Source organism: Ochotona curzoniae, unplaced genomic scaffold (assembly GCF_017591425.1).
Source record: "Ochotona curzoniae isolate NIBS_2020 unplaced genomic scaffold, NIBS_Ocur_1.0 contig_1, whole genome shotgun sequence".
NCBI classification, from domain to species: domain Eukaryota; kingdom Metazoa; phylum Chordata; class Mammalia; order Lagomorpha; family Ochotonidae; genus Ochotona; species Ochotona curzoniae.
This window is the reverse complement of record NW_024464918.1, coordinates 21,142,237-21,214,325: the sequence shown is the minus strand read 5'-3', so window position 1 is coordinate 21,214,325 and position 72,089 is coordinate 21,142,237.

Sequence of the window (72,089 nt, the reverse complement as noted above, 5' to 3'; positions counted from 1 at the left end):
GGAGAAGTATTTCTGAGCAGGCAGAATTGGTGAAGGATGTATGCAGCTGTTTGTGCAGGTGCAGCTGTCCTTGCCTGTTCTTGGAAACCCGCTGTGCACACACTCAGTTATTCTGAACACAAGTCATTTTGGAGGCTAATTTTTGTGGAGGAAGGGTGGACACATCTTAACCGGATCCATCAGAGGCCTCAAACACTTGTACATTTTTCCTCTTCTATCCCTCTTTCTTCTTCTCTATTTCTTCCTTTTCTTGTTTTTCTTTTGATACAGCTTTGTCATACTTTTCTATTTCCAAGTAAAGATTTGTTGACAGATTGGGGAATGAGCTTCTGCAAAGAGAAATCACTGTTTTTGTTATATATATGTTATATACAACCTAGGTAACACGTCACAGTATAGCATATACTTATATACATACAATGCATATGCATGTGACACGCATATACATACATATATGTATATGCACAAATGTAGAATATATATTTTTAATGTACATACATGTGAAAACAGTTCCTTATGTTTGGCATCCCTTCATTCAGAGAGAACTAGGGGAACCAGGAGATGCAGAAATCCGTAGGTGACAGAGGAGAATACATGTCTTAATCGTATGGAGAGGCACGAATATTCTTACACAGTAAAATGGAGCAATTAGAAAAGTGAGATTTCAGTGTTTTGATTTTTCCACTTGCTTTAAAAGAAGTCCTAGTCTTATTGGGCCCAATAGGATGGCTTGGTTGGCTAATCCTCCACCTCCAAGTGCCAGGAATCCATATGGCTGCCAGTTGAAGAGCCTCGCTCTGTTGAGAGCTAACTCAGGGATACACAGTGACTACAGTGGGTTTGCTGTGTCCTGGCTGATTCCTAGGAGTGGGAAAGCAGTGGAAGATGGCCCAAGGCCATTGGACCCTGCACCTGCCTGGGAGACTCAGAAGAAGCTCCTGGCTCCTGGCTTTGGATTGGCTCAGCTCCAGTTGTGGTGGCCATCTGGGGAGTGAACCAGTAGATGGGAGATCATTCTCTTTCTCTTTCTTCTAAATCTGTCTTTTCAATAAAAATAAAATAGATTTTTTTTAAAAAAAAGTCTTAATCACAACCCAAACATTTTTCTAACTTTTCTTTTGCTTAGATTAAGAAGAAAAAAAATAAAAGTTAATGAGAAAAGAAAGATTGGGGTTAGCCTGAGCAGATTCTGGGAGATTTTAATTTGAAGTCAGTTTGAAACCCCATGACTGTGTTAATATGTAGTGTCTGCATAGTAGTTTACTGCACTCATCCCGGTTATGCCCTTTCATTGCTTTTCAAAGTCCATTTATTTACACTCGAGCTCCAAGCATCTCCTTCAGTGACTGATCTTTCATTCTGAATCAAGCAGAGAGAAATATCTTTTTTTGCCTCCTGAGCTGCATCTCAGCCTGGGCGTGGGCCACCTCCTCCTGTCCCTTCTATTGTCTGCTGTTAGGGAGCTGTGTGTTTATGTTCATGTCTCAGCTGTGCAAAGGATTAAAGCAAGAATTTGGCACCAGGCTGAATCTGGACAGGGACTCCCAGTGGACAGCGGCTGCTGGGCACCCGGGCTCTGGTGAATTAGCACATGGAGGCCCAGCATTCCTGGGGTGCCCGTGTGGGACTGGGCCTTCCGTCTGTGTTCTTGGAGTTATGTTGGACCCTGAGCAGCTCCATCTAGGTGGAAGCCAACATGGTGGAAGCCAACATGGATATACAGGATGGTCTGTGGTTCTTCTCTTATCTTTTTTCTTGGTGTGTTGGGAATTTGATTTCTGTCTGCTAAGAGTTTTGTTTCCACGCCCTGCAGTTGCTGGAGGTAGATGGTGCTTTCCTGGACTTAGACACACCCAAGTGACTGAGGTTTCGGCCCATGTCCCTTTTAGGAAAGCCCCCTTGATGTAAGCCTTCCACTGCTCGTCACCCTCCCCCAGGTTTCATTACTGTCTTCTCTCTTCTTTTGAAAGATTTATTTCATTTTTATTTGCAAGGGAGAGTTACAAAGAGAAAAGGAATCCGAGACACAGAGAGATCTTTCATTCCTTTGTTCTCTCCTCAAATGGCCACAAATGCTGGAGCTGACCCAGCCAGAAGTCAGGAACCAGGAATTCCTCTGGCTCTCCGATACGGGTTACAGGGGCCCGAGGGTTTGAGTCCTCCTCCATTGCTTCCCCAGGCCATTACTGGGGAGCTGGATCAGAGGAGCAGTCAGGACTCAAAACGGTATCCATATGGGAAGCTGCTGTACAGACAGGTTTAGCCTGCTGTGTCATGGTACCAGCCCTATTCTTCTCTTTGCTACCTCTTCCTTGTTACACTGCCCTTGGCTCAGCTCTGTGGCTTTGGTTTTTTGTGTTTCCTCTGGATTTGCTCCCTTCTCCTTTTGTTGCTCTTCTGTTTACCTGCAGAGGAGCAGAGAAGGACAAGGGAGTCAGGGATAGCACAGACCCCGGCCAGGCCTAGTCGATGTTGGAGGGAGGAGGCACCAGAGGCCTGGGAAATCTTCCTGGGAGACGGGGCTTTTGCTCAAAGACCAGAGGTGTAGGCTGCCAGACATAGCGGGTGAGGGTGTGGAGGTGTCACGGGGCAAGCCACTGGGCTTGGGAGACAGGGCTGAAGCAAATGGCACTCGGTAAAGTAGCTAGGGAGCAGGTGGAGGTCCAGGGGCAGGGCCGTCTTGTGGGGCTCCCACAGCAGAGGACATCTGGTGCCCACAGACTGAGTGCACTGGTAGAAGGGGTCCGTGTGCATGGTGTGCTGGACGCTCCTGCTGGGGCTAGTAATGTCCGAGGGTCTGAAGGCAAGAAGGGCCAGGTCGCCTTCTCTGCTCTCCAGTCTGGGTTCACTCATGTGGAAGTGGGGCAGCAAGACAGAGCAGAGCAAACAGCTCAGATGGCAGCCTGTGGCAGCTTCTCTACCTAGAGATCACACCCAGAGGCTGTAAAAGCAACACAAGGAAGTCAGATGCACTCAGAAAAAGGAAGCATGGAAAGTGTATGTGTGTATGTGTGTGTGTGTGTGTGCGCGCGCGCGCATTTGTGTTTGTGTTTAGGCACTAACAGGAGTGACTGAGAACTCAAGCATTTTTTTTGAATCTGCATTCTTTAATCCTTTATAAGAAGAGGAGCCAGCTGGTGACACAGCTTTCTTGTTGCATGTGTTGCTGTAAATGCACGCATACCAATGGGCGCATTCTTGTGAATGCCCTCATTTTTGTGTGGGCAGGCGAGGCCTTGGGCAGGCAGGGCTGTATATAGCATCAGAACAGCTGCTTTGCCAGGGCTCCTATGTGAAGGGTTACACTGGCGACAGAGTCCTGTGATCCTTCTTGGAAGAGTGTGTGTTCTGCTGTCCCACCCTGCCAGGTCCCAGGACTGGTGGCCATGCTTGTGGCTAGGTCAGTCGTACTGGCTGGCACCTCCACCATCCAGGTCTGCACCTGCTGGTATAAAGGAAGCTAGTGTGTGTCTGAAGGACCACCTGCTGCAGGCTGGTCTGGAGGCCAAGCGAATGTCCCTGTTACCTCCTCCTGGTTCCCTGGAACAAGATGACAAGAATCAAATAGGAAAACAATCCAAATGCATTCATTCAGAAAGGGGAAGCTCAGCCTGGGGATCTGCCCTGAGAGTAGAACTTCCTGTGCTTACCCAGAAACTTTGAAACCACCTTCTGCTGGAGGGCATGCAGGCTGGCAGGGCTGGCCTGCCAGTGCACATGAGCCTCCCAGATGCCCATCACCTGTGGTCAGGGGCCAGACTCCCCCCATCCTTTCTTCCTGTATAAAATCCCCAGGCAGGAGGGGAGTCTGGGCTACAGAGGATGCACCTGCCTCTGTCTGTGTTTCTTTCACACAAGCACAGCTGTTCACAGCCATCCTGTGTCCACTTCTCCGAAGAAATGGCAAGAACATGTTGAAGAGGAGGGGGGCTGGCAACACGGGCAGGATCAGGTTGTGTTCAGTGCTGCTCTGCTGAAACCACAGCCTTCAGTGGCCTTGTGAGAGCAAACCCCTAGATTGTAAAGGACCCAGCCTTGTGTCTGTGTCCCTGAGACCAAGGTGTCCCTTGCCTGTCCTCTATCAAAAGGAGCTCACTGACTTTTGGGAGTAACATGGCTAGCTCTACAAGGTTCTAATCATCAAAATCAAAAATATCACTTGCTTCTCCGATAGAACTTGGCTGGTCAGTGTTGTCTGGGAGGGATTTGTTTAGGGATATCTGGGTCCCGGCAGAGTTAATTCTAGGTTTGGGGCAAATGATAACTACCACTTATGTAACCCCAAGACCAACTGAAGCCCACTTGGCCATCACAAAATTTCTTAAAGAGCACAGCATCATTGACCAAAGGAAGGTCACGGGCACCACTGACCGACCAGGAACCGTCTACCCTTGTCTCCTCGACTTCCTGCTCTCTCTCTCCCTGGCCCTGACCCCAACTCCTTCCTTCCCAGTTCAGGGCTCCAAGGGCCACTGGAGTTCCTTTGCGTAGGAATTCATGGCTTCTGCAGAGTGTGGGGGCAATAATAATCACTTGGTAGTCGAACCCTTTCCTTTTCCAGGTAAGCTTGGCATCCTTACCCAGCACTGGTTTCAAATGGACCAGCTGTGGCTGGAGTGGGTTAGGCTGTGTTGGGGCTGGGATTTGCAGGCTCCTGGGGCCTCTAGTCTTCACCACTGAGACTTAGTGGCCTGCAGTTCCTGGTAGTCGGGGCCTTGCCCAGTTCCCTGAGCTGGGGCATCCGTACTGCTGCTCAGAGATGTTGGGATCTCGCCTCATAGTGTGCAATCCTGGAAGCAAACCACCTGCCCCTGGGAGCCAGACTGAATTCACAGGGGAGTGCTTGACCATCACTGGGCCCTGGGTTACTCAGTGCAGTGCTGTCTGCAGGGTACCCCTGCCCCAGAGCAGGCTGGTGTCCTGACCCTGGACCTTGTGAAATTTGCCCTTTTCGGGGAACCATCTGGTTCAAAGCAAGGCTGTTGCCAGGCACCGAGGGTCCTGTGTCCCTCACTGAGAGCCGCACTCCCGTCATTGGCAAGGGCCACCTCAGCGGTCACCTCGGCCACAGTCCTTCCTGCCCGCGATGCAGTAAGGCACATGCTCAGATGCTTAAGTTCCGTCCACAGAATTCAGCACTCCTCATCTGGAGCCTTCCCCTGGCAGTCCTTTGGGATTCTACAGATCCTTGTTAGTGAGTTTGATGGAAGTGTTACTACCGATTTGAAACCCAGGAAATTGTTCTATTGGTGATGAAAGATGTGGCCGATGAATGAGCAAAAAACTTAGCAGAGTTTATTTGAAAAGGCAGAGAGAAATGATTACATCTGGAGGCCACTCGGGCGTCTCAGTAAAGGATGGGGAGCAGTCTGCATTCAGACTGGGGCTTTTTATGGACAGGACTGTGGGTCCCTGTTCCCTCTCACTTTTTCCCTCTTCTGGAATGGTCTGCATGGGGATGTTTTGGATGTGGAAGTCCCCTAAACCAACCACCCGATCGTACTGTTGCAGGATTTTTGACTCCGAGTATGGCAGCAACCTCAAATTCTTGTCTCGCAGGAAAGAAGAATTTTCATGCGGACACAGTTTAGTTTTAAAGCAAGATTTATTAGAAAAGTTGAGAAGAGAAGACTCCCGTCCTAGCGACGGGAGGGGGTTTTGAGATAGAAAGGACCCTTACCCCCTGCCATAGTGGCAGGAGGAAAAGCAAAAAAGAACCCTAGTGCTCTGCCATAGTGGCAGGGGGACAAGAAGCAAACCCCTCTGCCATAGTGGCAGGAAGAGAAGAAGAACCCGTATTAATGGTGGGGAATGCACCTTTTAAAGGTTTCCCTCAAAGATGTTTCTCCATGAACAAAGAAAATTCCTAGTTTCCATGGTACCTGGCCTTGGGACAGAAGGCCACAGAGGTGCCAGACATAGGACATTCCAGGCCTTAGGCAGATGTGTATTACTTCTTCCTGCCCTCCTTTCAATGATAAAGAGATCGGCCTGAGGCCCTCCCACAGTGGCCGGAGGTAATGGCCTGATACTTCTGGTGGGGAATTGATATGCTAATAGCACCCCTATCCCTTGGAAGAGATGTGCTCTGGTGAGTTCAAGACATGGTGGGGAAATTCTCTTTTACTCGGGGACCCAGAATACCCTAACTGCCTACTACCCACTCTAACTCCTCTCTCAGTACTGACTCTTAATTTGGGGAGCAAATGACTCCTTCAGCCCACTGGTTCTGACCTTGTTGGGCCAGCTGTACTGCTCTCTCAGTTCAGTGAGTTCCTTTTGATAAGGAACAGGCCAGGACATGTCGGGCAAGGGGAGGTAGACAGGAGACTGGGTCCTGGGCTCAGAGCCTGTTGCATTGTCTCCATTACTTTCGTCTTGTTGTCTTGGGCTCCTCTCACACACACAGGGTACTGTCTATCTACTGCTTTAACAGAAGGTCCGCAGAGCCCTAGGCCGGCAGAGAGCCACACACCTCCATACTCTGTTTTGGCTTTTCTGGACACTGGGGCATGGAGGGGATGTTTGAACAGGATAGGAAATCCCTGAGTGACCACGGCCGTGAGTCCTCTGCTGTGAGGAAGAGGTTTGTGCAGGGCAGTCTCTTGGCCTGGCCTTGGACTTAACCCTGATGCTGCATGCGATGCACATGTGGCTCCATTGCCCCCAGTACTGGGAAGCCTGCCCCTGGGAGCCCAGTGGCAGTGAGCACAAGAACTGATTAGCTTTTAAGAGCAGGCCTCCACCAGATAGCAAAGTCTAAAGAGTAAGTGGAGGTACTAGCTGCATTTTTTTTTTTTTTACAGACCCCAAAGCCATTTGAATTTCTACAGAAAAGCTGCATGCAGCTCTCAATTAAATCAGGCTGAGCCCTTTCACAGCCCCAGTTATTTACAGTTCACAGGTCTTTGGAGGGTTTCCATGTGTATGCAATTGAAAATAGGTCCCAGCTGGCAAGGTGGCCTACCGGGGGCTATTTGCATGACACTGCCTTTGGTGAAGAGAAAGCTCTGAGATGGAAGCCAGAGAGCTGTGGCCAGGTCTGCTGCAAACATGCCTTTGTTGCAAAGCAAAGGCACCCTAGAATTGCCAAAGGAGGGCCACTACTGGAAAGCAAATAAGCAAGTCCTTTAGAGGATTAAAGGCATTCCTGGGAACAGCACGGTGGCTGAGTAGCAGGAAGAGAACCTCCTAACACCCTCTCCCAGCTCAGCTTTTTTGTCTTCGGATCCCTGAAGACAACTGGCACTGCTTATGGCGCCCGCTGCACACCCTGGCTCTCAGTGCCGGGAGATCTGGTCTGTGTCACAGTCAAGCAACTGCTAGCTGAAGGTTGTTCCCCAGCACCTGGGACTCGCCCCTCCCCTGCCCGTGGTGGGGTGACACAGAGCCATTCATTTGCTATGAAAAGTGAGGTCTGTGCCCGTCTCTTTCAAGATTCGTAAACTTGGCATGGATGATTTTTTAGGAGAGACGTTTTTGACCAAATAGAGTAAGATGGTTTGTAAGAGACAACTCAGAGCTCAGTCCTGTGGGAGAAAAGTGGAACTGCAGAAGCCCTAATCCGGAGGCGGGCGGGCTGGAGCCCAGCAAGGACTGCCCAGGGCTCAGGTCTTGGGTTTGCTGAAGAGAATTCACAAGCAAGCATCTTACGGAGAAGGCAGAGCCCTCCTGTGAAGACGGCATGGGACCTGCCGGAAAGTGTGTTTAACCTTTTTGGGGTTCTTTAATGAAAGATGAGGTACATACTAATAGGGGAACAAACACTCTTTTTGGGGAAACAAATACTCTTTTTTTGGCTTTTGGGGGAAACTTTGTGGAGGTTCCTAGAATCCAGCTCACGTCCCCTTGTGGTTTAGTTCTTATATGACTCGGATTTCTTGTCATGGTGTCTGGCAGGTGTGACATTTACTCTGTTGATGTGAGACAGTGGTCAGTCCAGCGTGGTGTTGTTCCCCTACACTGGTGAGCCTGGTTCAGGGAGGAAGTCTGGTTTTTTACCAAACAAGGCAAGCAAATTCATCTCCCATGGGTCTCGAAATAAAGAAATCTGCTCTCAGATAGCTCAGCTGCTACCTCACTTCCTCTGCCTCAGTGGAAATGCCAGGGCCTCGGTCTATCATCTTCTGCTTGAGGGAAATAGAATGAGGTGCTTTGACACTGCGTTCCTTGCTTGTTTGCTACTCTGTCTAAAACGCATCATCCTTGCTCTTCCATGTAGGCAAGGACACTGTGTGGGTATTGGTGGTCACAGTGGTGTGTGTATAGAGGGTGGCTGGAGCAGGGAGGAGGACCACCTGGGGAGGTGACTGCCCGAGAGAGGAGCCATGCATTGGGTCACTGAGTGATGGAAGCCTTACCTGGCAAAAGAAAGGACACACACGTGAAAAAGACAGGAGAACTCATTGAAACCAGAGAATGAGTCCAGGGTGCCTGATGTTTACTAGAAACTCAGACCACTCTGGGAAAGACGGAGCAAGTGGCTAGAGATAGACGGGCAACCAGAAAGCCAGGCATTCTGGGAGGGGCAACGGAAGAGGAGCTACTTGTCCGTCTCTTGCTGAGAAGGAAAACTGGGCTGTGTTTCTTGGAGGCATGGCTGACTTTGAACAGATGTGGATTACATGTACATGCTATGTGATACAGATGACTAAGCCTTTTTTATTCTTATGCATAAGAGTTTTTTACCCATTTAAGTGTCCGGCAGAAGTGATTTTATGTCTGTGATACAGAAATTGCCTGCAGCTACTGCTTGCAGAAAGAAAGCAAGGTAGATGTTCAAGCAGACAAGGCGGTAACAAACGTGGAAACAGAGCCCGTGACATGGAAGAAGAGTGTTGGGCCTGCTCCCTGTTGAAGGTTTACATGGGGGTTGTTGCATCCACTTGACCACTAAAACAGAATGTTACATTCACCAGTGACAGCCACAGCAAAGTTTAATTATAAATAAGAGGCAAGGCAACTGACTGACTGACGGACTGGCCATCGGGCCAGCTGGGACCAATATCCTTTACTGGATTGCGGCCCCAAACAGCACATTCACAGGGTTTTTATAGGGGTACTTTGCAATAGCTTGAAAAGGGGCAATCCACAATAGCCTGCAAGATGAGGGGGGAAATGCCACACATTCCCTACCTATCTCGGCTGGACAGCCCAGGCCTGGCTCTTCTCCGGTCCGGCAATTAAGGTAACCACACACTTAATTACCTGGAGCCACCTGTGAGATAACCAGATTTGGGCCTTGATTCATGAAAATCAGGGCCCACCAGTGCTAAATGTCACATAGGCCGTTGGTCTGCAAGCTCACACAGTGTCTTAGCAGCAATGAGCCAGGTTTACTCCGTTTTGTTTCAGTTCCACAGGATGTTGTATTGGACTCATGTTCTGAGCCTGGGCCTGATGTTTAAAGACTCAGGCTAGGCATTGTTCTGTCTCTCAATGCTCTGTTGTCCCTTTCTCTGTGGATCCTCAGGGCTGCTGCTGGGATTGTGATGCCATTACATGCCTCCTTGAGCAAGAACCACAAGGCGGCACGTAGTAGCAGCCCATATGTGTGTGTCACGGGCCTAGAGTTGTGTTGGTTTTCTGTGACACTAGTTCTTCCTGCCTGGAAGGCCCTGGGACTGGGCAGTGTGTGGTCTGTGAGACCGAGAGAGGCAGGTCTCGCTCCAGGGTTTCCAGCTTGCAGGTCTACCTCTGCTCTCTCGGCGGCCTCGTCTCTAGCAGCAGCTCGAGCCTGGCCATCTGCACTGTTTAAACATGCATGGTAGCCGCAGCAAGAAAACAATAACCGCCAGCAGGTAACATTACATTTTTTTGGGGATAATAACCTTTTTATTATCAAGTAGTTTTAGATGTGCAGAAAAGCTGAAAAAAAATTGAAAACCAAACAAACAAAAAACAAAACAAAAAACGAGTTCAGGTCATTCTCATTCAGCCCACATCAGTTGCCCTAGGGTTAAGATCCTATGTCCGCGTGCTGTGTTTGTTGGGTCGTTACTTACAACCTGACTTTATCTGTGTGTCAGTGACGTTTCCCTAAGGTCCTTCTCCTGTCCCAGGATCTCATCCTTGATGTCTAGGCTGTCACCTGGGCTTCTGTAGGGTGTGACAATTCCTGAGCTTCTCACGTGGGAGGGGACCGCTTCTCAGGGTCTCTGCAGCCCACCGGTGACATCCTATCCCCCCAAGGCGGCTTTGCAAAGGAGACCCCAGAGAAGCAGCTAGTCGCAGCCCCCACGTGACAACATATTGAGCAGGTGCTCCCTACGAATCAGGAAGCAGGGCCTCACCTGACACTGAATCTACTGGTACCTTCATCTTGGACTTGTGGGCTTCTAGAACTGCAAGAAATAAATTTCTTTGTTTATATAAGCCACACAGTTCGTAGTGTTATGTCACAGCAGCCCACAGAGAAACTGGTAGTGGTGGTCCCAAGTACCTGGAATGGGAAAGTAGCTTTGGAATGGGGTAACAGGCAGAGGCTGGCAGAGTTTGGAAACCCACATTCAAACAGAGCCACCTGGCTGTGAATGGATCATAAGGGACAACTCAGAGGAGGGAGCCGAAGACGACGGGAGAGAAGGGGACCGCCCCCGCCTTCTTAGAGAGCATCTGCATTATGGAGAACAGGTGCTGGCAGAAACACACACGTTCAGAGGAGGTCTCAGAGGGAACTGAAGAACAACAGTGCTGAAAAGTGGCAGAAAGGACATGCTGTTTAGAATGGTAAAGAATTTGACTGGATTGTGTGCTTATTCTAGCCTTCCATGGAAGGTTAGAACCTGTAAGCTGTGAAATCTTTGGCTAAAGAAATTTCTAAGCTCATGTGTTACAGTTGCAGTGAGCTTCTCCTGAAAGTTTCTGGGAAGGGCCTGACACGATGCCTCTTGGCTGAAATCCTCACCTTGCATCTGTTAGGATCCCATATGGGCACCGTCATATCCTGGCTGCCCCACTTCCATCCAGCTCCCTACTTGTGGTCTGGGAAAGCAGTTGAGGACAGCCCAAAGCCTTGGGACCTTGTATGCACTTAGGAGGACCTGGAAGAAGCTCCTGACTCCTGGTTTCAAATCGGTTCAACTCAGGCTATTGTGGCTACTTGGGGAGTGAATCCCTCCTTCTCTCTGTAAATCTGCCTTTCTAATAAGACTAGATAAATCCTTAACAAAAAAAACAAAAAAAAAAACAAAAAAGAAAGAAAGAAAGAAAGAAAGCTTCTGAGAAATGGAGACAGAAGGAAAGATGAAATGTTTGACCCCAAGAAAATTGTGTTATAGGTAGGGGAAAGCATGCTGAGGAGCTCCCGCTGAGGTTATGTCCCGCTCCTGTGGCAGAGTATCGTGGGGACCAGAATGACTTCAAAAGAGAGGCCACCTGCTCTCGTGGGACCGAGCTGCTGACTGCCTGGTGCTACTCCAAGGCTTTTCGCTCTATTCGGCTAACGGCTCCTTGGCCATGGCAAGTGTGGTTCCTGTAGCCTAGCATAGTGTGGACTTAGCAGCCACTCTTCTGGATACTAATGTATGTGGTGCCTGTCTGCGAGCATGCAGGGTGCCCACTATGGTGTGGATGTTGCATTATGGAGCCCACTGGAGTCATGGGCGCAGGACTGGGACTTGTCTGCTTGAAGAGAATAGCTGCCAGGGTAATGTGTAGTGAGAGGCGAGGGCGGGGCTGCCTCTGATACCCCAGGACCATAAGGTCGCCAGTGTGCTCCTCCAAGCTGAGAGTTGAAGACACCATGTAGGAAGGCCGAGGAGGTCATGTCTGACTTCACAGTTTTACCACTAGAGGGAAATTTGCTTCCGGATGCATGGAGCCCTCGGTCTCACATTCAGATGATACTTAGATGAACTGGACCCTGGTCATTTGGCCGAGGGCCTCCACTGTGGTGTTTCTCTGCCCTCCCTTTCCATACTGTTCCGCTGGGAAGGGAAGCTTAAGGAGTGACGAGTTTTGGTCCACTTGCTTGGTGTGTCAGGGGGTGTACATAGTTCATCGGGGATTGTGTGTGGGTAATTTGGCTATTTGTCCTCATTTTTTTTTTAATTGAAAATATCATCTGGGGTAGGTAGTGTGATGTGGTCGAGTTCCTGCCTACAGTACCAACGTCCTCTTTGGGTGCCAGCTACCTGGATGTCTACTACTGACCAGTCTCCTTACTAATGAGTTTAGGAAGCAATGAAACATGACCCAAGGGTTAGGGTTCCTGCTCTCTTGTGGGAGACCCAGCTGAAGCTCCTAGGTTCTGACTTAGTCCTGACTCTGCCTGGGGCATATGGCCACCTGAGCAGTGACTCTGTGGCTGGAAAATCCCCGCTCTGCCCTCTCTGCCTCTTCCTCTCTCTTTGTAACTTTGCCTGTCAAATTAAAAAAAAATGCATCTTAAAAAACTAGAAAAACATCATTTATATCAGTAGCAATTCATGATTATTTAGTAAAATTAGTTCAACTATATATTTCAAGAACTCAATAACTAAAATTTGATAATTTTTTTCTATAGGTTGTATAAAACATATTAATGATATATTTCTCATTTTGTTTCCATATACTCTTCAAAATTGGCCATATGATTTCATTTGGATGCCTCGTTTTCATCAGCAGTACTTGACTCATACGGATCTCATAAAACCTACTGATGACAGTGCAGAATGAGGTGGGCATGTAGTTGAGATGCCTGCTAAGATGCTGGCTGTGGCGTCAGAGGACCCAAGTCTGATGCTGAGCTCTCTCTCCTGACTCTAGCCCAAGTTGTTGAGCTGGTTTGAGAGCCCAGCTCACAGTTTTGGCTTGACCGAATGCCACCCAATGTGGGGCACTTTCTGTCTCCTGCAATAAATTAATTAAAACAAAAAATGTAGTTCCCAAAATCTAAACAACTGTAGACATAAATTAAAAATTTCCAAAAACTAAATTAAAGGTGAAAAAGTCATCTTCCTTTAATATTTTTATCTATTAACAACATTGGTTGATCTATTTAGAGTAATTTCATATTATTTGAAAGTGGAATCCAACTTCAGTAAATTTATTAACTTGTGTCAGCTTGATACTACCAGCATTGGATTAAAAGTGATCTTGCACGGCCAGTGCTGTGGCACAGTGGGTACAGCTATGGGCTGTGGCATCAGCATTACATATGAGTGCTGGTTTGAGTCCCAGCTATTCCACTTCCCATCCATCTCCTTACTGATCTGCCTGAGAGAGAATCAGAGAATGGCCCAAGGGTCCCTGCACTCATGTGGGAGACTAGGAAGAAGCTCTTGGCTTCTGGCTTTGCACTAGCCCAACCCTGGCCACTGGGACCATTTGGGGAGTGACCCAGCAAGTGGAAGTTCTTTCTTTTTCTCTGTCTCCACCTCTCCCCTCTGTCTGTGTAACCCTATGTTTTAAATAAATAAAAACAAATAAATCCTAAAAGAAAAAAATTTGAAAAGCATCATCAAAATGTGTCAACCCAACAAAGTAGCTCTTAATGTTTTGTTTAGCTTTGGCCGCAATTTTTATAATGCTACTGATTATAATTAAAGTCTCCAATATACTGATTCATATTAGAACACCTGTAAATTTAGTATTAAATTCAAGTAAGCAAAGTTACTATTTCAACCTTAATTCTCATTGCCAATTCATAGGTCACACATGTAGTTTTACTTTCTTTGGAATGTTACTTTTAACTCATTAATATGCGGCACTGTGTCAGTGAGAAGATAAACCATGTGACCGACCGTTGTGGTGGCACGGGTCATGTTTCTCAGTTTTGTCTTTGATGACTGGACACTGTCAAGCACTTCTTTTGTTTCAAGAAAATCTTGCATTGCATTTAATGGAATAGCAAATCTTTCTTCTGCAACTTAACCAGGAAGTGTTTCCAATGTGCAAAATCACTAAACTCTTTTTGTGTCTCTTTTGAATGGTCTCCCCACCAGATGGATTTGCTATGGACTGGGTGATTTTAACAGCTCTGCCCGTGGCGGTTACCCTGGAGTCTGCCTCAGAAAACTGAGCCCAGCTAGGTTCAGTGTGAAACATACTTTGTTTTAAAGTTAGAGGGAAACATCAAACTTTTTGTTTTAGAATTCTTAAAAAAAAAAATTCAGAGTTTTTGATCCAGGGTCGCAAGAGTAATATCTAGCATAGTGGAAATTCATTTTTTTTTTCACGTTTCTACTAACTTTTGGCTGTTTTATGAGTTTCAAAAAAATCTGTACCATGAGTTTGATTTGTGTGTGTGTGTGTGTGTGTGATTGAGAATGAACAAAATTCTTGGTAATTTTGAAAATCTGTTCAAACAAAATATGGCTGATGTATTAACCAGGCAGTTACTTAGGCACTTTGACTAAAGGTGAAGAAAAATATTTGTTATTTTTGAAACTTTGGGTTAATCAGTCTTTAGCATTGCTATAACAATTTTGGATTTTATTTGTGATCCTTTGTTATCTTCACTGAAGATATTCCAGCTTTTGTAAGGCATATTTTAAACTTTTTAAATGATCTTTTAACGAAATATTAATAACTCATCAGTTATTAGGAACCACATGAAAACTGTGCTCTTTTTTTTAAAAAAGTCTTTATTTTTTTTTGGATTTTTATTGGAAAGTCATATATGAAGAGAAAAGAGACAGAGAGGAAGATCTTCCATCCACCAATTCACTCCCCAAGCGGTCACAATGGTCAGAGGTGAACTGAGCTAAAGCCAGGAGTTAGGAGCTTCTTCTGGGTCTCCCATGCTGGCGCTAGGTCCCAAGACTTTGGGCCGTCCTTGGCTGCTTTCCCAGGATACAAGCAGGGAGCTGAATGGGAGGCAGGGCCACCGGGATTAGAACTGGCGCCCATATGGTACCTTGGCATGTGCAAGGTGAGGACTTTAGCTGCTATGCTATAGCACTGGCCCAAAAGTCTTTATTTCTAAAAATTAATTCAAGACACGAAAAGGTTGGTATATATAGAGATCAATCTTCCGTTTGCTAGTTTACTTTGAAATGCCCTCAGTAAGCAGGGCTGCACCAAAGCTAAGGCCAGGAACTCAGTGTAGGTCTTCATGTGGGTGGCAGGGACTCATGGATCTGAGCAGCCACGTGTGGCCCTAGGAGTGAGTGTTAGGAAAATGGGATTAGGAGCCCAGCACGACCTTGACCGTGGTGCACTGCTGGGGGACACTGGCCTCCCAAGCAATGGCCTCTCCACGGCACCAAGCTCCCCTTGCTTATTTTATCTAAGGACTCAGATTCACGAGCATACTTCAAAAAATGCACGGCTAATACAACATTTAAAAGTAAGTTTGGGGGCCTGCATTATGGCACAGTGGCCTAGGCCTCCACGTGTGGTGCCAGCATCCGTTTGGGCGCCAGCTTGAGTCCTGCCTATGGCACCTCGAATCTAGCTCACTGCTATCGCACGGCTGAGGTCCAAAGGGCGCCTGCGTCCACGTGGGAGACAGGACGAGGAGGAAGCTTCTGGCTTCTGGCTTCAGATCTGACAGCCTTGGCTCTGGCCTTTGTGGCCAGTTTGGGAGTGAGCCAGCAGATGCAAGATTTTTATTGCTGTCTCTCCTTTTCTTTCTGTAAATCTGCCTTTCAAATAAAAATAAGTATTTCCTTTCAAAACCAGAAGCTTGCTTCAGTGCAAAATGTTTGACATCCATTTGCAGCTCTGCATAATACGCATTTTCTTTGAATTTTTTTAAGTCCCTGTGAATTTTAAAATTTTTGGCAGCAAAATTAGCTTGTCTTTTACTTGTATTTTTTTTATTGGAAAGGCAGATATACAGAGAGAAGGAGAAACAAAGAAAGATCTTCCATCCACTGGTTCACTTTCCAAGTGGCTCTTGCTGCCAGAGCTGGGCCAATCAGAAGCTGGGAGCCAGGAAATTCTTCTGGGTCTCCCATGTGGGTGCAGGGTCCCAAGGCTTTGGACTGTCCTCTCCTGCTTGCCCAGGCCACAGGCAGGGAGATGGATGGAAAGTGCAGCAGCCAGGATTAGAACCGGGGCCACATATGGGATCCTAGTATGTGCAAGACAAGGCCTTTAGCTGCTAGGCTACTGTGCTGGGCCTTTTAGTTGGATTTCCTGTGAACTTTATGAAGTGCCCTTGGTAAAGCTAGCTAGAATTACAAATCTGAAACCCACTGAAAAAGGGATTGAAGTTTTTGATATTGTTGCAGGGTATGAGCAAGATCATGCCAGAAAAGTCTAGGGTTTATTAAGGAGTCTTTATTAACCAAGCTTGGTCATAACAAGGCCCACTGGAAATAGCAAAATCTCAAGTCCATATAAACAAAACTCCAAGAGAAACAAATGGTCATTACCCTCAAGTCCATCGTTAAACTGAAGACCTATGTCCCAGCTTCCCCAACAATACAAGTTATCCTAGGAGACATGCAACGAACAACCTGGACACACTTACAAAGCTGCAGACATTCACCTTTCCCTGGCTTCTCTGCCCACATTCCATTACTGCTGGGCCTCACCCCCTCCTGGAACTCTTGAAAGTATACATTAGAAATATAAAGCATCTTAGCATTGCTATCTTTACTGTCCCACCCGAGCAGTGAACAGAGGTGAGGAATTTAGACACACAGGGGCCATGCTCAGGGGACACCTATCCTCAGAGTCTGCAGGAAGTTAGACAGCGAGCAGGTACTGGGGAGGCCAGTGGTCACAGTGCCAAGTGATGGAAGAATGGGACCAAGGGAGCAAGCCCCTCCCGTTCATGGGCCTTTATAGGGGCTTGTGAGGGGAGTGGTTACACTGCAGTACAGTTCCGCCACCTCTCAGGTGACCCTGAACTAGCTGCCTACCCTGGCACATTTTTCCCATTTTTTGGACTGCTTAGATGAAATATCTTTAAAATTTGTAATGTATATGTTTAAATTGTCCTTGTGTTTTTCTTGCTTTTTTTTTGCATAGTAAAAAACAGCTTTTTAACTTTACTGTACTGTAGCACATTGTTGCCATCATTGTTATGAAATGTTTTCTTTAGTCCTTTATCCCCTCATTACTGTAGCATTTACTTCTAATGGCCACTTGATTCTGCATGAGTAGTCTATCAATTTTAAATTTAAAATTTTGTCCATACTTGTTTTTTTGTATTGGAAATATAATTTAATGCCATGATGATTTAATTGTAAGTATTGCAGCTTAATTATCAAGGTTGTTTTCCACGGCAACCTTTGCAGTCTAAGTTACTGAAAGGAATATGTTCCAGTGTTATGTTGGTTCATAGACAAAAAATGAGCTGAGCTGATTCATTTCATCGGCATCAGTCAGGTTGGTTGTGCATCGATGTGTTTCCTAGAAATGACACATGTGTAAGAAACACTCATGGCAATATAATAATTACATCTTACACAAGGCAATAAAGTGACAAGTGATCCTGTTTAAACAATAAAGAAGGGCATAGCAGGAAACATGGTCTGCATTGTTTTCATCTTTAAAAATGTAAATTAAAGTTAAATGAAACCAAAGATCCGGTTCCTCCAGTATACTGACCGTATTGTGAGTCTTCAGTAGTCCACGTGGTCAGTGGCTTCCGTGTCAGACACAGCGGCTCTAAGGGCCACAGCCTCGATGATTGAATGTTTCATTCCAAGGTCAAGATCTACAGTAGAAATCCTTTAATTGTGGACTGAAAAAGTGAAAAGAGATAATTTATGGGCATATTCTGCCTCAATATGCTTTGTGTAGTTTTGTGATGTGTAAAAGCAAGAAACAGAAAAAAAAATAAAAGGCTGTGAAGTATGTTAAAGGATGACAGTTAGAAGCTGATTCAGCTTGCTGTGTGTAAATTTGCCTTTTATGCCAGAATTCATCCTAAGACAGCAGAAAGATTACTGGGTTGTAAGAATGAAATTTGACTTGCTGTTTCAAAGGGATGGCTAGGAAAGAGAAAAAGATTGAGACCCCTTGCAGCATGACCTTGACAGACAGGAGCTAGACAGAGACGAGATGCGTATTTTTTCAGATGGGATAGTCTCAGGGCCCTGTCATGAGATGGCCAGAGAACTAGGGCAGAGATGTGAGCTCTGTAGAGTGTGGTGGGCGGACCCATCGGTCTCTCAAGTTCTTGACTCAAGACTGGCATGCTGCCTATAGTTTTCTTTTGGCTTAAGAAACTAGCAGGTGTTCTAGGAGGTCCAGGTTCTTTTTGCCATCTGTGAAATGCGTGGTATTTTGTATTTTATCCTAAATTCAATTCAGCAGACTGTCGTGGCCGGGTAGATAAGCATGACCCATTGATGACTCACTGTGACTGTGTTTAAGGGCTCATGCCATTCTTATTCCCGACCTGAGGCAGTTTTACAGTAAAAACAGTACACTTCGGATGTGAGAAAGCCGGTGGTGGCTCTGTTGGGTTGTAGTCTTTATTTTCACACAGAAGGGTTCAATCCCTTGGGTCATCTTGGTAAAACTGATTAGCGCCTCCAGCTCAAGATGTTTAAATTTAAATCAATAGCCTATTAATGACACAGACGGGATTATCTGATTTTTAGGACATAACTGCAGATCAGATTATTCAAATACACTAAGAACTCACTCACCCTTGAAGTTGTACTTCTAAATGCAAATGAATAGCCAAAGTCAAAACATAGGAAAGCCGCGAGACAAATTTCAAATTCATCTTCCCCACTACATCCCATTTTCACGTATTTAGTGGATTTAGAGCACAGTTGCTGTAAGCAAGATTCTGCTTTATTAGAAAATCGCATCAAATCCGATCTGATATAATTAAAATTGTTTATGGCTACTATGTGTACAATGTAAGACGTGTTTAATTCATTGATTTACTCTCAGGGTGTCAAGCTATTATTTAAAAAAATAACATTTCCAAGTGATGTTTCTTGTTTAGCATTCACTTCTTTATTCTTTCACAGCAAGAAAATGAGGGTGTTGCCTGGATAATTTCTGACACAGTGCTCTCATTTTTTTTAAATATCCATTTGCTTGAAAGATGAAGAATGATGAGACAGAGAAAGAGAGAGATAGAGGAGTGAGGGGGAGAGAGGGAGAGAGAGAGAGAGGTCTCCCCCATGCATTGGTTCACTCCCAGAATGTCTACAATAGCTAGGCTGAAACTCCCTCCAGGTTTGTCATATGGGCGACAGGGGCCTAAGTACTGGATCCATCATCTCGCACCTCCAGGGAAGCTCGTTCAGCAGTGGAAATGTGGCACTCTTTCTCACGCCCTAAGAAGCCCATGATGCTCCTTGAACCGTAGAGGCAGGGCTAGAGACCTGAGCCTCAGCCCAGGCCATGGCCCCAGATTACCGATGACCCCAACGTCAAGAGGCAGGACGTGCACTCTGCTCTAGGGTGTGGCAGGCCAAGGGCACACATTCAGGAAAGGGCGAAGTGTGGAGCCAGTTCACTCTGCTCCCTGGAGGAGGCAGGGAGGGAGAGGTGGGAGAAGGACGCTTTAAGCTAAGGTTCAGGAATTGTGTGCACTCAGGCCACCAGCAAGCAAAGAGGAGAACGTGGGGAAGTGTCTGAGGTTTCCATTCAGAGTCACCATGTGGAGTTTTGAAAGATTCCATTGCTAAATTGTTCAGCTCACTGGATAGTATTTTCAGCATTTCAAAACAGTTTCAGAGGAGCTGAAATGTACTAATTTTGAACGCTTAGCCATCTGGAGTATTAGCTGCTTAATTACAGCTAAAAACTCATGAATGAACAGCATGAGGCACGGCTTTCTCCCCCAGTGGATCTCAGTTGTGTTTGTCTTTGTCCTCAGGAGAGAAACAAAGAAGCAATACGCCAGCAAAGTATGCTGTTTCTTGGACTTTGTTCTTTTCTTCCCTTTCAATGTAAGCTCATCTTCATAACATTGTCAAGCCATGCCAAATCCCTGTATCTTTTAATAAAACATCAAGTACAAATGCAAGCCTATCCGTTATGTTAAAATAACAATCATCGTAGAAAAACACTCCATTTTATTCTGTCAGTTGCATTTAAGGTCAGCTTCGTCAACGCCTGCGTGTTCTTCCCTGCTCAATCTATTCAACACCCTTCCTCGTGAACGACAATCATAAAATGAAAGAAATGACGCTTCTGTTTCCCTATCAGAATAAATGCAGTTTGCAGTAACTGAGTTAAAAAATCAGGGCTTTAAAAAAATGCACTATATTTAAAAATGTGTGTATTCATTAAAGTTAAGGACCTTGAAATCTTTGGTCTCCCATTCCATCTTGTGCATAGAATAAGGCAGCAAAAGCCGGTCGCTAAGGTGTGTTCGGCCTCGGCCAGGTCACAGACCTTGCAGACGGACGTGAAGAACCTGTTTGCGCAGTGGGGACTTTGCAGTTTGGTTGAGTGGCGAAGCAGATTGGAATGAAATAGTTGACCACAAATGTGGCTGTGAGTTATTAGTGGCTTTCCCCAAGACTAAGGGCAACCTCTCTTTCTCTCAATCCTGTTTTACTTAGCTCTATCCTGTATGTTGGCTTTGACCACACCCCGCTCGCATCTTTCACAGCTCTTCCCACACTTTGTGTACTGCTTGCTGGTCCTTGCTGAACCTCAGCTCTAATGGCGCTGACACATGTCCTGTGCTAGCCAGAGGGGTCCTGTCTATTGGACAGATGACTTGAAGACTGAATGAAAGACAGAACAAGCACAGTATATAATTTTAAAATCTTTTCTGAGAAACAGACACACACACAGAAAGAGTGACTCTTGCACAAGTTCATACCCTGGATGCCAGCCAGGACTCAGGGAGTGTGCGAGTGTCTGCTCTTGGAACTCAGGATGGAGAGTTGGCCCTGCCACCCTGGGGGCGTGATGGTGCTGGCTCCCACAGAGCTACCACCCTTGTGAAGGGTGCACTTATCCTGTGGGGCCCAGGCGATCCGGTGCCTTGCCTTTGAGAGATCTGGAATCTACTCAGCCTTAATGTCCATTTCCAGGTGATCCAACTCTTGCCTTAGTTTATTCCCTTCCTTCCAAGGGTGTTCAGTGTGCTGTCGATGGTCGCGTAACTTCACTGGATTCACCCAGTAAGTCCCTCTCAGATCTGTGTGAAAATGAGACACAGTGAGCCCTAGGGCAGCACAGTACACGTGCACCTGGGCGGTGGGAAAGAGGAAGCGACGCTTTTAGGCGCTATGGCTACACGTGAAAGCAATCATGCTGAAGAAATGACTTGGTATTCAAGCTCAGAGATTCACTGAAATTAGGTGAATAAATATTATGTCAAGGGTGCATTATAAGCCCAGAGGTTTTCCCTCTCTTTGCTGGGAAGATAGATGTAGAAGGCACAGTTCTGATGCCCTGCTTTTCACTAGCATGTTTTCATGTCATGATTGTGAAAGAAAATCTGAACTTTGTGCTGATGCTTTTGTTGTTAACTTGAGCATGAATGCCTGTAGTTCTAAAATAACAACTACAGTATTTATCTCATCCTCACTGTTTTTCTTTCTTAAATTTATTATGTATCTTAAAGAGATAACTATTTCTTTGAAACAGAGAGATCTTCCATCTGCTGGTTCACTCCCTAAATAGCCACTGGGGTTGAGCAAGACTAATGATGCTGTGAGCCAGGAACTCATCTGGGTCTCCCACATGGCTCTAGGGGTCCAAGCATTTGGGCTATCCTCTGTCGCCTTTTCAGGCACTTTACCAGGAAGCTGGTTTGCAAGTGGAGCATCCAAGACTCAAACTGGTGCTTGGCTATAGGATGCCAATCTTGCAGGTGGAAGCTTCATTCACTGCTTCAAAACACACTCCGCTGCTGGGAGGTGGATGGGCAGAAAGCTGCTGTAAGTGCTAACACCTTTTTGTGGTTCTGTGCTGGTGGAAGACGGGGCTGTAGAAGTAAATAAGCCTTGCACATTTTCTCTCTACCTGTTCCATGCACTCAGGAATCAGCCCAAGCTCCTCCTCAGCTCTTTTGCCTTCCGTGTCCCACATTATGGGCTTGCCCATGTTCAGTTGTCATCCGTTTGAGCAACAGCTTTCCTGCACACTAGCATTTGGCTTTCAGGTAACTGGTGTTTTACAGCCAGGCACACTCAAACTTCAGCATTGGCAGCACCTGGAAGGCTTATTGAGGGAGAACTCCTCAGGCCCCTACCTGCCTCCCTGACCCCATCCCCCACCCCCAGGGCCTTCTGGAAGCTGAGTTAATGATCTGCTTTTTCTATGAGTTTCAGGTGGTCAGTCTGAGGCTGCATTTAGAACGCTACTCTCAGATTTTGGCTAAGAAGCTGGCGTGTTTCTACTTCCCTGCTTTCCTGTTGGTCTTCTCAGAACCCAAGAAGTCTTACCAGTACCTAGCCACCTTCTGCAAAGCAAGCTGGGAGTCCTGCCTGAGATGGTGAGTGCCTCTCCCCAAGCATCTGAGTCCTGTTTTAACTGGAAGGTAACTGTGAAGTGTTCCCTGCAGCGTCGTGAGGGGCCTGGCCCCTGGAGTCCACTCTTACACTTGTTCGTTGCTTGGATTTTCATGCCGAATTCTTCAGATTCAACTTTTGTTGCTTCAACCTCAGGCTTGTGTGTAATGTGTCAGCAGCTTAGAGCTTGCAGCCTGTTCAGTTCACCTTTTGCAAAGTGGCATTGTTCAGTTGATTCTGTTTGTTGTATCCAATATCTGGCTTGTTTGAAACTTCTAAGAAATGTTTTAAAACTGACACCATAATGATATTTGGGACCTGGGAAAGTGTTACAGGTTAACAGCATACCAACTAGTTGGAGGTGTTACTCTGGAATCCCCAATTCAGGTCCACTTGGCTATGCACAAAAGGCAATCACTGACCTTGGGGTGGAGGAAGAAAGTACAGGGCAAATGTACCTGGGCTCCTTGATGAGTTAGGGGTGAAGGTTCTTGTTAGTTAAAATTGGGGCTGAGAGATGCTTGATAGGCTTCTGTCCAATTTCTTGGTCATGCTCCTGTATTCTTTAGGGAATGCATGGGAACCCAGTAGGCTCCAAGTTGGTCTGGGGGAGACGTGAAGGTGGCAGTTTGGTTCTGCACGGACCTGGAACAACCGCCTCTGGACAATACTCACTGTTAGGGTTCCTAGCCTTCGTAGAAGTGAGTGACCGATTGAGTCCTATGATGCGACCTTACGGGTCAGTTGTGTCTCTCAACATAGTAACTATTGCTTTTTTTAAAAAAAGACTTATTTATTTTTATTGGAAAAGCAGATTTACAGAGAGGAGAGACAGAAAAACCCTTCATCCACTAGTGTACTCCCCAAGTGGCCGCAATGGCCAGAGCTGAACCGATCCAAAGCCAGGAGTTTCTTCCGGGTCTCCCACACGGGTGCAGGGTCCCAAGGCTTTGGAAAGTCCTCTCCTGCTTTTCCAGGGAGCTGGGTGGGAAGCAGGGCAGCCAGGACATGAGCCAGTACCCATATAGGATCTTGGCACATGCAAGGACTTTAGTTCCTAGGCTACTATACCAGGCCTGACTCATTTTTTGTCATGGACAGGCAAGCAAACAGACAAGGAGCTGGGTCCTGGTTTTACAGAATAGAGGTTCAGCTTTAAAACGATGATCTACATGCAGGTGTGTTTTCTTACAGTTGGCCATCTTGGCCTTTGTTCATTGTTTGAAATAAATGCTGGCTCTTGGCAGCCATGGCTGCCTCTGCGGTAAACATCCAGGCTTCCTAAATCATCATCGCAGGCAGAGGAGTTGGTGAGCCAGGTTCATATCCTTTGACCCAGTTTGTCTGCTAGCCCCTCGGGGAGATTCACTGTAACACACAACAGGTGCTAATCTGCCTGTGGCAAGAAAGTACAAAACAGATTTGATAGGACAGTTTCAAGTCTTACAGGTAATTAACTCAGCGTGATTTCGTTGGATTTCTACCAAGTGCTTGTTGGGCCATGCTGAGAAAAATAATACTTGGTCTCTTCTATCGGTGGATCTGAAAATGCTTCACAAACATTAATTAATGCTCATCACACATCTCATTTCCAGATGAGGAGACTGAGCAGTAGGGGCCCCCCAAAGTTCCTGACTTGCAGCTTGATGACTGGGCTTGGGGGAGGGTAAGGCTGAGCACCCCCACCGCTCCCTCCTAATCTTTCTGCTCTTGGTGTCAAGCTCCTTGGGTTGATGCAAACACTGGCCTCAGTTTCTGAAATGTAAACAACCAAGCCTGCTCTTCGCCTCACGGCCTCAAGTCAAGAACCATACAATGTGCCAGTGCAGGAGGGAGGGATGGTTCTGCCTTGTGTCTGAGAGCAGTGTACATCAGCACATGTGTGTGTTTCTGAGCCTGGATTGACACTGAAATGGAATTACTCCTGACTTCCACCACACTGCGTGAATGAATCTGAGCTGTGACGCTGAGTGCCTGAGGAGTGGAGGTCTGCAGTGGGAGTCGGGGGTTGATTCTGTACCCCTGGTAGGTCACAAGACAGCAGAGCATGGCATGTGCTGAGCTCACTCCTTGAATTGGCTTTCAGCCTAACCTGTAGTTTCTGCCTGCAGCTATGGGAGTTGGAGCTGCCCCCACATCCTGGCATGGGTTTAGCAGGCATGAGTTCCCTGATAGCTTCCTGCTTGGCGGTTGTGAAGTCAGACTGCACAAGGCCCACCTGTGATTCTGCCGTCACTCGGGCCTGGTTGAAGGGCTAAGCCAGGAAGCAGGGCCTCCACCTGTGCTCTCCTGGATGAGGCCCAGGATGCTGCCAAGCACCTGCTCTCCGAGTTCCCACCCACAGCTTGGGGCATAGCCAGTGTTTTCTCACAAGATCTCTGCATGACATCTGGGCCCTGGGCAGCAAGTGTCCTACTGCCTTCAATGCAGGCATCTGAGGATAAACATATTGGAATCAGTTCGGTTTGCTTTCATTGAGAATGTTTCGACAATGACATGCAAAAATACTAAGAATATCCAAACTCAGAACTGAAAACTAAGTGCCGTTTGTAGGATACTAAGTTAGTAGCATGCACTTTGAATGACTGTATCATGTGTGTATACACTCGTAGCTATGTGTACGCATTCACTGCAGGAGACTCAGCAACTTGAAGATCACCCTTGTAAGAGTTTGCGGCAATCCGCAGCTGGGGAGGCAAAGGACGTGTGCTCCCCCTCCTCTCACAGGCTCCTGCTTGGCTGCAGCTTCCCTTCTGTGGCTCGGTTTGAACTTGACTCCTGGTGCTCTATGCTAAGTTGATGTTGGACCTTTCTTCCTGTTTCCTATGCTTACAGCTAAGTCTGGTGTATTTTCAAAGACGGTGCCTGAGTTACAGATTTTGATTAAAAAGCAAAAATTCAGCTTCTCCTCCCTGTACTCACAGATGCAGGTGTCTTGGGAACAGCCTTGAGTAGGTCTTTGTAACACGTGTGGGCCCAGGGACTGCCCTTGGAGAGGCAGTGCTCAGTGTCCAGCCTGTGTCAAGGCCCTTCTCTGCCAGCCTGTGTTAAATCAACTCCAGGAAGAGTTATGGTGCAACTGTGTCTCAAGCTCTCCTCTTCGTTCTCTGTGCTGCTTCGGATCTCCTTGTCCTTGGGGCTTGTCCTTTGTCTACCTTGGTGACAGGAAAGGGCTGATACTCTGTGCAAAGTGTAACTTTGGACACAGGTCCTAATGAAAATGAGATGTCCCCAGTGACAGGCCCAGGAATGAGACCGTAAGCACCCCTCAGGTGGCAATTACAGGATTTTTTGTTCCTTAAACAACTAGAATGGTGAGCTTCTGGGTGGCCTGTTTTTAGGAAACTTAATTACCCATCACTCAAAAAGATATATTGTTTGTATTATACACTGCTTACATATATGCCTATACTTAGCTGCGTGTAGGCAAGTCAAAGAGACTTTTGAGTTTGGCAAATTTGATTCCTGCTATAATTGTATTCTGAATCATTCCCTTTGTTTTTCTTATTGACAGGAGCTCTTTGTAAGAGCTCCAGGGCCACTGAGGCTGCCCTCTGCTGACACCTGCCAACCCTGTAATTCGCAGGGTCTATCAAACAGCCCACTGCCATTTTACACAGTTGAAGAAGGGTCAAGAAAAACATAGGTTTTTCCTGACTAGTAAGTGTTTCAGTGTCGTGTGTAACACCATGCCCGAGGTGAAGGGTCAGCAAGAGATGGCCTACAAGAGACATTGGGCCACCTCCCGATTGTGACAGCAACAGTTTACCAAGATGTAGTCATGCCTGCGGGTCATCGGATGGCCTCTGTACTGCAAAGGCACAGTTGAATGCTTGCACAAAGCCCATTAGGGCCCATGAACACTAAAATATTTGGTATTTGAGCCTTTGATAAGTTTGAGAAAGTGGACCTGTGGGGTACTCTGTGTTCACTGCCCACAGGACACCGACAGCAAGAGCACACCTAAGATGTTTGTGCAAGGTGCCTCATTTTCCAATTTTGGTGATGGGATGGGGTGATTTGGGGTTGCGCAGTCTGCTCTGTTCTGTTGAGTCTGAATCCAGGGGAGCTGCACTGAAAAATTTGCTGTGCTTTTAAAATACCCTTCTCTTTTTCCTCCTCTAGTTTTAAGATCTAACTATTTCCCAACTGGTTTTTCTGGTTAGAAAATGTAGTATAATTAGGAATACCTTAAAAGGGATCTTAACACCAGGGTTTTCCAAACTTTCTTAGAGAGACAGATGAGTATTCCCTTAGATGTGAATAAATATTTTTATATATAAGAAGTTTGACTAGCAATGGAGTAAACTAACGGAAACTTTTTTTTTTTTAATTTTATTGCTACAGGATTTCACTGGGTTTTGTATGCTCTGTCTCTAAAAAGCAACCGTTAGCCTAGAACATTTTCCAAACTGATTTAAGCAGAGAATATTTTTTCAGAGGAAGCATAATTTTTAGAGGAATGCAGATAGCAGAAAGCTGCCCTGCACCAAGCCATGGCCTGTGCAGTGTGGCACCAAATCTGATGTCAGCAAGGATGGCCTTGCTTCAAACCAGGAAATTCTTCCACTGGGTTGGAGCTAGGCTCACCTAGTTGAAACGCTATTAATCTGTGGCTTCAAAGTCTGTCTTTGAAGCATTTCAATGACCAGAGCTGCTGCTTCTAATTGTTTTAAACACTGTTGCTGTTAAAAACACTCCGAAGGCTGCCTTGAGAGGTTGCTCAATTATTGAAGATGCTAATGCAGGAAAGCAGTACTTCCCGAGGAAGACAGACCATTAATTAACACATCTTCGCTGGCTGTCCTTTCTTGTGTTCTAGCCCATTGTCAAGATGGTTTAGTTCATTAATAACGAAGGAAGGGTTTTTGCTGAATTTAGAACCTGCAGTGTTTGTGGTCCCGTTAAACAATGATCTGCTCATTATAACACAGCGTGCAAGATGCTGAGGTTTCACTGGGCTGTGCCTTTGTGAGGAGTCCTACTTACAGCCTACTCCTAGTCTGAATGCATGGTACCTGTACAGGGGCCAGTCCTTTTGCATGTTGTTGCACTACTATGGACACCTCTCCTCTCCCCTCCTCTCTTCTCTCTTCCTCTCCCTTCCTGTCCCTTCCTCTCCCTTCCTGTCCCTTCCTCTCCCTTCCTCTCCTTTCCTCTTCCTTCCCTTTCTTTTCCCCCCCCTCCCCTCCCCTCCCTTCCCCCTCTCCTCACAGTTTCAGAGAGAGAGAAAGAGAGAGATGTTGTATCTGTTGTTTCACTGCCTAGTCAGCTGCAGCAGCCAGGGCCAGGCTGAAGCCAGGAGCTTTTTGTGGGTGCAGAGGCCCACACACTTAGGCTATCCTTTGCTGCTTTTCCCAGGCCATTGGGAGGAAGCTGGATTGAAAGTGGAGTAGTCGGGTTTAAATTTTGCTCTCACGGGATGCTGGCATTACAGTGGTGGCTTTTCCTATTACACTACAAGGATGGGCCTTGTGGGGGCTTTTTAAGAGACTTAACTGACTTGAGAAGCACAGAGTTCCTATCCACTGGTTGGCCTCCCAAATGCTTGCAATCCCTGGGTCAGACCAGAAACTCCACCCAAGTGCCCCATATGGGTGTGGGAAGCTAAGTCCCTGAGCCATCAGCGTTGCCTGCCATGGTCTGCATTGGCAGGAGGGGTAGTTCACGGGCTGGAGCCAGGACGGAGTGTCTCGTTCCACTGAGATCATGCCAGCAGCAGAGCTAGAGGTCCACTAATGTGGGACTCCTACCATGGAAGTCAGACCTCCTCATCAGTCACCAATCACTACATGTGAATCTGAAAACGCATTGCCCAGACGGAGCCATCCCAAACGCTTGATTCCCTCCATGGTTCCGGGGGTGTGCTGTGCTGCTGGTGGGAACCACCAGATCTTTCAGTTCTAATAGATTCTGGAGACACTGCTGAGATCTGAACTTAATGCCATCTCTGATAATTTAATACTTTCAGAGAATGTCATGTGGACATTTAAACTGCTCATTCCAAGTTAATTCCAATAGCAATCTGTAAGTCCTGCCACCTGGGCCTTCTGCAGACAGGTGTGGAACAAGCTGCCCAAATCTTCTGGTTGAGGATGGTGGGGAATTAACTTAGGAAGCACAGCAGAGAAATTGGTCTGTAGCTTGCAAGACCCAAGCTGCCTGCACAGCATCCCCGCCAGTGAGTTTGTGATTCTGAAAGCAGAGCTCTACTTTGTCTTGGCTGTGCACACAGGTGCCAGCCAGCAGGTTCCTGCCGACAACAGGGTGTGGGTGAGCAGTGACCACAGCAGTGGCTGTTCTTTGTGCCCTGGCATCTTAATCAGGAATGACTGTGCCTGCGGGAGTCTGATGTTTTTCTCATTATCATCACACTTGTGCCCACAGTCAGCACCTTTGCCCCAGGACACAAACTCATAGACTGCGTTCACCATTGATTCTCTTTTAGCACCCTGACTTTTTTTTTTTTTAAATTCAATAATTTTTTTTTTAATTTATTGTTGCTTACATTGTATTATGTAGTACAGTTTTATAGGCGCTGGGGATTCCCCCCACCCCTCCCATACCCCTCCCCGCATGGTGGATTCCTCCACCTTGTTGCATAAAGCACCCTGACTTTGAATTCATCCCGAGTGTGTTGGAGCTGTGTGATGTCAGCATGTGGAGGCAGTGTTAAGTGCATTTCTTCTCAACTCCATGCCAGGCACCTCAAAATGAGCCAGACTGGGAGTGTTTGTACATTCCCAGCATTTCCAGGGCTGGGCTAGGCTGAAGGCGGGTGCCAGGAAATCCATCAGTGTCTCCTGTGTTCAAGTACTTGGGCTATCACATACTTGCTTCTCAGGCTGTTAGCTGGGGAGCCCAGACATTGGAGACTGATGTCCCAGGCTGTGGCCTTACTTGCTGTGACACAACACTCACACACACACACACACACACACACACACACGTGTTATATTTATGCATTTGTAGGGCAGAGCTATATATAGAGATAAGGGTTGAGAGATATTTCCAATCTGGCTCACTCCCAAGATGACTGCTGTGGCTGGGACTGGGTGATAACACAACTAGGAGACAGGAGTTTCTTTTGGAATTCCCGCATGAGTCCAGGGGTTCAAGGACTTGAGCCTTTCTCTGCTACTTTCTCAGGTGCGTTAACAGGGACCTGGACCAGAAGTGGAGCAGCCAGGACCCAGTCCAACCCATGTGTGATGCTGGCTCTGTAAATGGCAGCTTAGCTCAGTGCGCCATGATACCCATTCTTTTTTTTAAGATTGATTTATTTTTATTGGAAAGGCAGATATACAGAGAGAAAGAGAGACAGAAAGAAAGATCTTCCATTCATTGGCTTATTCCCAAAGAGGCTGTTGCAGCCAGAGTTGGACTGATTTGAAGCTGGGAGCTAGGAGCTTCTTCCAGGTCTCCCATGTGGGTGCAGGGTCCCAAGTCTTTGGCCCATCTTTGATTGCTTTCCCAGGACACAAGCAGGGAGCTGGCTTTGAAATGGTGCTGGTGGGACACAAACCAGTGCCCATATAGGATTCCAGCACATGCAAGGTGAGAACTTTAGCTGCTAGGCTTTAGCACCAGGCCCTGGTACCCATTCTTGTACTTGCAACAGTGGACATCTGTCAGCACAATGTAATTCTAGAACATTTTAGTATATGTATCTCCCCACAAAAGAAATCCCGTGTATCTCAGTAACTTCACCTCTGCCAGTCACTGAGCAACTCTGTCTCTGCGGATTTGCCTGCTCTAGATATTTGCTATAAGTTAGTCACATAAACCATAATCTTTCTAGAATCTGGGTTCTTTAACTTAGCAAACCTATTAATGATTCATCCATGGTGCAGCATGCATTCTTTCTTTAAAAAAATTTAGACTATGATTAGGCCACTGTGTAACTAAAGGCAGAGATTTTTTTCTATGCTGGTTGCTCAAATTCCCATTTATATAAGCCAACATTAAAGAGGTCAAGTGATGGAACAGGCATTTGGTGCAGCAGTTAGGATGCCTGTATCCCATGCTCAAGGTCTGCTTTGGTTTCCAGCTTTCTGCTGCTCATGTAGGAAGAAGCAGGTGATGATCGTGGGTCCTTGTCACGCGTGCAGGAGGCACCGTGAAGCTCCCTGCTTAAGCCTGTCTCTCCCTCATTTCTTTGCTTTTCAGATAAAAATTTAGCAAGTCAGATGACTCATGTTGGCATGGATTCTGAATGCGTGTAACCAGAACTTTGCATCCTGGGGGGACTGTCAGGCTTGTCTGATCTTTGCTCCAGGGGAAGATATTCTTGCATATTTTAAGGCTTTGTGCTAGATGTCAAAACGTGAATCTTTTTTTTTTGTTGTTTCAAAGATTTATTTATTTTATTGGAAAGGCAGATGTACAGAGAGGAGGAGAGACAGAGAGGAAGATCTTCCATCCAATGATTCACTCCCCAAGCAGCCGCAACGGCCAGTGTTGCGCTGTTCTGAAGCCAGGAGCCAGGAACTTCTTTCTGGGTCTCCCATGCGGGTCCAGGGTCCAAAGGCTTTGGGCTGTCTTTGACTGCTTTCCCAGGTCACAAGCAGGGAGCTGGATGGGAAGTGGAACTGCGCCCATATGGGATCCTGGCATGTTCAAGGCAAGGATCTTAACCATTACACTATCACGCTGGCCCAAAACATGAATCTCCTAAAAGATGGATTGGTATGAAGTCTGTTTGGTGCCTCCCAGGCAAGATCTATGGAAGTATAAGGCAGCTGAGGAGAATCAGTTCTCAGAAAGTCGTTGGGACACGGAGAAGGCAGGAGATGGACGGTCCTAAAGAAGTGACCAGGGCGTCGGTGTCTACTTGCTGTAAGGCTGTCCCTAGAGATCTGAAAGAGGAGTGTGTGGCATTACATCTGGAAAGGCTTACTCTGGCTTCTTGGTGTGGATTAGAAGTTGCGGAGGAATGACAGCAGAGCCCACCAAGAGGCTGTTGCAGTATCACTGGGAGGGGCGATGGCTGCTAGCTTGGTGGTGCGTCAACGATAAAACTGCTTTTTTGCCACATGCAGGACACTTCAAAATACTCATTGAAAAATGGAATTAAGAGACAAGTTTATTTGGATGCAAATTTTTTCAAAACCTATATGTCCAAGGTATCTTCAAAAAGCTCTGGAAAATGTATATTAGGAGAAAAACACATGAAATTCTTTTTGAATTTTGACTTATTTTTATACAGATGCCTGCTGCATGAATTAAATAGTCTGTGCATACCCCACTCCACCCCCAAACCAAAACCCCTTTCAGCTTATCTGTGTACGAACTTTTTGAAGCGGCTTGCATCCTGACAGTAGATTTGGCTGAATTTGCTGGTGATTTGGGTTACAGTGGGGAGGAAAAATGTGACTTGGCTGTTTGGTATAAACCACTGGGCAAATGCGGGCTCTGCTTTCTGGGCTAGAGTATCCTGGCGGGCGCATGGCTCAGGAAATGTGGTCAGGCTTGGTGGTCTGGCCGTGCTGGACACCAGGCAAGGCGCTGTGGATGTGACCGCTGCAGAGGTAGGCGGGGAGGGGAGAGGTGAGCTCTGGCGTTTGGGATTCAGCGGAGGAGTTGTTGTTTTGGGGCCTGAGATGTGGAAGGAACAGAGTGAGCCAGACTTGAAGAGCCCAGGCTGTTCCGACTCCTAGTGTCAGCCTGACATTTTGAGATCAGAAGATGGAGAAGGCCGAAGATGGCAGAAAGTCAAGAGACAACTTGACATGCGAGCTGGGTGAACAAAAATGTGAACAATGTTATCACGCGGTATTAGTGCCTTTATTAGCAGTGATAATATAATCACTGAGGGCGTGTGCCTCGCCAGGCAGGAGCTGTCATTGCCTAGGAAATACCCTGAAGATGGTTCTGGAGCCTGGCAGGTGTGGCTCTTATTCAGATGATGCCAGTGCAGGGCTTGTGTGCTGCTCCTGACAGGTGGACAGAGCTGGGTGGCATGTTCATACCTGATGGAGTGGAGAGCCTTGAGAGACTATTGCTTTAGTTGCCAAGAAGCAAATCTAGTTTTTTCCCCTGCTAAACCTTCAGTAATGGGTGCTACACCAAAATGCTTTTAGTGTCTTTGTGGGGTATGTGTGTGTCTTCATGCGTATGACATTTAAGGCTGTTGTCCAGAGCTGGACAGTGGCGGGGAACCTAGAGGCCACAGACCTTTCTTTCCCCCTCAAAGACTGATTTATTTCTTTGAACAGCAGAGTGACAGAGGGAGAGGAAAAGCTCTTTCATCCACTGGTTCATTCCCCAAATGGTTGCAGTGACTGTGATGGGCCAGGCTCAGCACAAGCCAGGAACCAGGAACTCTATCTAGACCTCGCATGTGAGTGGCAGGGGTCTGTGCATTGGGGCCATCCTCTGCTGCTCTCTGAAGCACACCAGCAAGCAGCTGGGTCGGACGTGGAATCCCTGGGACTTCTACTGGCTCTCAATTGGCTGCTGGCATTGCGGGTAGCAGCTTAACCCACTGTGCGACCATGCCAGCCCAGGAGACCGCAGTGTCAGCAGAGGTATGAGGTACAGGTTTGTGTAGGGGTAGAGCAAGAGGCAGCGCTGGGAAAGAGGTGCCTTGGAGTTCAGGGGTTGAAGTGGTTCTTGCTCACACCTACATGCCTGGCTGCTGCCTGCTTTTCATGCTCTGTTGCCTGAGCTGGACAGGATCTCCGGTCTGTGTTCATGGAGATTTTCTGAATTGTTTGAACTCCCAGTGCCAAGGGCCTGAACAGTGCTCCTGAGCTGTCAGCCTAGCTCTGGTGAAACCCACTTTTGGGAAACAGGCCCTGTGAGGTTCAAGTATGCTTCCTGCATAAATGAGAATCACGAAAGAGGGGCGGCGCCTTCGCAGGCAAGCCGGAGGCTTCTCTCTGGGTCTTCAGCCGCCACGCCTGCCCAGCCCACCCTCGTGCTCTCCACTGCTAAGTTCTTGTGCAGGGAGATGGGGGCAACTCATTTCTGGAGTCATCACTTCTTGTGCAAATGAATTCCATATTGTAAAAACCTCTTTTGTTCTTGCAGAAGCTTGAGTTTTCAAAGACTTACCTTTTGCTTAATGACCAGTTTGTTGTACTCAGATTCTAAATCCTGGTTTCAGTATTTGAAAATGAGACAGAGACTATAGGAATAAAAGGCTCATTAAGCTCAAGTGACAGAAAAACACACCAACATGGATAAATTGTTTTCCGAACACCCTAATAATGGCTAATAAATTCCTCTCAAGCTGTGGGATTAGGCAAACCGTCCCCTGGCCTCCCCTAACATTGCCCTTCTGCTAGTGCTAACTCCTTACCTTTCACTTCCTCCTTTCCTGCTGCTGTTCCCACAGGGATCCCAGAACCCCCAGAGCTGAGGACGTCGTTGAGTAGAAAGCATCAAGAACCCAGAGCTGATCTAAGCTCAAATCTCAGCCTTTCCCCTCTCTGTCCTTGTGAACTTCGCACGTTATTTAACCTTTTTGCTTGGGTTTGCTAACCTTTAAAGTGTGAGTAATAATAGGGCCTTATCGCAAAGTGCCGGTTGGGCAGCTTAAAATAGATGCTACCCAGGGTGAAAGCTTAGAACAATGCCTTGCTAATAAGCACTCAGTATCGGCTAGCTGCTGTTGCTCAAACAGTCTCGGCTTGCAGCAAGAAGCTCCCATGAGAGGAAGACAAGGAAAGTAGGTCTGGGTCGGTCTGAGGTGGTAATGACCACTTGAGCGAAAGAGGCAGGTGAGGCAAGCTGAGTGAGGAGTTGAATGTGCAGGCTGCAGAAGGCGGCAGGTGCCCGGCCTGGTAGAGCTGGTGGGGGAGATGGCCCCTGTGTTTGCTGGTCTCATTTCTGTGTTTCTACGTGACTTCGCCTGTCAGATACCATTGTGAGGGAGCAGAGGCTGCCCCCAGCCCTGGGACGGGTCTGAGCCCTGGCAGCCATAGAACCATTCTGAGCATCTGTTCAGCATCTGGAGTTCTGATGGCTTGCATATAAGATGGAGCTGGTCACTCAGCATGAAACACACCTTGGGAATTGTAGCAGGAGCCGCCCTGGGCCCGAGTGGAGAGCAGGCGGTGGACTCTGCCAGGCTCAGCTGATGCGCGCTGAGTAGCTTACCCGCAGGAGTTCCACGCTGTTTCCAGGGAAATTACTTTAGTTAATCCCTGAATTGCAGCCCCGTCCCCTAGCGCTGCAGGCGGCAGCAGCTCAATACCCGGCGGTCTTTGGCTGTGAGAGGGAGGACCCATGTTTTGTTCAGCTGTAATCACCGGGGAGAGGAGAGGGTGGGTAGAGATTTTTCCAGAGAATAATTTCCTTTCCTTTATCCCACACAGAAAGCAGGAGCAGATTAACAGCTCCTCCCTGCCAACTGACAAAAGAAATCCCACGTGGTCCTGGTCGTTCCCTGGATCTCGCTGTCTCTCTGCATCCCCGACCGACTGGGACAGAAAAGCCCTCTGGCCTGTCTTGTCAGTGGCCTTCTGGGGACATTTTAATCCTTGAATCAATAATATAGTGGCTTGGAAAGGGTTCCTTGGAAATTGAATAGAGCATTCACCCTGAGCTCCCATATAGCAATCCTCACCCAACTGACTCAAAATGACTCTTCCTTTTGGTGAACATTACTCCAGGGTGTACTTGAAGGCCTTGAAACTATTTCTTTGCCTCCAGAATTTGCGAGAATCTTAGTTAAGATTAGCGATCACTCACCTATAGAAGTTCCTTGGAGACATAAGAGCTATCATGAGTGTTTCTCAGCAACTAAAACCTTAAGTCATTTTGGGGACTTACCAGTGCTTCTCGGAGATAGTTTAGTTCCTTTATGTTTAACTTTTATCAAAGTCATTGCTTCTTAGATGGCTCTCTGGTGTGTGTGTGCGCATTCATTCGTCATCTGTTGCTATAATTTTTTCCCCATTAACAAGCTCAGGAATTGTGAACAATTTCAATGCTAAAGGGAAATGAATGGAAGTTTAATGTAATCAACAGTGCAGACTTAAAACCCAAAGCCCAAAGTGAGGTGAGGCCAGCCATGCTCGGCAGGGTCTTTCCTTTCCTCCTTTTCTTCCAGTGGACTTGCGTCTGGACTCAAGGATTTGTGTATCTTTCAGCTCTGTTTTCTGGATTGTGCGGAGTATGTCCAAGGCAGCGCACTTGATCTGTCTCCTGCTGAGCTTTGTGCTGCTGAAATGTCTTTCTGGAGACATTAGGACATGTTCTGTCTGCCTCATCTTGGGGAAAACTGTTGTTCTGAGTTAAAATAAAAACTGGCAAAAGCTTGACAAATAGTGGTGGAATTGAATCCTGGGAGAGGCCCTAAGCAGTTCAGGCCAGGGAGCTTAGGAGATGATACAAGGTTGTGGGTGAGGACGGTCAGCAGGCATGTAGATGGGAGTGGCCCCGCTGAGGTCCACAGGCCCTAAGCAGGATCAGCAGATGGAGCACAGCAGAAGCAGGAACTGAGAATTGCACATGAAAGATGAAATAAAATGGAAGAAAAATATGACCAGATCCCTAACTATTTCTGCAGGAATTTTTTGAAAATTAAAGAAACCTACCATTTCAAGGAAAATAGCTTTCAGTGTGTGTTGCTGGTAAAATTTTTAAGCTTTCAAGGAAAGTAAGAACATGGAAGAAAATGAATCTGTCTATGAGTTTGACAGCTTCCAAATAGTTGGAATTTTCTGTGTGATTGGTGGTGACCTTAACAAATGTGATGGTATTGATCATGTAATGGATGTAGTCATTTGGAACATCTGTAGTTAGATGTTTGAGTTAAGCAATCTCATGTTTTCAGAATCTGTCAGTGTGGATAAAAGATTCATTGAAAGCATAAGATAGATCTGTGGGTTTCCCGATTCCAGAGCATGAGGGATAGATTTCTGTGGTTTCAGATGTTCAAATTTCAGCCTGTTTCCCAGAAGATACCACTGCCAGATTTTACTAGAATAAAAGAACATGCATAATCATTTGAGAAGCTTTAATAGATTCCTCTGTTTTCAAGCTGTAGTTTTGTGTAGCACTGTCTTTGTATAGTTCAATTGAAACTGTCGACGCAGAAGCCAATACAAGAATATAGAGATAGCTTTCTTGTATTGGAGATCGAAGGAGTTTGTAAAACTCTTACACAGGAACATACTTCTGACTTTTTTCCATTTAGGAATATATGGTTACTCCTAAGTTACTATGATACGGAGGTATTGTGAACTTAACATGTATGAATAAGAAAAGGTAAAAATTAGGTGTAACTTCAAGTGGCGGTTGAGACGTTTGAGTACTTTTCCGTGGAGCGTCAGCATTTCTTTCGTTTCTCAAGACATTTATTTATTTGAAATGCATAATTACTAAAGGAGAGGCAGAGAGAGTGGTCTTCTGTCTGCTGATTTACTCCCCAAATGTCCTCAGTGGTTTCTATGTGGGTGGCTGGGGTCCAAGCTCTTGGGCCATTTCGTATTGTTTAAATAGACATGGTAGCAGGGAGCTGGATTGGAAGCCAAGTAAATGGGGTTCACACTGGGGCCTCTATGGGGTAGCTGTGTCACAAATGGGGTAGCTGTGTCACAGGCAGTGGCTTAATTGCCACATCCTGATGCAGCCCTGCATGACTGATTTTAAGGGGCCCTCAGTCCTGGGAGTCAAGAGCTGCTGGTGCAGATGAACCCCTCGTTATCATTTCCTCCTTGTCTGGCAGCTGGGCTGTGGCTCAGCAGTCCCCTGAGCTGCCTGAGCTGCCCGAGTCCACCTGGGGCCTCAGGGCTGTGCCCCAGGTCACCCAGGCTGCCATCCAGGCCACCCTGCTCCTGGCTGCTCACTGCCTGAAGTTCTGAGCTCCTTTACCACCTTCCAAGTCTTTGAGGGACATCTGGGTAGAATTTATTACCCTGTTGCTAAGAGGTTGCTATAGACCCAGAAGCCAATCGCAGTAACTTCTGCATTAAATTGTGGCTCCTCTTAGAGATAGAGTTCAAAGATTATACAGCACAGATTGGAACGGGTTTCATCTTACTCTGGTACCTCTGGTGCCCTCTCATCATGCGTTCTCTACCACTGGTCACAAAGGCCTCCCTCAGCCCTTGGTGGTGTTTTCATCAGGTGTGGTAAAGCCTAAACATGCTAATAACTGGATGTCAGGCTAGTCTGTGCCAGCCACAAAGCCTGGAGACTGCTGCTTTCGGGAGGCACAGGTCATTCTGCAGGTCTTAGAGACGCAAGGTGGAGGAGAAGAGCGAAGCTGGGGATGAGTCCTGATGACTTATTGCTGTTGGGGCTCCTCGAAGGATCCTGGACCACCGTTGTTTTTCTTCCTAAGCCTCTTTGGTCATGGGGAGGAGAGGGCAGTTAGTCTTAGGATGGAGCCTCCGTCAGTGCCACCCTGAGGTGGGAGTATGTGTTCCCTCAAGGAACAAAAGTCTCACAAGAGTAGAACAAACACTGACCAAGAACAAGGGCATGGCTGATTTCCAGTGGAAGAATAAATTCATGCAGCTGAGGGCAGCCGCTACTTGTGGGTAAATGTTTTGTAAGACAGGGCCACTTGGGCATGCTTTAGTATATAGGGACTGCCTAGAACAATTTTCTTTACACTCTTAGATTTTTAACACCACTGTCTGCTGAGCTCCAAGTGGGAAGATCTTCAAGGCCGAGTGGTTATTCTTCCAGACTGGCATTCCCTGGGGGTCTGTCAGTGTCCCACCCTGAGCAAGGCTCATTGGTTAAGTTCCTCTAGAGAGGGTCTCTTCCTTCTGTTCCATGTGATACATTGAATATCCAGAGAGCACTTGGTCAGCACAGTGTCCTTCCATGATTCATGAGAAAGGAATCACAAGAGAGAAATTAACTTCGCCCCTAACTTCAAATGACTTCCCTAAATGAAAGAGAACATTCCACAGCCCAGAAATGGGCTCCTTGTAATTTCTCTTGGTAATAAACTTTGTGAAAGCTCACCATTGTTTACTCAGTCCATAAGTATAGTCTCATAGTACCTTAACTTTTTGGGCCAACCCTTAAAATTACTGGTCTTGTCTTTTTTTTCCCCATTAAATCATAAGTGCTAGTGCTTTAAAACATTTCCCTTAGAAAAGTTGAGCATCATGTCCTTGTCACAATCTTGTTTTGGTTTTTCTTTATTTTTACTTTATTTGGAGGGGTGAGCAAGTGAGAGGGTCAGCCATCAACTGATCCCTCAAATGGCTGCATTAGCCAGGGCTGAATCTTCATCTGGGCCTTCCTTGGGCAGGGACTGAGTACTGGAACCACCATCTGCTGCCTCTCAGATGTGCAGGAAAGTGGATCAGAAGCAGGTGAGCGAGTGCTGAAACCAGGCATTGTGTTGCAGGTGTGTGTCCCAAACAATATCTGACCATTGTCCTAGGGCTAGGCTTCAGATGGTGTTGCTTTGTCTACACTTGTGTAGGGTGAGGCCACACGTGGGAGGCCTTACCAGTTTACTGAGCTTGTTGCTTGTGTCTCCTTGATGGTTGTAGTGCTAAGACTGCCTTGCTTGATGTCCAAGTGTCCCTAGTGTGACCTGAGTATGTGCCATGCCATGCCCTCCACCTGCTGAGTGTCCAGAAGTTGAACCAGCTCTTGTGAAATTCAAGCACGAAGAGGAGCTTGTCCATGCTGCAACAAGAACGAGCCGAAGTTTCCCTGTAACCGCTGTGGACAACAGATGGTGCAAAGGGAGTTGGGACAGGGCAGTGCAAAGGAATTAAGAAAACTGGTGTTTAGGGAGCAGGAAATACAGTTAGCCACATTGGTGAGCTTGGTCTTTGGACAGTGAATACAAATACCAAAGTTGGTTTTAAAAAAAAATTGGTGTCTTAATAAAACCGCAACTTGGGGACAGCACTGGGGTGTAGCAGGTAAATTAACAGCCTGTGGCTCCTGCCACCCTTATGATGCCTGTTCAAGTCCTGGAAGCTCCACTTCTGATCCAGTTCCCTGCTGATGTGCCTGGGAAAGCAGCGGGCACTGTTCTCAGTGCTTGGACCCCTGTGGGAAGGCTGGTGGCATTGGTGGGCACGGCCCAGCTGTTCAGAGTCCTAAGCCTGGGAAAGATGAGACAGTGCACTAAGAAAGGAATTGGGTGCCTGGTGGGAGCCACAGGGTTGGGTTAGAGGACCCAGTAAGCCCAGGAAGCCACAGAGAACCTGAGGCACCAGTGAGGATTACCCCTTGGCTAACCTAGTCTCATGGTGGAGTTTGGCTTTAACCAGCACGCAGGCTGTGGAGCTACATTTCAGGATCTAAGATTTGCAAAGATTTCAGGAGAACAATGCTGTCCCTGAGAGAGGGCCTTTGTGGCTCCTGTCATCCCTCTCATTTCAAATTTAGTTCAAATTTGGTGTTTGTCTTTTTTTTTGTTGTTTCTTAATGTCAGTCATTACTCTTTCTGAGCTGACCTTTTTTCTCTCTTTGAACCTTTGGTTTGAAGCTCTGTTCTCTCCCAGCACAAACAGTCCTGTGCTATGGAAGATTTTGAAAATCCTCCCAGTGGCTTAGCGATTTAGTGAGTTGGCATTTTTATCGAGTGCCAGTGATGTACTAAGCATGTCACGGGAGTTCAGGAGACACCACTGAATAGATTCCTGTCTTTTTGGAGGTCTCATGCTATAAGATGGAAGATTCTCTCTCTCTCTTTCCCCTCTCACTCCCTGATCTCTATAATTCCAACTTCCAAGTACAATAAACGAGTCTTGTGCATTTATGTTGGTGACCTGTCTCTTCATGCCTAGGCCCAAGCTTTGCCAAACAGACGGCCTTCTTCAGTTCGTCCTGTGAGGACTCCTGCTGGCGTGGGCTCTTCATTCTCCCTCGCTGTCTTGGAAAAGTCCTTTGGAAAGCAGGAGGGAAAGCCATGCTCAGGGCGCGGAGCTGGTTGTTTCTTGTGTGCTGGGAACACCAAGACCCTGCACCTGTGACCACTGTCTGCTTCTGCAGAGGGAGCTTTGCTTGGCTCCTTGTGCACCTGTGCTGCTCGCTCTGCCCCCTGACTACTGGGGAGCACGTGCATGGAGGTCAAGCAAAGGCATCTTTCTTGGAGACCTTAGGATCTGAACTTTCTTAAACGGCCTCGTGGAGCTCGCCTCTTCCCCCAGAGACGGCTCATAATTGGAGCAGTGACAGTACAATGTGAAATACGGGCTTTTGCTCAGAACTAAAGTCTCACACATGCGACTCTGCAGGGCTGACAGTGACGCTGGCTTTATCTGTCACTTGCAGCTGACTCGCATGTGGACATGTTTTAAAATTTGCAGAAAAATCACTATAAAAATGTGTGGTAGTGTTAAAAATTTACTTACTCATTTTTATTTTATTTATTTTTTAAAAGATTTTTTTTTTTTTTGCTTTTATTGCAAAGTCAGATATACAGAGAGGAGGAGAGACAGAGGAAGATCTTCCATCTGATGGTTCACTCCCCAAGTGACCTCAACAACCAGCACTGCACCGATCTGAAGCCAGGAGCTCTTCCGGGTCTCCCACGTAGGTGCAGGGTCCCAAGACTTTGGGCTGTCCTCCACTGCTTTCCCAGGCCACAGGCAGGGAGCTGGATGGGAAGCAGGAGCTGCCGAGATTAGAACTAGCGCCCATATGGGATCCTGGCACATTCAAGGTGAGGACTTTAGCCCCTAGGCCACTGCACCGGACCTCATTTTCTTTTAAAAATGTATTTTATGATACAGTTCCATAGGCTGTGGGATTCCCCCCCCCCCATTCTCCTCTCACTGATTTCTCCAGTATTACTATAATAGTATAGTCCTTCAAAAAATAGTTGTAAGTCTATCATTCTTCTATTTATTTTTAAATTTTCAAAAAAGATTTATTTATTTTTATTACAAAGTCAGATATCTAGAGGGGGAGAGACAAAGAGGAAGATCTTCCATCCGGTGATTCACTCCCCAAGTGAGCGCAACGGCCGGTGCTGCACTGATCCGAAGCCGGGAACCAGGAACCTCTTCCAGGTCTCCCATGCTGGTGTAGGGTCCCAAAGCTTTGGGCTGTCCTCTACTGCTTTCCCAGGCACAAGCAGGGAGCTGGATGGGAAGTGGGTCTGCTGGGATTAGAACCGGCGCCCATATGGGATCCTGGCACGTCCAATGCGAGGACTTTAGCGCTCATTCTATTTAAGTATGTCCTGACATTATAGGAATGGACAATGGCAGAAAGTCCAGATACATTTAATAGTTTCATTGGGAGTTCATCTTGATTTGGGAGTAGAGATGCATACTGTATTGCGATGTATCTTACTGTGATGTGTCTTCACTTCTCGGTGTGATAGTCTCTATTCTACAGTCACTCTAGATAACTGTGTACATGCATGTCTGTGTCTGTTGATCTTGTATTTTGCATGAAGGTTGTCTTATAGCAGATAGAATGTATGATTGGAAGGATAGTGAGAAACCCCCATTTCCTTATTTCTTTTCCCAAAGTCTGCAGGTGGACCTGGGCCAGGCCAAAGCAAGGGCTTGGGAACTCAGTCCAGTGTCCCACACGGGTGTCAGTGTTGGAACTGTCACCCCCTGGTTCTCCGGGTGTGCATTTTCAAAAAGCCGGAATTAGGAGCATGATCAGGACCCAGATGAAGGTACTTGGGTGCAGAATCTAGACATCTCAGCTTAACTAAGCTTCCTTGTCTATATATGGTGTTCACTTTGCAGGCAGCATTTGCATTAGGCAAACAGAAATAGAATCAATAGAGCAAGGTAGAGTCTGGGATCTGGTTCTTAGGAAAAAAGGAAGTGAGGAAGACTGTGGGAACCAAGTGTCGGAGCTAAGTTTTCTGATTCCCAGCTAAGGGGACATCAGTTCAGTGTTTCGGATGATCATCGGCATTACCCATTTGTGTTTTCAGCCTGTCGCTATTTCACGATGTGGGACGTGCCATGCAGCCAATATCCATCTTGGGCTCTATCTAAGCAGAATCATCAGGAAATTAAATCCATACAGTGTGTCTGTTGTCTGGGGAGTAGTTTAGGGATGTATTATTGTACAGGTGCACTTGTATTCATGCATGTGAGTCTCCACACACTGACATGCACACGCATGCCCACAGACACACACATAGGCAGACACAGGTAGCACTTGCTGACACCATCATGGCTTACAGCAGAAGTGGACAAACCACGGTGGGTCAAATCAGTTCTTTCCATAAAGTTTTATTGGAGCATAATTAACGTCCATCTGTGGGTTTGTGCCTCGGCTCGCTTCGCAGTGCGAGGGTGTGGCTGAGTCGTTGTGGACTGCCTGTGACCCACAAGGCTGACATTGCTTACCTCCCAGCTCTTCACAGAAGCAAGTTTTCTGGTCCCTAGTATAAATACTGGAGCACTCCTCTGGCAGACGATCAAGCATTGTCTATTCACATACATTGCTTTTTTGTAAAATGTGCATGACAAGATAGCCCTTATTCCAATGTAATCGGCAAGAAAATGGCAGTGAAATAAGCTGTTTTTCTCTAATAGTATCAAGCAAGACCACCTCACTTTGTAGTCCAGTCATGATTGATTGGATTCCTGGTTTATTTTCCAGGTATCTAAGGTTGCTAAGGAGGTTGAGTCATTGGGCGTTTTCTATATAAAATTTCTACAACCATTTTTTCTAAGTGAGAAAACACTAAAATTAGTGGTATCCTACCTAGAGACATTTTGGAAACCATATAGCTTTTAGTTTGCCAATTAGTCAGTCATAGTAAATTAACTTCTGAGTATATTTCTTTATTACAAATTTAAAAAGCTGCGTCAAAATTGTGTGATTTACTATTAACAGTGAATGAAGTCAAAATTAGAGTTTAAAAACATGAAAAAACATGCCAAGAATGCAACATAGAATTCAACTTTTAAACAGATGTTATTTACTCAACAAGATAAAATCAGTCAATTTACTCCTACAGATCAAATTTGAAGCATACACACTGAGCGAGGGCAATGAGCATGTCTTCCCCACCACGGAGAGGAAGGGGGGACGTAACGGACATGTGTAGGCTGTGAACTCCAAGCTCTCTGGGAGGGAGGATTTGGGGACTTGTAGATAGTCTTGCACGTAAACTCCAAAAGCAGATACAGAGAAAAGAAGAGACAGAAAGAAAGTTCTTCTGTCTGTTGATTCACTCCCCAAATGGCCACAATGATCAGAGCTGAGCTGATCCGAAGCCACGAGTCTGGAGCTTCCTCAGGGTCTCCCATATGGGTGCAGGGTCTCATGGCTTTGGACTATCCTTCACTGCTCTCGCAGGCTGCAGGTGGGGAGCTGAATAGGAAATGGAGCAGCCAGGACACAAGCCCATGCCTGTGCAGGCCCTGGGTGTGCAAGGTGAAGATTTAGCCACCAGGCTGTCACCACAGCTCTACTTTAGGGACCCAGTGAAGAGCTGTCCCAGAGCACCTGCAGCCTAGTGTATGGAGAACGAGGACATGCAGGTTCTGTGTCGGGCAGGAGCATCATCGTCATTAGGTTCCTGCGTGCCCTTTGCTCACTCTTTCCCTTGGGGTCAATGAATCAGCACCTTACATCTTGTTTCTCAACTGCTTCCGACACTTTCCATGCGATCCTGTATAATGCTGTGAAGTGTAAGTGTGTCGTGGATTCATGGACTCCTCACCACAACGGTTCTACACCCTAAGAGATCCGCACATTCCCTTGCAGCTCACCGCAGCTGAGCCCTGGCCCTCAGCTGTCTGTTCTCTGCTGCTGGGATTCTGGCATTGTAAGCAAGTTGCATCCACGAACTCCAGAGCCCGGTGCTTTCCCATGTGTCACGTGCCCGGGACCATGGAACTGTTAAGTGGGTGAATAGTTTGTTTTCCTTGCTGAGCCATATTCCACTTTTTTTTTTTTTAAATATTGAGGTCTATTTATCCATTTTTCTTAGAATGACGTTTGATTTTTTTTAAAAAAATTTTTGGTTATTACAACTAAAGTTACTGTTAAAACTTCACGATTATGTTTTCGCAAACATAGATGTTCATTTCCCTAGGAAAGTGCTGAGGGCAGAGTTTCTGGATCATTTAGTAAATGTATATTTCATTTTATAAGGAAACTCAAAGTGATTTTTTTAAGTAACTGGGCTACTTTATATTCTTACCAGCAGTGTACCTGGAGGTCTGTTTGACTCACATCATTAGCAGCAGTTAGAGTTATCAGTATTCTTGATTTTAACCAGTCTGATGCTTGGTGGCTCATTATACTTCAGCTTGCTATCCTGAAGGCCGATGCTGCTGGGTCTGTTTTCTGTGCCTTTTTTTGTTTGTACGCACTGCTTGGTGATGTGTCCATCCGTAGCTTTCACCTTTTTTCCCCTTGGATTTATATCACTCACTGTCAAATTTAGTATATTTACTATATGCTACACAAATTGTCTTACTCAGGGGAGAAGTAGGCTCTTGGGTGTTTTACAGATATTTTCTCCTGGTCTGTAGCTTGCTTATTAATTAATTAATTAATTATGCCTGAGGTACCCACTTATATATCCCCCAGGCTTGTGTGTTCCTTATCTAGATTTTTTTTGGAAAGTAGTACTTACAGACAGGCGCACACACACACACACCCTACCCCCACAGGTAGAATCTTCATTCTGTTGGTTCTCTCCCAGATGGCTGCAACAAATAGCGCTGAGCCAGGCAGAAGCCAGGAATCAGGAACAACTTCTTGGTCTCTTGTGTGGTTGATAATAGCCCTGGAAAGTGCTTGGGCCATTGTCTGATGCTTTTCCAGCTGATTCAGAAGGGAGCTGTATTGGAAATGGATCAGCCAGGACTCAAACTGCTGCCCATATAGGATGCTGAGCCCTTCACATGGTCTTTTACAGAATCATGGTCTTTTACAAGTAACACAAATATTGTTACTTTTGACAAAGTCCAGCTTGTCTATCTTTTCTCTCAAAAATGTGCCTTTGATGTCTTGTGGATATCAACTTTGGTTTAGATTTATTGTTGAAAATAAAGCCAACTCATATTAAGTAAACATTTAAAAAGTTTCCTTTTGCATAGCTAAAAATTTTACTTAAATTTAATTCATATTATTCAGATTTTAAAACTGTCCTAATTTTAATTTCAGAGACTGAGACAAGTAGACAGATCTTCTATCTACTGGTTCCCTCCCCACATTGCTTTGTGACGAGGGACGGGCTAGGGTGGAGTCAGGAGCCATGAACTCAGTCCAGGGTTCCACAGAAGTGACGGGGACCTAAGCCTATAGGTCAGCAGAGTGGCTTCATCCCAGAGCTTCCATTAGAGAGCTGGAACGGGGAGCCGGAACTAGCAGTCAAATCTGTGACACAGGCAACCTAACCCTGGCTCAGATGTCCTTCCCAGAAAATTGCCCACTTTTGTGCTAACCTGCTAGGTCGTGCAGGTTAAATGTGCGTGCAGCTCTGCTGGCTTTCTCAGCAACTGGTCTGCTTTCCTATCTGCTCTTGCTTGCTTTGTGCTGTTTTTTGGAGGCTATTTTGAATGCATTTTTGAGGTGGGGGTGTTCCTGTGGCAGCAGCTCCCCAGCTCTCCATGGGGCATTCAAGTCATCCCACCAAGTCTAGATTCTGCCTTCCCATCGACCCCGCCTTGGCTGAGCAACCGCTTCTCGTAATGATGGCTCTGTAAATTAGGTTTGCCTTTCCATGAACCTGGAGGGAGTGCAGTCACATGCTGACTCTGCTTTGGTTTATGGCTGTTTTTGCTTAGCCTAATGTTGGTCAGAAGCATGCACATTGTGCTGTACATAATTTGTTTCTTTTTATTGCTGAGTAATATTCCTTTATTTAAAAATATTGCAAAGTGTTTCTCCATTTTCCTATTGATGCACTACTGGATTAGTTTCAGCTTTTTGCTATTATGAAAAAGCTTGTTATAAATATTCTTATAGAAGCTATCTATTTTTTTTTGTGTGGACGTGTGTGTTTATTCCTCTTGGGCAAATACCTAGAAATAGAGTTATGAGTCACATAAAAATGTTTGCTAGCTGCGTAAGAAACTGCAAAAGAATATTTTAAAGTCAAGGTCATTAGCAAATCCCCAGCAGCCGCAGCAGCATATGTGGGTGCTAGCCACTGTGCGTGTTTGGACACGGCTGACCAAGAGCATCTCATGATGTCAGTCCTTTCTGTTTTAGTCACATCAATAAAATAGTGTCTTGTGTGTGTCTTGTTTGGGGATTTTATTTCATTTATTAGAGAGTTGGAGAGGCAGAGACAGCCAGAAAAAGAGAGCTTGCCTTGGAGCCTGGAACAGCTGTGGGTCAGAACCAGGAGCCTGCACTCCAACCAGGTCTCCAATGTGAGTGGCACTTGAGCCATTTTGTGCTGCCTTTGCAGGTGGCCCAGCACTGGGACTAGGCTACAAGTGCAGCAGCCTGGGTTGTCATTGGGCGCTGGCATCTGAGCGGGTATCATCATTGAGTGCTGGCATTCGATCTGGTAGCTTAACTTGTGCCACAGTGCCGGCTCCTTGTTTGTGGCTTTAACGTGCATTTGTCTGATAATTAGCGATAGTGACGATTTTCTTCATGCTTCAAGGACTTCTTTGTCTCCTTTGTAGAAGTCTGTCCAACTCATGCCAATTTGTTAATTTAGTTGTGATTTTTTGATAAGGTTGTAAGAGTTCTTTCATCCCAAGGCAAGTGGCAGAGTGGATTTTACATCTACCAAAGGACTTGTGTCAAGAATAGGTAAAAAATGATTTACTATGTGACCAGAAGAAAGAGCAGAGTAAAATGAATGTATAGCTTGAAAGACATATATAATGACCAAAAAGTACACGGAATGACGCTCCAGGTCAGCAGTCCATAGGAAAATTCTGATTCTAGCCGTGAGTTACCACTACATGTCCGTTAGCAAGGCTTCACTGGGGAGATGTGAACTACACAGAGTAGACTGGGTTATGCGGTAAGCAGCGATTTAGTGTCTTGTGGGGAGTGTGATGCAAACTCCCTGACAAACAGGATGGCCGTTTCTTATAAATTTAATCATACGACTTGATATTGACCCAGAAGAAATGGAAACATATGTTAGTACAAACCTTATAAATAGATGTTCATAGCGCTGTTACGCATAATTACTGCAAATTGGAAACAAGCCAAATATCCATTACCATATGAATGGATGAGCAAATTGTAATGTATTTATACCATGAGCTCCTACTCAGCAATAAAAAGGAACAAATTACTGATACATGAAAAACACGAATGAACATAAAAAGTGTGGTGTGAGTGGATGACATCACAGTTTTTCATGCTTATCCTTCCCTTGTGATCAAACTCTAGAGCAGATAAAATGAACCTGTAGCCAGGAAAAGCATGCCACGCCTGGATGGGAGGAGTAGAAGCAACGAAGACAAGCGAGGGGGCTCTTTGGAGCAGTGGAACTGAGTCAAATCACGATTGAGGCGGCAGGGTGCAGGTGTGAGAATTTGTCAGCGCTCATGGAACTGCAGATTCCAAATTCATCTCATTTATACAAGCTGCACCTCCCTCAGGTCACTGAAAGCAACTAGGATTTTTTTTTAAAGGGAACTTTCTATTCCAAAAGATTTTTTTTTTTCTTTAATACTTGTGGATCAGTCTGCTTTTTCTTCGTTGGTTGGTAGGTTTGGTGCTCGCGGGGTCCTTGGAGCGTTTGTTCATGTGTGTGTGAGGGTGAGCAAGTGCCCCTGGATCCTCTCTGAATTCCCCTGGCTTCTGAGGACACCTTCAGTCAGCTGGCTCTGGCAGCTTGCATGTTCTGTGCTGTTCTTCCTCTGCTGTTAGGAAGGTCTGACTGCACACAGCACCTCTCTCTTCCTTGTCATGATGGATCTTTCCATCTATGTCTTGCTTTGTGTTATTACTATTTTCTTGTTCAGTCGTCCTGGGATGAGGTGAGTTCCCTGCACAGCAATGTTCACTCCTGGACACAAATCCCAGCTCTCCCTGTCAGTTAATCCCACTTCTTCCACAGTCTAGCTAAGTGTGTCAGCATTCACAATCTCAAGGGTGTACAACTTGGAGGCTGAAAACAAAACAAATAAAGATACTTCCCTTTTGACATTTTTGGTTAACTTATAGGAATTAAGCAGCACCTTCCTCTCTGCACTTCCTGTTTCATTATCACGGGAGAGTTGAAAATGTCTAGCAAATGAATGGGGACTCCTGCCCGATTCCTGCTGCAGCCACCTGTGTGCACCGTGGCTGGGCCACCTCTCATGGCCTAGGCTTAACCCCATTGATGCGTTGCTCACTTTCAACCCAGTCTATTGGTTACCAAGGAGAAATAAGAACTCGCTGAGAGGGTTTGCACAAATGGATGTTGCTTTTCAGTTTTAGGTAGGGTTTTAGCATCGCCAGGAGCTGTTATCTCTTTCATGATTTTATATTCGTTGTCAGAGGACTAGGTAAAAGGTCAGTAGCTGCCAAGTGTTTTGGATCAAATATGCAATTCTGACAGTTCCTGGGCTTTCTAGCCTTGATGTGTTTAAGTCTCAGCTGCTCAGAGTCCCTTAGTGCATGGATTCAAGACCTCTTCAGGACTGCAAGGGAAGACTGGACACTGGACACTTTCCCAGCATCTGTCCTAGCAAACCCCTTGACTTGGCACTGGAGCCCCCACTGTGTGTGTGTACCCAGAGGTGTTTGTAAATTTTTTAAAAAAAATATTGTGATACAGTCCCATAAGCTTTGGGATTTCCTTCACCAGCTCCCTCAGGCACTCCTCTGATTTCTCCTATAATATTATAGTAGTATAATTCTTCCTAAATAGTCGTAAATCCATCATTTTGCTATTTAAGTGTATCCTGACGTTGCTAGCATGGACGATGGTAAACAGTCCAACATCCTGTTGTTAAGATACATTTAACATCTTCATTGGGAATCCATCTTTGATTTGGAAGTAGAGGTGCACACTGCATTCATTGTATCGTCACATCTGGATAGTTGCTATACACCTCCTTAAATGAAAAGCCACAAAATAAAATCAACAGGAAGAAAAATAGAAAATTTACAATGGCTTACAGTAAAATAACATAGTACCGATTGACCAACACATTGCTGGAGAAATGAAAAAGAAAATAAAAACCTTCTTGAAGAGAATGATGCTACTGTGTGATCTATGAGTCTGTAAAGAATTTAAGAAGAGAAAAAAAAAACCTAAAGAAATAGAAACAAAACCAAAAATATAAAAATCCATAAGAAGTAGCAAAAACAGTATTGAAAGAAGTATTGATCTTGTATTTTGCAAGGAGGTTGTCTTATATCAGAGAGAACATATGGTATTTGTCCTTTGGGGATTAGCTTATTTCACTGAGCATAATGGTCTCTAGTTGGGACCATTTGGCTGCACATGGTAGGATTTCATCCTTTGTAATGGTTTAGTAGTATTCTACAGAGTAGATGTACCAGTTTCTTTATCCACTCCTCTTGGGGTGGGCATCTTGATTGTTTCCATGTCTTTGCTATTGTAGATTGTACTGCTGTAAATACAGGATTATAGATCCCTTTCTTACATGCAGATTTCATTTCCTTTGGAAGTATTACCAAAAGTGAGATAGCTGGTCCATATGGCAGGTTAATTTTCAGTTCTCTTACCACTCTCTGTACTGACTTCCACAATGCTTATACTAGCCCACACACCCACCAACAGCCCCACAGCTTTTGCCTCGCTGCATACAATGGTGCTTGATGTGGTACTAGTTAGGATCTGGAATCCACCCTGTCCCTGCACTGCCCTCTTGGCATCTGCTGCTCTGTCTCTGCTCATTACTGGGTCAGACAAATCAGGATGGGCAGTCCTTTGTGTTCACCTGCTGAGCTCCTTTCCCATATGGCTGCCAGTGGATCTCAGATCAGCACTTGCTGACATTGTCTCCACTGCTTCTTCATGTCCACGGGTCTCCAGGTACCTCCCTGCTGTCTCTGCTTCACTCTGGCTAATGATTCTCTGTGTTAAATCTTGTCTGTGTGCTATACCGACATCTCGACTCCACCATTCCCAGATGTTTTATGCTAATGTTAGAAAAATCCTCACGAGTCCTTCAACATCAGGGTTAATTGGGTTGGCCAATGTGTACGGAGTTGCCTTGACTGAACCTAGTGGCTCCAGAGAGAGACACGGAAGAGACAGAGATGTATGTTTCCTGCCTGTTGCCCTGTGAAGTCCCGAACCACCTTGGGACTGTGTCAACTAGAATGTTCTCAGCAGCTCTGGACCACGGAGCCCGCTCTGACTGGGACTGTCAGGAGTGTGAGCCAGAATGGACCTCTTTTTTTCAGAACGTTAGCCTTCCCCGGGTGTTTCACTCTAGTAACACAACACTGGTGAATCCAGTATTCTGGACTGTCATCAGGAAAGAAATTTCTTTTTCGAAGAAAACGTAGTGAGTTCAGATACATTCATACACTGACAGCAATCAGATAGGAAGTCTGTGTAGGTGAGTCTGTGCTCGCTCATGCGTGCACACCATTGTCTTTTTGGGAAAGGTATTCGAATGCTATTTAATAAAAGTAATTGGATAATGTGCGTTTTTTTTTATCTTAGAAATTTAAATTTCCTGCAGGGGTTTTTCACAATGACTATAGCTGCCTACAAAACTACTATTACAGGGCTACATCAGGTTGGCTCGCTCAGACTGAGATGGATGAGGGAACAGCAAATGAACAAAGTGAAAAGGCAGCTTTTTTATGTTTCCCCTGACTATTCAAAAGCATCTAATACAATCTGTTCCAGTGCTGAAAACAATCAGAATCTGTATCTCTCAGCTCTTTGACTGAAGTAAGCTCTAAGCAAAGAAAAAGAGACAAGGTGTAACTCAAGGAAAACTCTAATCCATTTGTCAAAATTAAGCCACATGCACAAGCCTCGATAGGCACAAAGAAGAAAGAAAATGCATTTCTTTTCTTTCTTTCTTTTTTTTTATCTCTGACTGCAAGTTGAAGTCAGATACATAGAAAATAATCTTAGGGCAGTATTTTTGATGTTTTTGGAAATCTTTTCTTGAAACTGAAGGCTCTGGTGTTTTATCTTAGCACTAAGCTCTGAAAGCGATTGCTGTTTATTCTGGAAGATTTTTCTTTTCCTCCCATCTCCCCAGTTCTTTCTTCTGTGAGAAAGACAACCATCCTCAAAGGCAAAAGATAAGAAGCAATGTTTCTCCTCTGAGGCAATTGTGGTCAAAAAGCTCCTGAGTGGGGAGGTGAATCCCAGAGGGGCCTGCTTGAACATTTGGTTTTGCCATTTAGCGTTTCCTTTTGGGGGAGGGGGCTGGTGCCACAGGAACCTCATGGAACAGTTGTTATTTTTTATGCCTAGTAAAGAAAGGTAAAATTATAAAAATTTGACTTGCAGCTGGGATTCGAAAAACTCACAGAAGATGGAATTAAAAGATAGGTATATGTTGGTGCAAAAATGCCTCTGAATCCCGTGTATACCAGGTGTCTTCAGCATCATTCATGCGGATGCACCCAACGGGACATCGGCATGGCTCTCTCACTATTCACACCAAACTGGGTTGTTTTTAACTTGCTCCCCTACCCCTCGCCCAGCCCCGGTTTCTTTTCTGAAGATTGGGGACCTCTGCATGGGGTTCAATCATCCCTTCCATCTCCGTCATTTCCTGTGACCCAGGTCCTCTGCTGCCTGCCTTGTGTGACTTCCCCATGGAATGAAGCCCTCAGATGTGTGTGAGAGAGATTTGCCCAGGTTTTCTAACCTTGTGTGCCCATGTATGCACCACAGCTACCTCCAGGCTTACTGATACAATGTCACAATCAGCAGCATCCTCATCTTTGTCAAAACCCTTGGAAATATGTGACTACGAAGGTGAAGTTCAGTGCTTTGTCTTTGAGTTTTCTTTTATTATTCAGTTACTTCAGGTGGATTTTGGTAATACTCTGCCTCCCGTGTCCTTAACTCTGGCCCGGGGAAGGAAGAAGATGGCTCCCCAACAGGATAAATTGAAAATCATTCATCCTAATTTGTGGAATCTCAGATGGGAAGCAACCTTGGCATGCAGTCGTGCGTTCTCTCCTTTCCTCTTGATCATGTGCCCAGCACCCCAGCACACCACGATGAGTATTTCTAGCGATTAGAAACTCATAATCTGTAGTCTTTCTCTTTGGGGAAATTACCAGAATGTGTTTCTTACTCTGAAATTAAACCTTCATGCCTGTGATTCTTACATCCCAGAGCATCTCCAAGAAGATGAGGAATCATTTCAGACAAAACAACAGCTCTTTGGGGGCCTCTCCAAGTACTCTCGGATGTTCCCATGTCCACAAATGAGTTTCCCCTCCTTGTCCTCTCAGGGCTCAGTACAGTGAACTCCTCCGGGCTTTCTAGTGGGACTGGACTTGTCTGTGCAGCGTCACTGCCTCTCCCTGTGGATTGTAGCTTCGTTTGGACTGAGTATGACCACTTAAAGCCAAGTGGTGCTCCAACTTCCTCATGTATCTCAGTGATCTAGAAGGACGACAACCTTCCCTTCAGTTTAGACATTGGGTTTCAGTTGATAAGGGGTGGAATCTTAGGGCCTAGTTATCAGCATTTTCTGAAAACCTCCTGTCCGGGCTGGAGTGCAGAGCTGAGGACATAGGTAGCACATAGATTGTATGGTCAGGCTTTGCCTGTGTGAGCATTTCAGGAGAAGGAAGTGTTTACTATTGACTGAAGGTTACAGGGGTCTGGCCTAAGGTTAGTGGTGAGCTTCTGTGAAGAGAGCTCTCGTAAAAAAACAACCCAAGACTTAGTGAGTGAGTGAGTGAGAGCCCCCCCGAATGACATCTCCATGGCAAGGTCAGCTTAAACAGAGAGGCAAGAAGATCGCACACTGGGCTGTGGGACCTTCAGCCGGCTTCCCCTGTGGTCTGCTCTGACAGGAGTGCAGAGAGCAAGGCCGGAAGTGCAGGCTGTTGGTCCACAATTGACTGGCTGCTCAAGGCTGTGGGGAAGGGGAAGAGAGCCAAGCGAGCACCCTCCACCTCAGCTCCTGGAGTTTTCTCTAACTCTGCCCTGCTCTGCGCCTCTTCCATGCCCACAGTGTCCTGATTGTGGGAGTTGAAGCTGGACCTGGAGGACAGCACTGTTAAGAGGCCTGGTGGCCTGGTGGAGGGAGTGTTCAGTCCAGGAGGGGCTGCTTGGGTTTGGGAAAGGTCTCCGTGCTTCCTTCATGCTTGTTCACTTGTGCTTTGAATCAGAGTAGCAGTGAGTATGTGAGGAAACAGGAAAATGGGCTGATACCCAGAACTGCTGAGGACATTGGTGGCTCAGATGTATTGGCTACTCTGCTCTTCTCACCCCTGACACACCTGCAGCCCTGGCTGCCCTGTTCACTGGAGTCTGGGCAGTCCATTCACACTGCATCCTCAAGACACCTCATTCTCCAACCTCAGCATCCCAAGCATGCACAAGTGAGGGAGCTTGGATACTGACCAATGGTTTTTCTGATTTTATAGCATTTTAACTAATTTTTTTTAAAGATACATTGATTCAAAAGGCAGAGGTAGAGACATAGAGTGCTTTGCCATCTGCTGTGTCATTGGTCAGCTACAACAGCCAGTGCTGGGCCAGCCTGACACTAGGAGCCAGGAGCTTCATCCACTTCTCCTTCCTGCATACCAGGACCCAAGCACTGGGAGCATCTTTTGCTGTTGTCCCAGGTACATCAAGGAGCTGGATCAGAAATGGAGCAACCGAGACTCGAAGTGTTATCTCTCTGGGATGTCAGATATGCAGATAGTGGCTTGACATGCTATGCTACAGCACCGGCCCTTTTCAATATTTTTAGAAGAAAAAAGTCTCCCTTTGTCTTACTAGGTCATTTCTGCTTTGTAGTCAGGTGATTATTCTGTGTATTTGTGAGCATCCAGTGCCTGTTCTTTCTGGAAGATGACCCTGACAGGTCACTCTTGAATGATATTAGGTTTATGAAATAGTTGCTTCTGAGTCCCAGCAGGAGAGTGGAGGGCAAACCATAGGCTATATTCTGTTGGGTCTCACTCCTGGCCAGATCTTGCCACTGGATCCAATGCCTACTGCTCCCTCTCTCAGTCCTTGTGCCTTGAAGCAGACCTTGAGCCCTTGAGCCATCAAGAGTAGGGTAGGGGACAGGGAGCACGGGACATGGAACTGGGGGTGTCAGAGGGAAGACAGGGTGGGAAAGAACAGTGAACTATTACACTACCAATCATAGACCCGTATCTTAATCACGTGGAGGAGCTGCAAAGTCCTGTACAGATAACCTCCTCCTGTCATCTTTGGCTAGTTAAAAGGATAGCCAGTTCCAGGACACATGTATACTTTGAAGAAGTCTTGGAAAATTTCAACAGTATTTTGTCTGGATCTGAAGAGTTGGATTTAAAGATGGGGACTTCTTGGCCTGTAGGGTACCCCAGGCAGGCAGGAGTGTCCAGGTGGCCTGCATCTTTGGTCTCTCACCATGATGTGGCTCTGTTAAATTAGTGATCCTAGTAAGAGAATGACTCATCTTGGAACTCCACTTTGTTTGCCTTCTCCAGGTGGAACATGCATGTCTTGGCCTGGGCTGCCTGCCAATCTGAGCAACTCTGGCTATTGATGCTCTAAAATGTTCGCGGGGTAGTTCTGCTGTTTAGTTAAGATTGAGAACCAGTGGCTGAAACAGACTTTCTGGGGGCTGCCACGATGCCTGGAAGGTGTGGAAGTTTACAGCACTTTCCTTTAGGTGGGTTCATGGGCATCAGCATGAACAGGGGGCGAAGCCAAAGACCAGTGGAGAAAGATGAGGACTCCAGCGCTGTGCCCAGCTGCCAGTCAGGGAGACTTTGAGCACAAGGTTTGGCCCCCCATGGCTGTGTAAGAGGATTTGAAAGGCAGAGTTACAAAGACAGAGAGAAATACAGAGACTTTCCATCCATTCCCCAAATGGCTGCAATGGCTGGGCTATGCCAGGTTGAAGCCAGGAAATTGGAGCTTCTTCCAGGTCTTTCAGATGAGTTCAAATGTTTGGGTTCCGAACATTTGGGCCATCTTTCTCTGCTGTTAGCAGGGAGCTAGGGGGGCAGTGGAGTAGCTGGGACTGCAGCTGGCATATGGGATGCTGGTGTCATAGGTAGTAGCTTAACATTCTAGGCTACAGTGCTGGCCCCTGCTAGCCCGTTTTCAAACGACTCCCTGTAGGGCTTCAGTGAAGACTAAACGAGAGGATTTGTGGGAAGAGTACACTCGCAGGTCTAATAGCTGTAGTGCAAGTGCTAGACTTTGGTTCCCGTGTCCTTCTGCTGTGCTTCTGTTTGGGCCAGCCACATTTGAAAACCTGCTGTGCATATCTATTTGTTCACTTTCATCTCATGCTTGGGCTGGCTCCAGCCTGGGTTATGATGTCAGTAAAAGCACTTTAAGGATATTGTTTTGAAGGTGATGACGAGGTTGCTACGTGTTGATAGTGGGAAATGCCACACTTGGGGTGACCTTCCTGTGGGTAAAGGAGCATACATACCCCACGTTTCTCCTTTGGTTTACTCTCCATCTGCTTCATGCTAGGGAGTCTCAGATGCACCCCTCAAAATGAACAGAATGGTCATTGGTCCTTCCTGGCACCGCACACCATTTTCATCTTGTTCCTGAAATGTTTTGGGTGGAGGATGGCTTTACACATCCAACTTTCTTGTCTAATTTCTATTGACTAAACCGTTCTGTGATGGAGTTTTGGAGGTTATTCCTGGTCTGTCGGCCTCTGGTTGAGGAAGCTGAGTCCACATCAAGTTAAGTAATTTGCCAAGTTCTTGGGAAATAGTTGACTGGATAGTGGGGGGACCCTGGATATCTTTGTCTTCCTCCTTTTCCCAGTCTGCTGTGGAGGAATCGCTTGTGATGTTGTTAGGGTAGATTCTGTTGGTGTCTGATGCCCATACTCTTCCTGTCATGCTGGCTGCACGGGTCTTTGGTTAGGCTGTGGAGATCTTAGCTTCACCCGTAAGCCACCCTCACCTGGGGTCCTCCCTTTGCCAAAGCCAACACTCAGGGGAACTTGCCCTCGCCTGTCCTCTGCTCGGGAGCCCTTTCTGCCTTTCAGCTCTCTCTCCTAGTTCAGTCTTGTTCTTGCAGAGTCCTTTGACAGTGTCTTGATGGTTCTACAGGTCGTTGCAAGTGCATGAGCTTCTTTCTAAGAAGATTATACACCTCTGCATGTAGAATTATATCCTGTCTTTTCACAGTACAGAGTAAGCATGGGTGGAAACCTGTCCATATCGGGACCTGGGAAGTGCTGACTTCCTTGTACATGGGGCATCCTGAAGTCACACCATTGTCCTCACCACAGTTGTCACTGAAGTCCCCTGAACATCTTTCCTGTCCCCACGTAGCCTGCTGGGCTTTCGCCCGGTGCCTGCTATAGAATTTGAGACATTATTTGCTTCCCTCATTTGGGGCTGGGCCCTGCGAGTCCTTGCTGAGCAATAGTCGTGGTACACTGGAACCGTCTGATATGCTGAGAACTTCCTGCGAGGAAGCTGGCTGAGGGCAGCTGCTTGGTCAGTTAGGCCTCTAGTCACCACCAGGGGACCCGTGCCAGGGAGGGAAGGACAGAGTGGAAACCGCTGCTAGGGTACTTCCACCCAATTTTCAGTAAACATTCTGGAAAATTTAGTACTAATAAAACCCATAGCAAGTAGGCCATTTTCCAGGACTGGAAGCAATGGACACAGAAACTTGGTTTGCAATAGCACATTCTCCCCAGATTCCTGGAGATGGTCTGATGGTGTGTGCAACTCAGAACTCCAGAGTTCTCTGCGGATGATGGACATGATGGCCAAGGTGTGGAAAGCCGATCGGTCACCTGGGGAACGTGCTCCTGTAAAACACCATTTTTAAACAGAGCCATTAGTGAGAGTCGAGTTCATATTTGCTGCCCCCTTTGTAGGCAACTCTGAACAAGCCGATTAGGTTCCTGCGCCCCAGGCGTTTCACGTCAAGCTTAAGTCGACAGCCGATCACAAGTGCCAAGTTATAAAACCTTGAAACTAAGGCTTTCTGTTGGAAACCTTGGAACTGTGTGTTAGCAATTAGAGGGCCTGACTAACGTGCACGATGACCTCATCATGTCTTTTCTCCTTTGGGGCCCAGAGCCTTGTGGCCGTGTAGCAATTAGTGAGGAGGTGACAGAACGCGTGGAGAGCGCTGTCATTCCTGCCTTGCGTCATGCGGGCAGTTGCTACAGCTTCTGGGGACACAGAGGCCCTCAAGTCTCCTGGGCCTAGGATACAGAACCCAGGAATCAGAAAGATAAAGGTGGACCTCCTGGCAAAGGCAGAAGGCGAGTGGAGGGGGTGGAGTATTCCCACAGCCCCCGGCCCAGGGGAAGCGTTCAGGCGGGGCGGACGTTTGTCTTCAACTTGGAAATGTGAAACAGGCTCAGGTGTTAGGAAGGTTCCAGAAAGAGTGTGGACAGTGACTTCTATTTAGTGAGTTCTTGGCTTGGTTCTTTGAACAATCATCCCATTTAGCAGCCATCAGTTCATACCCACTTCTGACTTGCTATTCTAGTTTCTAGCACGAGCTGTACGATATAGCTCCAGTTACTTCCGAGTGTTCGCTCATTAGCAGGCAGGGCTCCCTGACTTTGAAATGAGATGTGAAAAATGACTGTCTCTTAAAAAAAAAACCTCCCTGAGTGAATTTGAAGTTTGTTTTTGACTATGAGCTTCACAGGGCTGCAAAATGCTGTTTGCTGTTAACTGCTGTGGTCAGACCTGCTGCTACTGCAACTGCGATTTCTGGAACAGATCTGGTCATCTCTCAGGGGACACCAAAGGAAAGATAGAGAGACAGTCAAAAAAAGAAGAAAATGTAAGCTTGAAAAACATATGCAGAAAGGTCCGCAGCACTGTGATCAGAACTGTCACTTTCAAGCTGTACCCATGTGCTATCTTTGTTTTGCTCTAACAATACAGTGGCTCCCCTGGGCCGCAGAGTCCGCGCATCCCCCGCAGCACAGCCACTGTCTTGGTTCCCTTCTTGAGCCCTCCTAGTGCTAAAGGGCCCAGAGTCACCAGACTTTGCACCCACAAGCTGTTGCTCCAGAACCATCTGTCCACAAGGCATCTCTTTAATTTGAGCAAGCCTGGGATCCCTGGTTGGCATCCGGAACTGCGCAGTAGTGCCAGGTGCTGTGCTCGGTGGTACCACTTGGTACCATCATGCCAGGTGCTGTGGCAGGTAGTACCACCTGGTACCACCATGCCAGATGCTGTGCAACTTCCTTTCTTGCTGTATCCTGGTCCTTATTATCTGTTTTAAAATGGACTTGGTTATTTGGAAGGTAGGGTGATATGTACTTATAAAAAAGTTTCACCTTCTGGTTTACTTCCTGAGTGCTGCCACCTAGAAGCAAGGACCCTAAAGCTCCATCCAGGGCTCCTGTGTGCACCTCAGGCACGGAGCCACCTCCTGCTGCCTCTCGAGGTGCACTGGCTGGGAGCTGGATCAGACACGAACCTGCTACGAGCTGAACTGGTGCTGTGCTATGGGATGTTGATGCTGCAGGTGCTGGCTTAGTCCACTGGGCTGCAAGTGTGTCTGCGCTGCTGTTCTGTTAGCATAGATCTTACTTTACCTGGAGTTCATGTCCATCCTTTCTTGTACAAACACCTACAGAACTGGGATTGCTACATGAATGGATTTTGTAGACATTCATCCCGTGTCTATTAAAAAACACTTTTGTTTTTAAAAAGTATCTTTCATCTACATACTTGCAGTCTTGTTCCTAAATAAAAAACAAAAACGAATGAACGAACCGACCAACCAACCAACCAATGTAAGTGGGTGGCTGATACAAAGAACATTAGAGTGCTTCACGGTGTTCATGGACGATAGAATGAAGTGATACCTATATTTTGGTGCCAAACTTTTGAAATTCATGCTTTTTTTTTTTTAGAATAGCGTTTCCTATGGACTCTGTGAAGATCCCACGTGGGTTGAATTTCTGGCTCGAGTCCTTATTGGCAGAAAGTCCATCAAAAGGCTTGTTTGTTTCCGCTTCCCTCCAGGAGTGGATGGGAGGTCTTCTCACTAACTCTTCATCAGGCTAAAATGTAGAATAAAGTATGTATTATCTTGTCTATTTATTCGGTGAATATTTATGGAACACCTGTTTCTGGCACCCTAGACTGCTCACCATGTGAGGGATGCATTGAGGTAGAAGTGAAGTTCCAGTGGGGGAACTAATAGGCAAATACTCAGAGTAATCCAACACAGGGGCAGGGGCAGGGGCAGGGCATGTGCTGAGCATTTTCCACATAAGGCCTAAAAAGCAACTCTGGTCCCACCGAGGTGACTGCAGGAAGAACTACCCCAACCCTGCTCACCATAGCTTGGGCTGGAGAGCTGAATGGCCAAATGCAGCAATGCCCTGTGGTCCATCCAAGCTATGGAAAGCTATGCAAGTGTCAGGAGGAATGAAGGACTGATGCATGCCTGAACACAGATGGACCTCTCTCAAAAGGAGACAGGGCACAATTTCCTCTATGGGGACAACCCAGAAAAGATGAATTCACAGACAGAAAGCTCAGTGGCAGTGGCCTAGGTCTGGAGCAGGGAGAAGGTGGGTGGAGTTTTCTTCGCGTGTGAGGAGAGTGTTTGGGTCTTGGTTTGGGATATTCCTGTAGAGTGCTGTGAATGCACCCAGTGCAGCTGCATTGTCCAGTCTAATGGTAAAATGATTGTTAGGTGGGCATGGCATCAAGGTTGTGGGACAAGTCGAGGTGAGTGTCTGCTTGCTTTGTCAGGGAGCAGAAAGGCCAGGCTGGGTGTATCCAAGATGTTGGGGAGGTAGCCGAGAGCTTCCTGTGCCTTCAGAGAGGGGCAGAAGGTAGGGGCAAATACCGACAGGCTGTTGGTCTTCATCTCATGGGAGAGCCGGCCTCCCACTCCTTCACCGACTGCAGAATGTCTTCTGCCCATCCTGGGACATGTGTATTGTCTGATTGGGCCCCAGGACAGCTGTCTGTGTTTGATGGCCATGGTACCTGTTTCACAGGAGCAAAAGGGTCTGGGGAAATGGGCAGTGTTTGGTGCCCTTCCCATGGAGCCGCTGGGCACCTGTTTGGAGGCATCACAGTAGTGTGTGTGTGGGGTGGCTGACATTTCAGGGTTGCCCCCCCCCCAGCCTCTTCATGGGGGAGGGGCACCTAGCCAGGGAGACCCCACTTCTCCTGAGTCTGGATTCCAGGTATTCTGTTCGGTAGCACATCCTTGGAATTCCACATATCTTGGAATTTCAGCTGGATGACTTCTTTATCTGCCAGTGAGCTAGACTCATCTCACGTTTACTCCAAGATAAAAGAGTTGATGAATCTTCTCTCTGCTTGGGAGTCTCTAGAATTTAGTTTACTTGGTTACAAAGGATGCTTAGCTCCAGATAATACAGTTTGGTTGATTTTTTTCCCCCTTCTTACTAGGTTGGTTCTAATTCTTGCTATTTTTTACATTGTAAGTGGAAACAGAACTCTATTTAGTTTTAACTATTGTATGGTCAAGTCAGTCCATTTATTTTTATTTCTTGTAGCTTGTTCTAAAAGGAAAGAAAGAAGTGAACTTATTAAAAAGCAACATGTATACTTTGTTCTTTTAAATTTAAAATGGCACCTTTATCTTACGCTTCTTTTGGTCTATTTATGGATTTTCTATCATAGTTTGGGGATTTTTCTCTCTTCACATGACCACTTATTTTTAATTATGATAGCTTTTTAAATGTATTTTAAGCTATAAGATAATTACCCTTTCATCACTCAACTTTCAGGAATTTATTTGCTTATGCATTTATTTTGAGTAATAGAAGGAGAAATTTAGATCTTTCATCTGTTGCATTGCTCATGAGATGCCCACAATAGCAGGGCCGGGCATGGTGAAGCTGGGGCCTGAAACTGAGCCCGGGTGAGCCATCAGCTGCTGCCTCCCAGGGAACTGAGGATGGAGCCGCAATTCCAGCTGACACAGCCTGATTTGGGCTATGGGTGTCCCGAGCCGTTCTTTAACTGCTAAACCAAACATTACCTCTCATTACTTAGCTTTAATGAAAACAAAAAAGATCTGGTTTATTCTTTTTTTTTTAAAGATTTTATTTTTATTATTTTATTTATTGGAAAGGCGGATATACAGAGAGGAGAGACAGAGAGGAAGATCTTCCATCTGATGATTCACTCCCCAAGTGAGCACAACGGCCGATTCTATGTCAATCCGAAGCCAGGAACCTCTTCCGGGTCTCCCACGCGGGTACAGGGTCCCAAAGCTTTGGGCCGTCCTCGACTGCTTTCCCTGGGCCACAGGCAGGGAGCTGGAAGGGAAGTGGGTCTGCCGGGATAGAACCGGCGCCCATATGGGATCCCTGACATGCAAGGCGAGGACCTTAACCACTGCGCCACCGTGCCGGGCCCGATCTGGTTTATTCTTATATATTTTTTCTTCTAGGAGATTATCAGGATCATATTTCTAGTTCTTTAGTAGATCCCATTGAAATTTTGGTTGAAATTATATTGTGTTTTACAGCATTTAAGTGGGGGAAATAACCTATTTAAACCAATGTCTATTTATTCAGGGATGTAGTACATTTAAATCAACTTCCTTTTATAATTTTCGATAAAATTCTAAGGCCATTTCTCTTTCTGTAATTTTCTATTGCTTATAGATGAAATTTACCACCACCCCATATTTTTCAATTAATTACTGCTAGCATGTGAGAAATTAAGTCATATGATAATGCATTTTTTTCACTTGCCAACCACTATGTCCTTTAATTCTGGTATGCTCTTTTGATTTAGGGACCAATTTAGGTGTATCTTATATGGGAAGAGACAAAAGTCTGAAAAGGTCAAATTACTCATCTGTTGCCAGAGACAAGTGTATGAAAGAATTTGGATTTGAAAAAGCAGTCTAATTTTAGCATTACACTTTAATTGCTTTTGTTAATATTTAACTAACATGCTAATGATGTTAGCTATTCTGAGCTTCTTCCACAAATTGTAGCTTGTACCATCTTTTCTGAAAATAATACAGTTTTGCGCCAGTTGCAATAGTACAATCCTCTTTAGTTCTTTCTCTAATTTTGTTGACAAGTCCTTTAAGCACTGTGTTAATAATAATACTGTACTACCCTTTTTCCTTTTTTATTGTGATTCCTATTAGTTTTTACTAATATGATATTAGCAATTGATTTTATTTATTTTTAAAGATTCATTTATTTATTGGAAAGTCAGATATACAGAGAGGAGGAGAGACACAGAGGAAGATCTTTCATCCGATGATTCACTCCCCAAGTGAGCACAACGGCCGATGCTAGGCCGATCTGAAGCCAGGATCCAGGAACCTCCTCTGGGTATCCCACATGGGTGCAGGGTCCCAAAGCTTTGGGCCGTCCTCGACTGCTTTCCCAGGCCACAAGCAGGGACCTGGATGGGAAGTGGAGCTGCCGGGATTAGAACTGGTGTCCATATGGGATCCCGGGCGTTCAAGGCAAGGACTTAAGCTGCTAGGCCATGGTGCCAGGCCCAGCAATTGGTTTTAAATATCTTTTTGAAGACACTACCATATTGCATTTTTAATTCATAATGGCTCCAAGTCATGAAAAGGTCTTTAAGGACAGGTATGTGGTGTAGTAAGCTTAGCCTTTGCCTCTGGTGCCAGCATCAAATATGGGCACCAGTTCAAGACTTGGCTGTCCCACCTCAGATTCAGCTCCCTGCCTATGGCCTGGAAGAGCAGTGGAGGATAGCCCAAGTACTTGCGCCCTTGTACCCGTGTATTGATTCCTGGAGGAGGCTCCTGGCTCTTGGCTTCAGATTCACTAAGCTTCCTCCATTGCAGCCATCTGGGTAGTGAAATGGTGGATGGAAGATCATTTTCTGCCGTTTCTTCTCTCTGTGTGATATGGCCTCTGCCTTCGAAATAAAAATATATATGTATTTTTAAAGAGTAAATCTCCAATTTAAGTGCTTCCCTATATCTGTTAGCCCACCATACTTTTCTCTGTTTTGAATTGCTATTTTCATAATGTTTTACTCGAATTCCTCATTGGAAAACAACTACATTTAAAAAAATAACTCTATAATGATCAACTTTAAAACATAGCCTACTAGATTTGTTATTTGATATTTTTTATTCGTTACGAATCTATTTTAATTTTAAAATGTACTTTTGAAATTTAATTTTATTTGAATGACAGAATGTAGAGGGAGGAAGAAAAGAGGAAGGAGAGAGAGAGAGAGAGAGAGAGAGAGAGAAAGAGAGAGAGAGTGTCAGCTTCTGTCTGCTGGTTCATTCCCCAAACGGCCGAAACCAGGAGCCAGAAGCTCTATCCAGGTCTCTCGCATAGGTGGCAGTGGCGTGAGAACTTGGATGATTTCCTAAGCTTATTAGCAGGGAGCTGAAGCTGAAGTGGAGTTGCCAGGACCTGAATGGTGCCCATATGAGATTCCAGCATAAGAAGTAACTTCATCTGCTGGGCCACAATATTAGCTCTTTTTTGTATACCTGAAAGAGAGCCAAAGAGAATAACATCTCCCCGAGTCTAGTTTGTTCATTCAGTGCCCGCCAATGGCTGAGGCTGGCACAGGACCCAGGCAGGAGCCAAGAACTGAGAGTCTGCCACAGGGGTGATGGAGCTCTTGACACTGACCTTTAGTGCCTTCCAGAGCGGGCATTAGCAGGAACTAAACTTGGAGCAGGATAGGACTCAGATCCAGGCATTGCTAATATGGAAAATGTAGTACAGAATTACACTGCAATTTAAAAATAAACTGAAGTTGTATATATTTTTTTAACATCTTGGAACCAATAGAAATTACCTATCAGAATTGTTAAAGACACAGTGCCTGGTTGAGACATAGATTTTTGTCAGCATTATTTCAACCTCTTGAAAAGTAGTTGCTGCATTCCGTGTTATAATTCCTGAGTTAAAACGTGATAGTTGATACTTCTTAGACTCTCCTACCCCATTAAGGTTTTCTGATGCATTGAAGTATATCTACATTTGAGCAAATTTACCAGATTTCTGTAGAGGATTATTAAGGAAGTAGAGCTCTGGTTGTATTTTATTTCTCGTTTGGTTCTAATTCTCCCATATTCTGTTCTGTTCCTCATTTCTTTCTTGTTCTCCAGAATGTGTGTTTTTCCAGGGTGCCCTCTCTAAACGTCAGCTCTGCAGTTTGCCCACAGTTCTGATGCTGGTCCTGCCGCACCCCACTCTGCCGGGTCAGTGGGAGGTGGCAGCGCTGGCCTCATATGATTTTGGAGTTTAGAAGAGTTGATGAATGCGAACAGCAGGATCACACTTGCTGTCGGTGGCCAGGAGCTAGCCATGTGGTCATGAATTCTATTTTCAAACATACTTCTCTCCTCTTTTCTGTACTTAATTTGACATCTCCTTTATACAGCCCTTAGGTCCCATGCCAATTGAAGGCTGCTTATCTTATTAATATTTTTGTTATTTATTTTTATGAGAGTAGGTTTATCTGTATTTCAAAACTTGTCTTCATTGCTGTCGTTAAGGAAATAATTTCTTCCTGGTTCGGTTGTTTTAATGTTTACATTGTATACTATTTTTACAATATTTTAAGGAATGTGGCCTATTCTGTTTCATGATGAGGTCTGTTGCAGTTCCCTTCTACAATGTCTCAGCACCACTGGAAAGAATCTACTCTTTGTTTATACTGGACTAGGTGCCAGAATCACTGAGCATAGCACATGAGTGTAGTAAAATTCACCCCTACCTACTTCTTAAAGAAACTAAAGAACCTTGAATTGATGGCTGAAAGTGTAATTAAGACTGCTTGGGATGAGATATTGGAAGTTATTTTGGAAAGCACCTGTTTCAGAGAGGAGGTTAGATGTGAGCAAAGATGAGGGCTGTAGCCGGAGTAGGACAGTGTGAGGAAGGTGGGAACAAAAAATCGACATCATTTGTTTTTCCCAGGATATAGTGAGCCTTGACCTCTGTATTTTTTTAGTTCTGCAAAATTTTCTTCTGTAATATGTCAATTTTGGGGGGAATATAAGGTTTATATGCTAGTCTCTGTTACTTATATCACACACACACAGAGAAATAACTTCTTGTTTTAAGCAAGGCTAAGATAATAAAATTGGAATTCATATAAATGTGTTCTTTTTAAAAGAAATGGATTGTCTCAGCATAAATATTCTTTATTTAAAACAGAGTATAACCTCATGATTTTTGGGTGGAGAAATTAATTGTGTAAATATGTATATATACTTGCAGACACACCTACAAACAGTATTTGAAAAGCTTTGTGGAAAATAGGATTAAAAGGTAGGTTTATTTAAAAAAATTGTATGCGGTCCATGCACTTGGTTGATTGCATGTGTTAGTGCATCACCTTTCACTTCCCCAGGTGCATGAGGCTGGTTCGGAGCCCACACAGCTATGAATCAAACCAGTGCCCGGATGGGATGCTTGCGTCAGACAATGGCTTAACATGCAGTGTGACAATGCTGGCCCCTAAAATTACATAATTTAATAAAACATAACGTGTTTGGAGCTAAAATATTTCTAATTCAATGCATACTTGGAAAAGTAATTTGCTGATAAATCATGGTATTACGATTGGTGTCAGCAAGAAAGCTGACACACTGGAAAATGAAAGGGAGCCTATGGAGATGTTTGTGTTTACTCTGAGGCAGAGATGTTGAGATGCTGTGTTTTTGACAGAAGACACAAAACTGCTTATTGGGCTCATTAGCAAAAAACAAACAAAAAATCCCCAAAAACCCTTTATGCCACACCACAATATGCTTGAATAACCTTGCTTTACCTCCTTTTATCAAATCGCTGACCTTCCAGAAATGACAGCTGTTTCTCTTCCAGGGTGCTTTTGCTTTTTTTCCCTTTGAATAACATTTTACTTTTGAAGGCTACACTTGAAACATTACAAAGCACTACTGTCCATGTGCTGCAGTGCTGTGCCCTGGTTTTGTGGGGGTTACTGGATTTTCATAAATACCATTTGACATGTTAAAAAAAAAGGTGAAGTTCAATGTGATAAATATATGTATGCACACACACACACACACATTCTTCCTTGTATTTATTTCCCTCGTACTGTTTTTGTAAGGAAAAATGAAAGGTATGACCCAGATTTCCTTGGGGAGAGAAGTTTTGGAATTAAACTTCCCATGATCTGCAAAATAAATGAGCTCAGACAAGCTGCAGTACAGTGGGAGTGCTGCTTTCATGCTGTAAACTCATTTGTCAAAATAATAGATGCGAAGTCCGCATGGGTGACCTGTGTGGCTTCTCATTAACTTGGTGTGATTAGATGGCCGGACTGGGGAGGAGACTCCGAGGAGGATCTGAATCCCGTGGAGGCTGGATAGAGAGAGGAGCCCAGGAGGAAGAATCTGGATTCATTATTCGAATAATTTCAGATGCACAAGATAGCAGACAAATCACAGCCCCGCTGGCCGTCTCTGTGCAACGATAATGACTGCTGTTCTGCCAGAACACTGGCAGGTGCAATGCATTTGACGGGCATGTGCAAGAAGTTGCTTACCAGAGCTGATCCTATCTGTTGGTTTTCCCGTTGTTATTATTGTTTTAGGAACCAGTTTAATAAGTGTTCATTTAATTGCTACAGATCCATAGGATACATGTCCTCTTTTGCTCTGTTCTAATTATTGGAACCAACTTGAATGAAATCCTCTCCTTAGCAAATTGCGGTTGAATTCATTGTAGAGGATACTTGCATCTTTGGCTTGTTAAAAATGATGACAATAGGGCTGTTTGCCGTTTGTCTCTGTTGGTTGCCATAGTTTCCTGGGATCTGATGACTTCTGGTTTCCATGGGCACACCACTGGCTGGAGCTGAAATGCTCTCTGTCAGGAAGTGAGGGCAGATATGGGGGCATACTTTACCTAGACCTGCGTTGGCAGAAGTTTCCAAATGGAAGCATTAGAGAAAATAAAGCAAGAGAAAGGCCTTCTCTTGTCCCAATAAGAAGAAATAATAAAGAAAAAGTCAGTGAGTGCAGAGAAAAGGCTGTGACAATGAAATTCATCAGGAAAGTGTGGGGAGAGGGCCAGTTGAAGCTGCACAGGAGTCCCAGCATTGAGTTGTTTGTCTCATGAGTTCAGCTGAAATCTTAAAAGACGGTCCAATTAGAGGCAGTTCCAGGGTAGGAGCACTGAGTTCAGCCTTTGCTTCTATTTGTGCCTCCTCTGTTTCAGTATGCGTTAATGAAACAAAAACTCTCTCTCAGGTGAAAAGTTAACCTTCCTGTCCACCCAGGCCCTGGTCTTTGGCTACCAGTTCCTGTGTTGGCACTTGGTTTCTCGCGTGGATTTGCTCTGCCTCTTTCTTCACTCTGCTTCTTGGTGCCTGCCCCTGAGTCGCCTGATGAGCCCTGCAGCCTCCTTTCCCACAGCGTCTCTGTTGAACCGTGGTCTGGGTGTTGTCTCGGAATCTTTCATTGGTTGTGTCATCCTCGCTTTGCTGTCTGGGCAGTATGGCGGCCACAGTCTGCCAGGCTGTTAGCACTCCTGTGACTCAGTGTTCCGTCATCGACATGTTGCTTGCCACTTCTTAGGGTCATCAAGAGATAACTCATGGACTCACGGCTTGCTTCTGTTTGTATGGCTGCACGTACCCCATCCTAGCTCATTCTAGGCTCATGAGTAGTAAAAGATCCAAACGAGGCAAGTCTCATTGAGTTTCATGTGCGTGGAAGCTTTCCTGAGGGAAGGAAGTCCTGTAGACACAGTCCCCTGTGCACTGCTGTGCTGCAGGCCTGGGGGAGAAGCAGAGCTGTGAGGTGTGTTTGGACCACAAAGCACGGTCCTGGCACTGAGCACAGGGGATGCTTGCTCTCGCTGACTCCCTCAGCACCAGGGCTCTCCTTCCTGTGGACGTAGGGGATGATGGGCCATCTTGCACACTTCTTTGGGGCAGCTGTGTGAGACAATGTTACCAGTGATTTCTGGTCTGTTAGTGTCCTTAGCTGCGCCATGTCATGGGCTTAGAGATGTTGGACTCTCTCTTCAAATAGAGCAGAGTTGACTGAAATGGGCTTAGGATTTTCAGCTTAAGTTGATGACTGAAGACCTGAGTTTATGCTCACGTGTGCAGTGGTTATTGTCACACTCAGGTGTGTGGACTGCTGAGTCTGCGATAGCGTCTCAGCTTTGATAACCCCGGGGAGGCCAATCATTTGTGTTTCTACAACCCAGGTGAGTAAGCTGGTGCTGCTCCCCACGTGGGCCTGCTGTCCAGCTCGTTCCACATCAGACAGCTGGACAGCCAGGACGCTGCTCTGGGCTGTCGACGCACTCTGGGAGACTGTTGCTTGGATGCTCACTTCCTTCTCAGGAAGTACCTGTACAAGTACACACTCCAAGTAGAGTGTTTAGACAACATGAATAGCAACCGTCAAGAAACATCTTAACCTTCTCCTAGAGTTTTGTGTGTTGTTTTCAAAGTAATTTGTTTCTTTCGCAACAGACTTACCAAATTAATGCTTATTACAGAGGCCATGGAATGGGGATTAGAGTCCCATAGGAGCCTCTCCTAGTGATAGGAGGCAGTGGAGAGGGCGTGCCACCCCTTGTTAACAGATTATATTAGCAGTAGGAACCAAGACAATCTGTTGAGGCCGCTGTAGAGGCCTCAGCAGGGGAGAATGTCCTGGGAGTGTTGAGTAGTCATTATAAGGGTGACATGTTCCATTTGTCCTCACAGAGGCTCGTCACTATTCTTGCGATGTAAGTTCTAAGCCTTTGGTTTCCGTGTCAGCCTTAGAGTGCTCACAGGCCCAAGTACTTGCTGTAGACCTGGCCTGAAGTTCGTGCCACTTGCCTTTCTTTCCATCCTTTGAAGAGTACTTGCAGTCTTCTATTGGGTTAGAGGATCCAGTTGTCTTTCTTGTTTTTTCTGGGTATGCTGTTCATCCTTTCTCTGAGTCAGTAACATGTGCTCGTGGTCCAATGACTTCTCCATGGAATGTTCCCTGGGACTGGAGAGTCATGTGACTCAGGGGGCCTGCTCCAGACTGGATGACCCTGCCTGGCCTGCCTCTGGCTGTGGTTCTTGCACTCTGCAGCCGGAGCAGCGGTCTGATCCAACCTGTCCTCGGCCCCAGCTGGGGATGAGTACTGGTGGATACAGCAGCCTGGTGGGGGCGATCCCTTGAACCTCTGCTCTCCATGCATGTGCAGTGGCCCCCTGGGCCTGCCCCCAAACCCAGCTAGCACCTGTCAGCTTGAAGGGTGCCTTGGCCTGGTTGAGGTTTTTTCACAACAAAACTTTATATACCATTACAAAAATAAAACCACGTGCCCTGGCTTCCAGGACAAAGGTGGAAGGGGGATGGGGGCGTGAGGGTAAGAGGATGGGATGGTGGAGTCAGTTGCTAGCCCGTCTGACAAACACATTGGGTCTGTGGTTCCTCCCCCAGCTGCTCCATAAAGATGTGAGCTTTGACACATCTGCAAACCATTTTCTCTCCATCAGGTCAGACCCTGAAGATCAAACCAGGGAGGTGTCTCCTCCACAAGCTAGCTTACTGTAACTCCTTCTCCTCAGAAAGACACACAGTCACAGGAGCCGAGCTGTCTTGGCAGGAAAGGGCTCTGGCCCAGCCAACAGAGGGGACAAGAGGCTAACAGGGAAGGGGGAGGGGAGAACCCCTGCAAGGTTGGCCCCAGACCTGGCTGTGGCTCCCTTCGCTGGGTGCTACAGCCTAGTCTGCTCCAATCTCAAACCCAGCACTTGAGTGTGCTGGCAGGTGCTACAAGCTGATGTTGTTTTTAAGGCTGTATCACTGAAAAAATGTTCCTGGTTTTGTCAACAATGGTTAAGATCTGGAATGAACTCACTGTGGGCAGTTTTCAAGAGGTTAGCAAATATCTTAGAAAGTGCCATGATCAGGGTGAAAATTACATATATATATTCTCACTGACATGCAATTCAGGGGTGGTATTAAGATAACACTTTATGAATGAATTTCTAAATACAAGGTTTATTCATCTCAGAAAACATGTTAGAAATGTAACTATATATATGTATATATATAAAATCTTAAAATATCCATGGATAAATGAAAAATATCACCAGAAAGGCATTTGGCAATACTTGAGATTTATTTTTAATGATGAAAATAGGATAAAATAGAAACACAGCAGATGGTTAGTTCTTTAATATGATTAAGAAATATGTTTGTCACTTAGCTATGTCTGTCTGTTGATACTCTGTATGTCTTCAACCAAAGTCAAAAATGAGAGATGTACACTCTGACTAGTAATTTTAACATGCTTATTGATTGCTTTTATCAGCAAATAAATCAACATGTTTATACATACAATTAACACTTTAAAATTAGTTTGAGATGCAAAAAGAGACTAATGGAGTCAGACATGGAATGTTTGGCAAATGGATCTTTTCTGCACCTGGTTTGTTCCCAAATTGCCAGCAACAACGAGGCACAATCCAAGCCACGCTGGGACCTGGGAACTCAGACCAGTCTCTGATGTGAGTGGCAAGAACCTCGTTACTGGGGCTGGTGCAGCAGCATAGTAGCTGCAGCCTCAGCCTGAGGTGCTGACATCCCATATGGGTGCAGGTTTGGGTCCCGGCTGCTCCACTTGCAATCCAGCTCCCTGCTGCTGCTCCTGGGAAAGCAGTGCACGATGGCTCGTGTGCCGGGCTCTTGCTGCCCACTTAGGAACTCTAACTGCGGAGCTCTGAGCTTGGCCTCTGGCTGTTGCAGCCATTTGTGGAATGAAAGCGGAAGATTTCTTGTTCCCTTTGTGTCTCTTCCTCTCTAACTCTTTCAAAGAAATACAAACAACACAGCCTTGTTCAGTGTGAAGGACTGGGTAGCCCTGGGCCCTGTGAGCCTGGGAGGCAGCGCCCTCGGTGCTGGAGCGGCCAGAGCAGTCCTGAACACACGGTGACACCTGGTGCGAAGCAGGTGCTGCTCAGGCCTACCTGAGGAGGAGGTGCTCCCTGGCTCTGTTGTCAGGTATCAAGTAAAACTGTTAGAAAATAATTGAAGTCTGAGAGGAAGAAGGAAGAGGTCCTAATCTTGAATAACACCGACTCTTCCAAGCAGGACCGTAAATTCATAATATGTATATATTAATCCAAGAGTATGATGAGAAGTTAGGAGCTGGCAACTAGAGAGGCTGATTTAAAACTCATCCATGATCGACTCTAAGGAAAAATAAAAAATGATCATTTGTTTTTAAATGCAAAAGCTGGTAATACTGATTCATGTTCTTCAAATGTGCAGGTTGATGCTTCGTCATCAGAAAAAAATGAATCATTGAAAAGATTTCTGGTTTTATCAAAATGTATTGCACACACACAATACATGCTTTGTGCATCCTTCCACCCTTGTAATTCAAGGGATTACAAAAATCTCAGAGTGATTAAAAAAAAAATAGTTATCTGAAAGTTACAAAGAAAGAGACCTTCCATCCACTGGTTCGTTCCCTAGATGGCTGCAGTGGTTGGCCAGAGCTGGGCCAACCACGCCGAAAGCTGCTTGCAAGTGTCCTGCCTCGGAAGAGCCGCGTGCATCCTGGGTCCCGCCTGGGAAGAGCGGCTCCCTGGGTCACCTGTGCCGCCTTCCCAGGCTGTGAGCAGGGAGCTGGAGTAGAAGTGGAAACAGCCGGGACTCAAACTTGTGCCAATCTGGGATGCCAGCTTCACAGGTGGTGTCTTTGCCCACTATATCACAAGAGTGGTCCAGTGTGACTTTTTTTTTTAGATGATCCATTTTGGGTTTGAGAGAGGAATATTTTTATCTGCTTTAAGATATTTGATCTTCAGTGAAAAAAATGCACA